The following is a 69,219-nucleotide window of genomic DNA, read 5'->3' as shown; positions in this document are numbered from 1 at the left end:
GTCTAACAAATTTCCTTCACGTCTTCGCAGGATTTCTTCAAGCATGTCTTCCCTGAACCATAAGAATGATGATGGTATGGCGCCACTGTATTGTCAATGCGGGTCTTTGAGCAAGGTTGGCTATTTCAAGGCTGCTCACTTCAAAATTAGCTCCGATGATTTGTTTAGAGACTTCCTTGTGGCATATAGGTATGCTATCCTTTCGGGAGTGCGTGTGAAGCATGTTAAGGATGGTAGCAGCCGTGAGACATATGGTGGGGCCCGGAGAGCCATCAAGTTCCACCCTTACTACTTTGTGTTGGGGTTTACTTTTCCTATGTCGCGTTTCCTCCAAAAAGTGCTTTATTCAATGAGATGTGCCCCAGCTCAATATTCTTCGAATACGGTCCGTGTGATAGTGGGATTCCACAATCTTTCTTCGAATACGGTCCGTGTGATAGTGAAGGATTCCACAATCTAAGCCAATTCTTTGACTTAGATCTAACCGTCAATGAATTTTGGTACTTTTTTGACATATGCCACATTGAGGAAGTCAGGCAGCTGCGATCGCGCCATAGGCTCTTCGATCATTCAAGCAAGGGAAATCATGACTGGGCCAAGGAGAATTTGGAGAAAAGTGGAAAATGGGAGTCTGATTCTTCCCCCGAGTTGCGTGTTCCAACGGTCTTCATATCTGGTAAGTAAGCTGCTTAATCTCTCGGCTGTTTTGTATTTGTGTTAAGTTGCTCTTTAATTTTCTGATTGTCATCCGCTACTTTTGTAGATTCGGAGTTTGGCTCAACTCCTAAGATTTCTTCAGACATGAGGAAAGTGCATGTCGCTCTGGGTATCCCTTTTGAATACTATAAGTGGCGTTGGTTGCTTAGTCTTCTTTGTAGGAAGAAAGATGGGCTGCCTCCAAGATAGGAGATAAAGCGGATCAAGGCAAAGGCATTAGCTCGTCCAATCACCATCGTGGAGCCCACTGTAAGTGAAGGTGGGAAAAGGAAACCTTCATTGCCTGCTTAAGAGAAACCAATTTAAAAAAAGCCAAAGACTTCTTCCGTTGCTCGCGAGGGTTCGCCAGCTACCCCTAAGCTTGTGATTGACTTGACTTCTCCCAAAGCTGAGAAAGATGAGGCTGCTAGATCTGTGTCGATGATGCCTACCGTTCTAAAGGTGGCTATTGTTGATAGGATTGCTCAGCGTAAAAGTTCCTTTGTGCCTTTAGTGTCGAAATTTATGCCAAAACATCCGTCTGGGGCTAAGTCTAGTTCAGCTTTGGAGATGCTTGCTACTGTGAAGAGTGATAAGGTGCCTCTGCCTGCCAAAGTGGCTCTAAAACCCATTCCTTCTGCTGCTGAGACCAACTCGCCTGATGAAAAGAAGGAAATTGCTCGTACGGGCAGCTGTGAGAAATTCACCAAGTCTGTTTCCGGGGAAGCTGCTGAGATTTATGTGCTTTTGAGACCAAATATGCTCGAGGACATGGATGTGTGTGCCAAATTTATTGATGGCGTTAAAGGGCTTATTGGCCCAAGTTCCTTCGTGAAATATATGACTAAGTATAGGATGACTGCTCTACTAGCCATGATGCATAAAATGACGATTCTGGCAGCCAAGTCTATGTTCCTTTATCAAGAGGATACCAAGGCTGCCAAAGAGGTGACAAGAACTGTGGCAGTCGAAGCTTACTCTTCGGCTGAGAAAGTCAAGAAGCTGGAATCTGAGCTTGTTGCTTTGAAGGGGTCTAATATCTCTGCCCCCACTTCTCTGTAGCTTGAGACCACTTGCTAAGAGATCGTGGATTTGAAGATTAGGCTTGACACGATCCAAGTAAAGTATGAAAGTGCAGAGAAGGAGATCTGTTACATACATTAGATTCAAAACCTTGAATATGTTAACTCTGAGCTCTGCTCCACTGTTTATGTGAAGGATGAAAAACTGATTGCTGCTTATAACCAAGTTATCCACTTCAAGAAGGTTGTGGATAGGTTTGAGCCTCAAGTGTTAGAACTCCAAGGTGCTTTGAAGATTAACGATAGTTTAAAGAAAGAAGTGGAAGAGCTGCAATGGGTCCATGCTTGTTTGCTTGAGGAGAATGAGTAATTGAAGGGTGAGAAGGCTGGGTTTGAGACTTCGCTTACTCGGAGTCAAGCTGATTTCTACAAGTTGGGCTATGTAGACCATCTTTTTGGGTGGCTTTCTGACTTTGAGTTTTCTAGTAATGACTTTGAGACCTTCTCTATTTCTCTGGAAGACTTGCTCGGATTTAGTTTTGAGTCTTTTATTGGTGAAGTAGTTAAAGAAATTGGTGCCCAAGCTGGGGTAGCTGAGGGTGAAGCGCCGGATGGTGCCTCTGCTAAGAGCGTTGCTACTGCTGAAGGTATGACGATCGAGTAGTCGTGGGATGTCCAAGCTGCTGAAGAGTAGCCTTTTAGGTTGCCTTTAAGATTTTCTTTGTTTTCCTTGTTGCTTTTGCTTGAACTCTTTCGGTCTTTCCTTGTTATTTATCAATTTTGATACGAAGTTTAATAAACTTGTTTTCTTCGCTTTTCTCCATCTTCGCTTCTTTTGTTCATACCTTAACCTTTAGACTTTATAGACCAGTGACATGCATGCTACTATTCTATAAACAGACAAGCTGGCATGGTCTATGCAGTTGTAGGTGTTGGTGTAGAACTTTGTAAAGTTGTTAGTCATAGGGTTGGCAGCTGGATGCCTTACTTACAAAAGCAGACAAGTCTGCGTAACCACTAGGTTGTTAACCTTGGCTTTCTCTAATTCCGTAGGTTGCGTAGCAAGTATCACAACACTTTAAGACTTTGTGTAGGTTGTTCTGCACTTGGCAGTGGTGAAGCTTATCGACTACGTAGCATGTCGGCAGTAGATAAGCTTCGTATACACATGCTTGCTTGTTTAACCTTTCATAAGAATGTGTGGTTGTATAATTTTAGCATGGTTTTACTGTTTGAAAGGCAAGCCCTAAGCATTCTTTTGAAAACCGTAGTTACCTTAGTGCACTCGATAGCAACTTAAGGGTTCCAGGGTAGCCATCTAAATGGCGTACTGCGTTATGTAACCTTTCCGTCTCTAGGGCTTGGTTCCCCACGGATTAGGCTAAGAGACCCAAAATCCTTCAGTTAGCTAAGCCTTGAAAAAGACCATTGTGGCTACTTATAGGAATCTCGGCGCAAGTTATCATGCATCTAGTTATACTAGGGTAGCTCGGCTCATCCACATTTGGATATTTAGAGTGTAAACCTTATCCTCCCGCTTCGGAGAACAGACCCATATAGGTGTCGAGGAATTGGTTTACCCTTTCCCACTGGAGAGCATGGTTGGTCCCTCGAGGGGTGCAATTCTTACGATAAGTCCCTAACAAGGGCATGGTCTTCTGTTGAAATGCAGGAGTGAGAAGTTGTTGTAGACATGTAGTCGAGCCAAGTTGTAAATTACTTATAAATTTCTCATTGAAAAACGAGTGAAACGAACTAAAACTTAGTTGTAAAGTAGAGATTGCATAACAACTGGATAATCCTCGGCTTGCGAGGTGGTGCCCGTTGAGCTGCTTAAGTTATTTGGGGTTTGATGTAGTGGGTGGTCACACATGATACTTCCTTAGATTGTAGGCATTCCACTGTTTTTCAATCTTTTTGTCGTTCATGGTGGCAAGGGTGTAATTACCCTTGCCGCTGACTCTGCAAATTTGTACGGACCTTCCTAGATAGGATCCATCTTTTTGAAGCCTTCTCTGTGGACAGTGATGATGGTTTTTCTTATGACTATATCTCTAGGTTGGAACTACTAGATCTTAGCCCTTTTGCTGTAGTTGGAGAGGAACTGCTACTGGTAGGCTGCGACGCAGGTGATGGTCTGCTCGTGCTTTTCCTCTGCTAGATTTAAGCTTGTAGTCATCTCCTTACTATTTTGCTCAATGCTTAGCAGTAGAGTGCTGATATTTGGCACGACAATGTTGGAAGGAATGATTGCTTCCAAACCAAATGCCAAAGAGAAAGAAGTCTCACCAGCTGCTCATCTTTTGTGGTGTGATATGCCCATAGACATCCAGGGAATTCATCTGGCCGTTTTCTTTTTTTGTCAGAGATTGATTTTTTGAGGCCAGATCGTCTTGTTAGATGCTTCAGCCTGCCCATTGCCTTGAGGATACCTCGATGTTGACATGTGCTGCTTAATGTCATACTTTTGGAAGAACTTCACCAAATCTTTATCCACAAATTGTAAGTCGTTATCGGTGACGATGGACTGAGGGATGCCAAATAGACAAATGATGTTCCTCCATATGAAGCGCACTAATAGACAAATGATGTTCCTCCATATGAAGCGCATTATGTCCGTCTGAGTTGTAGTTGCCATGGGCTTTGGTTTTACCCATTTGGTGAAGTAATCGTCACGATCATCATGCCTCTGCCTCCAGTAGCGGGCGGCATGGGCCTTACCAGGTCGATTGCCCCACTGGATGAAAAGCCAATGACTCATTTGCGAGTGTAGTTGGCTGGTAGGCAATGCTGGTACGAACTTGTAGTGTTGGTAGCGGTCGTATTTTTGTATTAACTTTTTAGCATCTTGGTGCATGGTAGGCCAGTAGTAACTTGCGTTAAGAGCCTTATATGCTAAGGATCGGCCTCTAGAGTGATTTCCATAAATGCCTTTATGTATTAAGCTTAGAACCTTTAGGTCATCCGGATGCGCTAGGCAGCGGAGATGTGGTCTGGTGTAAGATCTTCGAATGAGAATGCCATTCCACATGTAGTAGCATACTACCTTTATTTGGAGCTTTCTAGACTCTAATCTTTCCATAGGGAGTGTGTCATTGACCAAGTATTCTATATCTATAATGGAACTTTACCAGTTGGGAGTTATACTAACCTGTGACACTTCAACTACCGACTCTGTCTCTATGCTTGGCTTGTCTAGATACTCTACCGGAATAGAGCATTTGAGTTGGTGGTCTAGGGCAGGGCCTAGGCCAGCGAGCTCATCTGTGTGGACGTTATCTGACCACGGAACTTGAGTGAAAATGTAAGTTTGAAATGCCTCAAGTTACTTGCGTACCTTTTCTAGTTATGCATCATCCTCAGATGTTTTGCCGTGTACTCCCCAGTAGTTTGGCTGGTGATTAGTTGGGAATCGGAATGAACTGCAAATTTTTTCACAGCCAAGTCTTTTGCCATTCGGATGCCTGCTAGTAAGATCTTATACTCTGCTTCGTTGTTGGATGCTTTGAAGCCTAGAGTGATCGCCTGCTTGAGCATTGAACCGTCTAGGGTGATAAGGACCACGCCTACACCTAAGCCTTTGTAGTTGGATGCGTCGTCAACATGCAAATGCCAGAAGTCTCCTTCGGGTGGAGTAGGCACAACTAAGGTGTACTTGGCTGCTTTTGGGGCGGCGTTGGGTTGCTTTGTTAGGTCGCCTAGGCTAGGCGTGAATTTTGGTATGAAGTCCGGCCAAGGCTTGGGCTTTTATCACTATGCGAGGCCAAAAAACCAAACCGTATTAGCCAAGTTCCAATGGCCACTTCATCACCCGCTAAGAAGTGTTCGGACCATGTAAGATTGACTGTAGAGGATATTAAGTCATGACGATGATTGTATGAGCTTGAAAGTATGGTATGAGCTTCCGAGCCACAACAACTAGTGCCAAAATTAATTTTTTGATCTTTGGGTATTTAGTTTCCGCATCGACAAGAGCTTTAGAAGTGTAGAATACCAGCAGTTGGGCCCCCAGCTCTTCTTGTATGAGGGTAGAGCTCACTGTTAGTTAAGAGACTGCTAAGCAGATGTATAAGTCCTTCACTACTTCCGGCTTGGATAATAAAGAATGTGATGTAAGATACTTCTTCAGGTCTCAGAAGGTTTTTTCGCACTCATCATCCCATTTGTCTTGTTGTGCCCCTTTGATGGCCTTGAAAAAGGGCTTACATCGATAGGTGGATCGCTAAAGGAAGCGGTTGAGAACAGCTGCTCGTCCGACCAAGCTTTGGATCTCCTTCAAGGTACTTGGAGATTTCATCTTTAGGATCGCTCGAATTTGCTTAGGATGTACCTCAATTCCTTGTTGAGTTACTAGGTACCCTAAGACTCTGCCTAAAGATACTCCGAATGTGTATTTGGTGGGATTAAGCTTCATCTTGTACTTTCTGAGGATGTTGAAAGTTTTCGCCCAATGTGGTCTGACCGTTGCTTGCCCTTTACCATGATGTCATCGACATAGACCTCCATGGTTACCCCAATTTGTTTCTTGAACATCATGTTTACTAATCTTTTGTAAGTGGCTCCCACGTTCTTGAGGCCAAATGGCATGACTTTGTAGCAGTAGGTGCCTCGTTCGATCACAAATGTGGTTTTCTCCTTGTCGGGCTTGTATATGACCATTTGGTTGTAGCCGAAGTATGCATCCAAGAAACTGAATAGCTAGTTCCCAGAATTTGAATCTACTAGTAGATTGATTCAGGGAAGTGGATAATGATCCTTTAAGTATGCTTAGTTGAGGTTGGTGTAGTCTACGTAAACCTTCCATTTGCCATTCTCTTTATTCATGACTAACACGACGTTGGTAAGCCATGCTGAGTGCGCTATCTCTTCTATAAATCCAGCCTCCAGTAACTTGTCAATTTTCACTTTGATGATCGCCATATGCTCGGGTGCAAAATGTCTTCTTTTTTGGATCACCAGTTTAGTAGCGGGGTCGACGTGCAGCTTATGGCAAGCTATCTCTGGGTCGATGCCAGGTATATCGGAAGGTGACCATGCAAAGATGTCACGATTTTCCCTAAAAAAGGTCGTGAGTTCTTCTTTCTCGGCTGGGCTTAGACGTGAGTAATTCTAGCCGTCTTTTTTGGCTGCTGGGGATCAAGAATGATGTCTTCGGTGTCTTCTTCGAGTTTTCATCCTATTTCATCTGTTTGGGCACTCCCTTTTTTATCTGCTTGCTGTAATTGTTATTGGGTAACTTCGTCGTCCTTTAGGACCTCAATAGTCTCTACGGGGGTAAAGGCATTCTTCCTTGATTCCTTCAACACTTGCACAGTGCATCGTTGAGATGCAGCCTGGTCAGACCTAATTTTTCTGACTCCTCTTCCCAGGATGCTGAATAAGATTTTTTTTATACTTGATGGAAGTGACGACATCTAGCTTGATCAGCCAAGGTCTCCCAAGAAACCCATTGTAGAAAGATGGGTCACTTACAATCGTGAATGTCTACTTTGAGACAACTGCCGATCTTTTCATGTCAAATGTAATATGGCCGATAGCAGTCAATGTGTGCCCGTTGAATTTGGTAAGTACCTCCACTTGGCGTACGATTGTGCTTTCCAGGCCCATCTTTTGAATGCACTTCCATTGTCAACCATCATTCTATCGACTATAGCATGGGCTCGTTGGATAAATACAACTAGTGCGTCATTGTGTGGAAAGTCGACGCCTTCTGTATCTTGCCCGGTGAAGCCAACGATAGGTCCAGGTTAGCTGTCGACTGCTTGGACTTGTGAGACTAGTAGAGCTTGTTGGATCTTCCTCTTTTTGGAGTTGTTGTTGGCCTCCAAGTGCTCGAATTCGGCGAAGATTCCATTGATCCGAATTGTCTTGGTTAGTGGTTCTTCGTCGTCGTTTGCGTTCCTTCTGGGTTGCGTCACTGACTTGTCCGAGTATTTATCAACCTTACCTTCTTTTACGAGTTTCTCTAGGTAATTCTTCCAAGTTTAGCAATCGTCGGTTGTGTGACTGAGTCCTCGATGGAATGTGTAGTATTTGGTGTAATCCAACTTAGAAGTATCTCCCTTTGATTGTTTCATCAGCTTGAGCCATGGCTCGTTCTTGATGTCGTGAAGGATTTGGAGGATAGGGATTGAGAACTTATAGTAGTTATTGGTCGTTAGGCCTTCCTTGGTTGTGGGTCGATCCCTATGTTTGGCTTCCTACCTGTTTTTGCCTGACTGTTTCCCATCTTCCTTCTTTTGAGCCACTGTTGACTCTTTTCGAGGCTGCTCGGGTGCCTTGTCTACCCGTCAAGCCTCATCCCAAAGTGCATGCTTCTTTGCCAAAGCAAAAGAGTCTGCCAAAGTTAGATCTTCTTTCATGATCAACTTTTCGAACAGTGGATAGTCTAATGGGAATCCTTTTTGGAAAGTTGTAGTTGCTATTGAGTTATCACATCCGACTATCTTCGTCTTCTCTACTTTGAATCTTTTCACGTAGTCGCGGAGCTACTCTTTTGGGTTCTTCTTCACATTGAACAAGTGGTCAGACTTTTTCTTGATCAAGAGGTAGGATGAGTATTCTTTGGTGAAAACCAAAGCCACCAAAGAAAGATCATCAAAACTCTAGATGAATCGTGGTGGCAAGGTGTGAAAGCAATCTTGTGCTTCGCCTTGTAAAGTGGTGGCGAATATCTTGCATATAAAAGCATCGTTGTTCCTATAAAGGACCATTGTGCTTCGGTAGTGCTTCAAGTGCCTCTCCGGATCTCTATCTCCTTTGAAAGATGTGAAATGTGGCATACTAAACTTACATGAAGGCTCTGCCTGCTCGATTTCATCTGTGGATGATGGCCTGCTTATGTTGGTTATGTCCGTTTGTAGTGCTTCATCAGCCACTTCATTGTATTGGAAATCACGCAATCGCTCGTTTAAGAGCCTTTTAACCTCTTCCTGAATTTGCCTTTGTTGGGGTAACAGAACTCTCAGCTATCCCCGATCTTGACCTGCTGATCTAGGCTGCTCTTCTATGTGCCCGACTCGTCTAAGTGGCGATGGTGATACATGTGGTCCGTTCCTGGCAGGCGAAGGAATTCTTCGTAGGCTACCAGTAGAACTTGAGCCGGATTGAGTGACTGCTTCTTTCCATCTCTCATGTTGCCTACTCCGATGTGATGTAGAGAATGCTCCTTGTGGGCCTAGTCGTGAATGAAAGTTTTGCCTAGAAGGCTGCTCATGTTTATTATTGGAGTGTGGCCCTAACCGTGAATGTATACTCGTCTGTGGGCCTAGTCAAAAGTACATGCTCATCTACATGCTTAGACTGGAGTATACACTATCTCAGAGGCCTAGTCAAGAGTGTACACTGTTCGAACACTCGGTTCGTGGCTGGTTGTGTGGCTACTTGCTAAGATGCTGCTAGAAAGGTTCTTCGTCTGCCCTTGTCCTATTTTGGGACACCTTGTCTGGGGCACGTTGGATCTCGATGAGCAGCAAGAGTTGATTCACCAACGTCATTTGTTGTGCAAAGGCACTCATCAACTTTATGACTTGTCGAGACAAGTGATGTTCGTCATTCGGATTGAAAGAGCTCAAAAGGAATGCGTCTCCTTGAGCGGTGGAAGGGCGGTAAACTCCAGGCGCGAGATTTGAGTTAGGAAATGTCAAATCCGTAGAGAAATGTGGTGAAAATGCCTCCAGCTCGATCGTAGGTCCTGAAATTTGAAGCTGAGATGGTTAAACTAATCTTGGTCCAACTTGGGCTGCTTGGAAAGCCACAGGAACAAGTTGGGCCATAGGAGTAGGTTCATCAGCGTGTGGCGCACGTGGGTGCGAGGCTAGGGCTCAGTTTGGCAATGTGTTGAGCTTAAGCGGCTGGGGTCGGCTTGATTATAACTTGGGCCCTTAAAGGTTGAAGTGGCACGACTTGGATCGTGGTTGTGGCACCGTGAACCTTGTCGAGGGTGGCTGCCGTGGTGGTTGCCACAGTGGTGCCCCGTGGGGGTGGCGCCGCTCCATTCATCATTATGTTGAACCTTGTAGATCATTGCGGTCCTAATCCTTGAACGTTGGAATTTCCGTTCGTCGAAGTTTTCGAATCTCTTACCATTGTACTTTTATTTTACATTTTATCAAAGAATTTTTAGAAATAAAAATTCCAAAATAAGAACGTATGAAAAATCTACAAATGAACACGAAAATGAAAAACCTTGAATGATAGAGTCTTCTACGAGTGTTTGATCAAGACTCTCAATGAAAGCACCAATTTGTGGATGCAAATTTCCACCTTCATCTTCTTGGACAAAATTGTACCTACAAAACAATTCACACCTTAGTCAAGGCCAAGAGCCTCACACACCCACGATGAATTTAGGGGGAGGGGGGCCTTTGGCCAAAGAACCTCCGATACCAAAGTTAGAATTTTGAGGAAAAAGTGTTTGAAAAATTTAGAGAATTTTGCAAGGGTGTTGAATTTAGGTTTTTGGAGAAAATAGGTGATATTTATAGGGGTGTGGCCGACCCCTTTAAGAGAAATGGGGACCAGCCACTTGGGTGGTTTTTTGGGTGTGATTCACAATTTATTAGCTAATTAATAAATTAATTGGGTAATAAGTCAATTAATTAGCTAAATATAATTTGAAAGAAATGATTTGGAGGTTACCTTGTGGAGAAGATTTGATGAGGATGGTTGAAATAGGTTTTGAATAATTACCTATTTTGAGCACTTTTGACCTTGATTGAATCATGATTGTCCACTGCTCATGCGTAGGAGTTCTGGTATTCTTCAAGGGTAATTTTATCCTTTTAACCCTAGAATCCACGTGTCACCTCCATATTTTTCTCAATTATTTTTTGCTCCACAACATGGAATATAAATGCTAACATTTAAATAGAACCAAGGGACTAAACTCAATTTTGAATCTTGTACCAAGCATTAATCTAAATTCATCTTATTTAGAGATTAAAAACTAGTTTTCTATTTTTGCTCAAAAAAAATCTAGTTTTCTATTTTATAAAGGCTTTTTAGCCAAAATGGTCTCCAAGATTGGCATAGCTCCTCACTTTGGTCCTTGAGATTTGAAATCGATAAAAGTGATCCCTGAATTTGACCACCAACAATTATTTAGGCCACTCTGTGAAAATTTATGTTAAATTAGGACCAAAATCACAAAGTACCCTCAATTTAAGAAACAATGGTCCAAAATGATTTGATAAAAATTGAGGATTTTTTTGTTATTTTATCCTTATTTAGTGAAGATTTTTTTACGGAATGAGCAAAATGATTGATGGTGGACAAACTCATGGACCACTTCTATCGATTTTAAATCTCAAGGACCAAATTAAAGAATTATGTCAATCTCAAAAACCATTTTAGATGAAAAAAATAATAATAATGTAATAGTTTTCACGTATATTTTGTAAATGTAGGTTTCCACATAAACATGAAGAAGAAATGAAGATCATTTTGGGTACCATCATTACAGTTATAGCTACAATACAAACTTGGTACTGTTGCTGGTTTCGTAGCGGAGAGTCATTAACTGATTGGGATTAGCAAAGACGATAATATGTAAATAGGTTACCTAATCGAACTAAAGCTGTGTACCTTCGAGTTGCTTAGTATGTGTTTTCAAAACTTAATTGGTCCAAGTCTTGAAAGAAAGCGTAAGTTGCGTTAGAACAGACTGGGATGGGTTAGGCTTGGGCTGCCCAGTCAAACAGAGGCGCGAATGCAAGATGCTAGCGGAATGATCGGCCTGTTTGGCATTCTTTCATTCATTTTTCGCTCTCAAATCCACTCCCCTTCAAATATAGGGTCGATTAAGATTTGCTTCTCTGGAATACCAAAAGCAAGCAGGATCACTTGCGTAGCGAGACTGCTGAGAGTATCTATGTCAAAGAGGCAGTAGCAATGTTTTTAAATATTCTGGGACATAATTTGGAGTATATATTCATCGCACTTCAAATATGTCCAACAATAGTAATACTATCTCGCGTATAGTAATGACAGATGTGTAAATAAATTGTTTTTGTTTACATAGGCCATTGCCCCCAAGATTTAGTTATTCCACCAAAAAATTTCCATTGCATCGGAGAGCAATAGCTTATTCGTAAATTGGTGAAAGCAAGGAAGCCCTCAATCCATATATAGATATATCTCGCAGCTTCGTTTAAAACCTTGGAGCCTACGCATACACATTCGGAATGACCTTTCTCTTTGTGGTATGGCTAAAGTTTGAATTGTGTATCAAACAGATCGCTTGCTTTAAGGTGCTTAAAATATGTATTGACCAAAAAATAAACTACAATGTAACATATATGAATTAATTCATCAATGTAGCTTCATTAGTATATGACATTTTAAGATATACAAGATTGCTATATTATTGCATTTCGTCGATCCCATTGAATGATTACAGTGTTGCTAACATACGATCTATCAACTTGTACAAACAAACACAGAGAAAAATAAATTCATCCATTTCAGAGAATTACAACTAAAGAGGTCTTTCGAAGAACATGGAATCCAAATGCAAGTAATTATTGTATGAATTATTTCAAACTTTACTGCGTCTCAATGCAAGGTAAGCCACTAACCTATATGCGAAAAACATAAACAACATGACACATACGCTCGTCGCAGGGCTAATTTGCCCTACGACATCTTGCTCGACAAACTTGCAGCTTGCTTTGTGATCACCTGCATGATCATGGTCATGAGATGAGCAGGCCAAGAGGGATGATAATTTACTACCTTCCCCATATTGGACATTGATTAGCAGCCTATAACTATAAAAGGTAGCAGAAATATATTTGAGCCAAGCAAAACAAGAAGGAACCTTATGCACGTAATATCCTCCGGTCAGCACAAAAGCTAGCATTGTCACTGTTGCTATCGTGGAGGCCTGTTTGGCATCCATGATTGCCGCGCCTAAAGCAAGGCCAAGCCCTTGAGACACTAGCACATAGCCGAGTAAAACCAACAAGGTTAATAGAAAAGCGCCCATGTCGGCTTTTAATCCGGCCATCCAGTAAGCCATGACAAGAAATATTGTAGGAAGAATAAGCTCCATCGGTAGGTCTCCGACCATTCGAGCCATGAAATACGAAGAGAGAGTGTACATACCCGAGGCCTGCTCCTTAATGAAGATGGCACGTTCTTGGGGAAATGCAAATACCGAGTTGAAAGAAGGTAAGACTCCCCAAAATATAGAAATGAAGAAGAGAAGGCCTAAACGATCCTGGATATCTAAATAATCTGATTGCCACCACATTAGACCAGCTAACAATGCACCGGCCACTACCTGTAAAACTCGCAGCGAGTTGAAGGACTCATGCTTTCGTTCCTTGAGGCTTCTTTGCAGCAAAATATGGAATTGGTTGAACCAAGTGGAAACAATATCACCAATACTTGTTCTCCGCTCTTTTGAACAATGGCTCTGAACGTAAGTCGTTTCTTTTGTTGCTGCACTGGTATTGTCCAAGCATTCAGCTTTCACCTTGGGAGCTAACAAGGTATTGTATGAGGAAACAAGGATTTCTTTCATGTTGGGCTTATCCCTTTCGCCTAGACCATTAAGTTGGCACACTCCTGCATACATAGTTCCATGAATTAGTTACTTTCTAATTTGAATCACTTCTTTTGGAAGGTATATATAGTTCTCCCACCAAAGTACACATGGATAAATTCCAGACGGTAAAATTTCAATCCTCCCAAGAATTGAAGACCATGTTTTGCAGTTGAAGAAATTGCCCAAATTTATGGCAGAACATTAATTACGAAGTTTAACAAATTGTGCATAAAATTGTATCTAATTAAAGACACTTTTTATTTTTATTTTATAAATCTACATACTGATACATTTGTTTGTGGTCGCTATATTCATCAACCATTACACCATCTAACTCAAAACATCAGTCTTTTACAATCTATATTGATCTAAACTTTCATTATCTAGAAAATTAACTTCATCGAAACCATTAAGTGGTCTATCAAAAAGATACATAGCCGAACCTAATATTCTCATATTAATAATAAAAATAAGAAAGACTTTGGATTCGGTCCCTAATCACTAACACTCTTTAACTAAAACTTTAATGGTATTCAATTTTTTTTTTTTTTTAATCAAAGTCCCTTGACTTTGAAAACCTCATTATATCAATATTAATATGTATTTTTCTATATGTTTGACATTTATGAGATTTATAATCCCATATTGTGTGTGTGTATATATATTTGGCATATAAATTCTAGATTTAAAGTCCCTCATTATATTACAATGTAATAATATGAAACGGCTACAGTAAAAAGTTTTCAAAATTTTTTATTGAATAAATGAATAAAAACAATGTAATAATATGAAATCATAAATAGCAAAAGAATGTATCCATAGTGTTAAAAAATTGTAAATCAGTTGTATAGTAATGTACCCAAAAATTCATATGGATACATTATTTTGATTGAAATTTTATTATACCAAAATCTTAGAATAAAATTTTATTAATTTGAATACTTTAATTGAAAGAAAAAATATTAAATTTTAGTATTAATTTCTCCCTATAATCTTACAAAGATTGATAATTCGTGTTACACTTATCAGATTTTTTAGTTTTTCATAAACTAAAATGTTTTATTTTATATTTTTAAATAAGGGTACATTTGAAATTGAAAAAGGCGTAAATTTATAGATTTTACATTAAAAATTGGGTTCATTTTACATTAAAAAAAAATAAAAATAAAAATTGGTACATTTTACATATAAAGAAGTGGTACATTTATATAGTAGAATGGGTACAAAAAAAAACGAAAAAAAAAAAAAGCCCTAGACTACATATAAATCTTTGAAAGAAAAGGGCACAAAAAGTAATTAATATATGGGTACAACTAAAAAGAAATTTAGTACAGATTCAAAAAAGGGTTGCAAATTAAAATTGGGTACAAACTAAAAATAAATGTATATGTTACAAAGTATAGCCATAAATATATATATATATATACACCAAACGTAACGTTTCTAATACTAAATTAATATATTTTAGAAATTTAATTTAAATTTGCTAATATGTAAATATTTTATTACTGAAATAATGACACTCATTAAAACCTAAGGACCTTGATAAAAAATTGCAAAGAAATAAGGTTTTAATCAATGGAATATAAGAAAGAGGAATGAGAACCTAATTTCTCCTAAAAATAATCATCATGACAACAATGAAAAATGCTCAAGTCCTAAATCTAGTCTAATAATATTGTAATATCAATGAGGAAGACGATGTTTCATTATAAAACCATTTAGCAATAAAATAAATAGTTCATCGACACCTTACAAGTGTAAGGATGATATTTCCTTACTTGTCAGGGTCCAAGTGTTGTTTACATAATCGAAAATAGATATAGCTATCTGCATGGATTCAATATTTCGTTTAAAACATTGAAAAGAATGTGATATAGCTATCTGCGTGGATTCAATATTCCGTTTAAAACATTGAAAAGAATGTGGAATTACCGATTATGATGCGGTTGATCACATTGGTCCATGTATTTATTTTACTTTAGATCATCAGTCATCACATTGGTCCGTTTACCGAATAGCACATTTTGGTGTGGTACTCATATGGTCATATTTATTTGATTATACTACTACGTATAATCTAATGGTTGAAAACATAGCCTATATGTGTCATCATGTGCAAACAAATAATAAGTTAACAAGGTGAGCATCCACTAATGTTGCTGCTGCCAGTCAAGGGGTGGCCACCACTTACTCTGATTTAATTTAGTGGAAATGTTTATACTAATTTTACTTTTGAACTTTTTAATTTTCAAACTAAGAAAGGCATAGACAGTGACCAAGAAAACCCACTTAAATTATTCAAAGTGGCCAAATTAAACGAATGCTGGTGAAAATTTGTTGTAATCATGTTACGATATTGGACTATATATCCAGTCCACTATCCAAATTCCTACTCATGATCTTACATAGATAACTATATTGACATACACGGTTACGTACGAAAACATTAAAACGATTGTTTTTTAATCAAATGATCAAATAATTATATCATTTTGTGTGATTTCGCATGATTGAGGACATACTTAAAATTGTTATAAAACACAATTAGCCCTAAAAGTTGCACCTTAAGTAACGTTATTTCAGAAATCATTTCATTGTCACTCCTCATAAAACGGTTCGTCTAAGAAAAATCAGTTAAATGAGATCAAAGAGGTTTTACCAAAAGTGGGACGCAAGTATTATTCCCGATAAAAACAACATATAGATATATACTATTTTTGCAGTCTTATGCTACTACATAAGTACTAATATCATTTAATAAAGATGATGGAAACTATAGGCTAATCTATCTATTAAGATTAGGATTAAGATTAAGATTAGGCGGCAATCGAGAATATGTTTTATAGATAATTTAAAAGAGTAATAAACATATATGAAGGGTTCACCAAAGAGGAGGAAGATCAGCCAATTCAATAAAGAGACAATGATATGATTCGCCAACTTCCAAATGTTTATGCTTCCTTAACTAATTGATGGTTTCTCGCGCCACTAATTCCGTCATCAATTTCTCCACCTCAATCCACAATGTATATCTCATTTTATTGTCTAGGAATAGATTAAAGGCAAAGTTAAATAAGGACAAGAAACTTCTCTAAGTTTATTTAATGCTCTAAAGTTTAGCATTTTCTGCCTTAAACAAGAATAAAAAGGATTAAAATTCCCAGATATCTAGTCAAAGAGCACTTGTTCTACGCTTAATTGTGTATTATTTAGGTGTAGCTCTTGTAAAGGGGTGTGACAAACCCCACTCATATTCTCTTCGAACACTAATACTAGCAACTTGAATAATACACCGAAACTATCGTAACTGTTGGTCTGATAATGTTTGACAACTACTGAAGCCGATAAACCAGTCCCATTTCAATTTTCTAGGTTCTCAAACAATTCCATGCTAAAATGGTGGAGTGAGTTTAGTAATTTCGAGATTTTAAACAAATGGTAAAAGCATCGTGGCCTTTGGCTACATGTTAGAACAGAGAAATTTTCCTGGTTCCCAGAACTGTAGCTCAAGATTGATAGTCGGTGTTCCTACCCCATAGAAATTAGCCGTGTGCCTTTTTCTTTTAAGTTGCGAGCTAGGGTTGTCTTCCTGACATAAGGAACTTATATTTTACGAAGCAACATAGCATGCATGATCCACTATCCTCAGTGAAACAAGACAGGTCAACTTGATTGGGAATTGAAGTGACGGGATTCAGTGGACGGTCCAAGTTAAGACGTGTAGCCCATAAAGTAGATAATTGAATCCCTGTTGAAATAAAGGATATATGATATATGGTGGTAGTGGCTAACATCCCACTCTGCATACTATATTATTTCGTTCTCAGCACACTATCCCATACCGCATATTTCTCCCCCTTTAATCCACCTCCTACTAAATTAGGAACACTTTGCAAGTCAAAATCCATCAATGAAAACCATCTTTGCGTGGTTCTGCACCGCATAAAGCATTATCCTTCCCCACCTGCTAATGATTTGTTTTTATTTTAATTTTTGAAACAAAAATAGAATGATTTGCATAGAACCAACTAATGAGCTTACCGTAGTAGCATATTCTAATAATACAATGGGTAAGTTTCTATACACGTTTAATTTATTATTAAAAGGATGCCAGTGAGGATTAAATAAACAAAGAGTCTTTTTCAGGTACCAGTCAAAGGTCAAAACATTAAGAAAACATTAGGGAGAGAGAGAGATTGTGTATGCGGGATTTAGATCTTCTGCGGATTCCTTTACTAGAGATCACGGGGATCAATACATCATAACCGTTCATCAAATATCGTACCGTCACAATTAAATACTTTTTATAATTTTAAAAGTAAAGTAATCTTGTTTTATGTGAAAGATATATAAAAAAAATAATGTTCATATAATCTTTGATGAACGGTTATGATGTATTGATCCTTATGATCCCGAATGAAGGGATTCGGAGAGAATCTAAATCTGTGTGTGGCAAGAGTAGTGATCGAGCTCTCCAATTCAAGAAAAGATCATCCATCTAGTCTGAAGAAAACCAGACACGTGGAGAGCACTAAAGCATTTTTAACATGACCATCATTAATTTCCAATACTAAGAAAACTTTTAACTAACATGTTTTAGAATAGGTACAACTAAAAAAATGAATCAAAACAATTTTATAAAATATTAAAATAATACAAAATAATTACACGATTGCCATTCAATTCTATCCCATTTTTCGACTGGATAATTTTTTCCTTTGATTGGTTGAACAAATTTTTGAAGAACAGACAATCAAATTTTAGAGACCTGTCGATCAAACTTTCTAGTCTCAATATCACTATCCAACAATGATATTAAAAAAAAAACATATTAAGTAATAAAATTTCCCATAAATTTTATAATTTTATTGTGTACACAAGTAAAAAAAGAAAAATGGACCAACACGAAAAAACATAATTGCACATGAAATGCATATTGTTTTTTTTTTTAAGTTACTGTTAAAAAGTGACTTGAACTGTTTCGGTGACATGAAAATATTTTCGGCCCAAATGATTGTTGTTGGCGACAATTTCTGGCAATAGAATCAGTGGTATGTAGGTCATGTGCATAGGAAAGGAAATAAATGTTCCTATGCTTATAAGAGTATTTGCCTCTATTTTGTGACTTGATCCAAATCAAATGAGAAGGAATTGGTCGTTTTCTTAAAATTGGTTTTTGTGTTTTTAAATTCTTTATTAAAATTGGTATTTAATCTGGATTTGCCCTTGCTAAATTGTCTGTTTATTAACAAAGGTAACGGTAATTGAGACTTGAAAATCAAGATTAAGAATTAAAAAATGCCTTGTCTTACTCTAAAGAAGACTAGTAATTAAGCACAAATAGCTACTTGACAACCTAAGTTGTGGACTCGTGGCAGTTAATGATCAATGCGCCGTGACACCCTCGATAAGTAGGACGCAGCCATGAGAATGTAGCGACCCAGCACCCATACCATATAATATATAACCATGATACAAGTCCATAACACATTCAATCAGTACATCGATCCACAGCAGTAACTCACATCCTAAGTATGGAGAAGTAATTGCCCCACATATATATGTCTGGTCTCTCACTACTACTCCTGACTGAGACACTGACTTTGAATGTTTGGATCACCCCAATCACCATTCTATTTGTCCACTATTCCAGTATAACCAATTATTTCTATGTTGAAATCATAACTTTATTTATGATATTAGCGCTAGGTTTAGCAACTTTAATGACCACACATATTTTATGTCGAACACAATTTAGTTGTTCACAAGTGAGGGAGCTAGCTTGCAAATAGATGAAGAAATGTTTCGAATCAAAATGACGTGGAAGTTGATGATGGATTATTACTCAATTGTTAATTAATATACTTATTTCTTATTAATGACACATTATTTAATTTGTAAATTTAGTTTATAAAACATTATTCAAATCTTAGTTACGCACCAACATTTGTTGAGTTGAAGAATAAAAAACAAAACATCAGATTTTGGCAGAATTTAAGTAAGCTAGGAAATTAATTTAACTTAAATAATAATTAAAAGGTAGGAAAAGGTGACATACCATTAGCGAGATCAAGGAGGAAGTCAGCAGGGTTCATGGGGAAAGCCGGCGCGAAGCCAATAGATCCAAAGTAGTTCATGGCCTCACTCCCCTTCCCAAAATACAAACACCTTCCGTCGCACAGCACCAACACCGAGTCCAACATCTGATACACTTGACTCGACGGCTGGTGTATCGACGTCACGATCGTCTTCCCCTTGTGAGCCAGCGACCCCAGCGTGCTTAGCAGCCGGTGCGCCGCCGTTGAGTCCAGACCCGACGTCGGCTCGTCCAGAATCAGTAAGCTTGGATTCATCAGCACCTCGTGCGCTATGCTCACCCTCTTCCTTTCCCCTCCCGACACGCCACGTACGAAGGTGTTGCCGATTATGGTGTTCTCGCACTTGTGCAAGCCGAGCTCTGAAATGACGGACTCGGCGGCGGAGACTTTTTCCTTTTTGGAGAGGGTGCGAGGGAGCCGGAGGAGGGCGCAGAAGACGAGGGTTTCGCGGACGGTGAGGTGAGGGTAGAGAACGTCGTCCTGAGGGACGAAGCCGGTCCGACGGAGGACGGTTTTGGTAAGGGCTCGACCGTTGGCAAGGACGGTGCCCTGATGTTTGCGGTTGAGCCTGCCGGCAAGGGCGTTGAGGAGCGTTGATTTCCCGCTTCCTGATGGGCCGAGAATGGCTAGGATTTCTCCGGAGGACGCCATTCCTGTGATTCCATGCAGAATAGTCCGTTCTTGTTCTTCTTGTCTGGGTTTGTCCTTGTGACCAAACAAACAGTCTCTGTACTGTGATTTGTTGTCTATCTTCACTTTGTAAGACACGTCCACGAACTGCATCATCACCATCATCATCATCATAAGCAGCATACATATATATTTGTATGTGAACTAAGCACTAGTACGTACAGTCAAGAAAATTGTAGTCAACTCGATTTTAAATCAAACTACATATGGTTATTTAATAAAAGTTAACTTTTATTGTTGTATTTTCTCTTTCGTCTTTAGATAAAAGAAGGAAGTATGGCTGTCCATAAGTTTCGTAGACCCCGTGGTGCATAGGAAGATGGACATGTTGTATAAGAATCTTTTCTCAAGATATCTTCCAAACTGTTGGGGTTGTTGCTCTGGATATTGTTCCTCCGGTGTGAAAATAGGTAACTAGCTAAGGTAGAGTCAAGTTAATTTCAAATATTGGTCAACCGTGACATGCGGTTGCGAATATTGTTAATTGTTACCTTGAGAGTGATGGGAAAGCAATTGGTGGAAGAGATTAAGGAAGGCAAGTGATCCGGTGAGTGATCTGATCCGTTGGGAGTTTGATCTCCACCATTAAAATCCATCTCTGCTGCTACTGTATATATAGTTTCTTAGTTAATAGTTATTTGAAGTAATAATAGGGGCATATGTCTAGAACTTAGGACTTAGAGAGAGATTAGAGAGAGAAGCATATGAGAGAGCAAGTGAAGGGCCAAGGGGGCACAAGAGAGGGTATTTATGCAGTTGGGTAAGGTGGAAAGGTGGAGGTCTTTGGGGTGGGTGTGGGGTTGCACTGCCACGTCAAAGTGAAATACACACAACAGATGTGCTACGTGGCAGCTCCGTGCAACATTTTGCAGCTTTTCGAGAAGGATTCATGGAAAAAGTATAAAGAATGATGAACATGGACATTCCCCCCCTCCCAAAAAACAAAAAAAAATCCCCCACCGAAAGGAATCCTCACCGGATTTTTTATCTGGAAATTTAAGGCTCCTATGACTCTAGCCGTTCATCGTATAACGTGCAATCAGTTTTCGTTAAGTAATATTTATATTTAATTTTATATTTTAAAATTTAAATGATTTCTGACCACACGATATACGATGAACGATCACGATCACAAAATTTCTAGAATCCCTAAGAAAATGATCCGGCTAGGATCCTTTTCCTTCCCCCACTTCATATATCTTTTTCTTTTTCTTTGATTCTTTTTCTCTCTTTCTTTTCCTTTTTCTTTTGTGTTTTCTTTTCAATTGAATACATAAGACCAGAGAGATTTTTTTATGTACCAAAAACAGGACTCAGTGTATCAAGTTTCATTATATTAGGAAATAGATTAAAAAAAAAAAAATTCATTTGTATTATGACACTTGTATCAAATTGGTTTCATTTTATGCTTGAAAGGACCAGGGACAGAGAGATAGATGGAAGTCGATACAAGCAAAATGACTAACCAAAGTACATTCAGTTTCATCACCTGGCCCGGACCAAAAGCGGAAGCCTAGCACTAAGTTCAATCTCTAGCGACAACGATCCCAAATGCCTGTCCTCCTCCAAGAGCATAGTCTTTTAGTGCTTTTTTCTTCATTTCGAGATTCAACCGTATTTTCCATACATTAAAAAAATCTCTCGTGCGAAATGGATATCCAAGCTATAAAAAATTGGTTTTGGGAAGAGCACACATACACAAGGGAGGGAGAGGGAGCAAACTCTGTTAAGTTGTGAAGAAGTGCATTTGGAAGGAGAAACTAAGCTTTGAAAATCTGGAATGAACAAGGGAGAGAAAAATGATCAGATGCTGTTAAGTTGGAAAGAGCAGACATACATAGGGGAGAGAGAGAGAGAGAGGGAGCAATTACTGTTTAAGTTGTGGTAAAAGTGCATTTGGAAGGAGAAATATAAGCTTTGGAAATCTGGAATGAATAGGGAGAGAAAAATGATTAGATGCTGAGAGAAGCTTTGTCTAGGTGTTAGGCATTGATCACTGCTATAATTAATTTTTAAGCAATTAAAAATTTAGAATGAGTGTCTAGACTGGTTAGGCACTCGTCTTGTATGTCTAAACCTACTTAGGTGCCCGTTTACCCTACCTATGTGAACATAAATAGGATGAGTGGGGTTAACTAGGCCTAGGTGAGTCTAGGCAGATTGGGTGGTTTTGTGACATTTTTTTTTTTTTTTTTTTTTTTTTGTTGAAGAAAATAGTTTAGGATCGCAACTCTAACTTAGAAAAAAAAAAAATTAACTTTTGTTTGTATTTGATGTTTTCAATATGTTGTATAACTAGTATAGATTAAAGTATATATGTGTTGGTAGGCGTCAAAGATATGAAACTTGTGTAGATGATGAAAACATGAAAAATGTTATTTATGCAACATTCAACTCAAGGATACATAGGCCGTTGAAATACGGTCGCTGTTACACACCAAAAGCACAACGGAGAACCGGGAGATATTTCAGAAAGCGGCAGACACCTTCATTTTACACCTCATCGTCCTACATATGTCTTATAGATAGACTTAATGTGCATGCCCTTAAAGGCAGGATTTCTTAGGACCCGCATAGGGGGCATATATCTTGACTATATGCCACCGCCTATCTATCTATAGTTTTGATTGAAAGTTTGACTTGGTCTCTGCGAACCAATCACAAGGCGGATTTACTATGATGAATTGCGATCCGCGTTAACCAGCTCGCCTACAATCTCGCTTTCAGTCTTCTCGTTGTCATTACACATTTCAACTAGCCGTGTGTGTGCAGTGGAGGAAGGTAAGTGTTCCATTAGGAGTAGCTGTTGTCTTCATAACGGACATCCGTTTGCCTGGACCAATACATGATTTTCTTTTAGTCTTTCTGGGATCGGTTTAAGGAAAAGAATCGCCATTTTTTTTAGAAAATGGGGATAGTCATGGGCTCGATCTCACTTTTTGTTCATATATATGTCTACTAGCCTTTATGCACGCGCTCACGTACGTGCAAAATGCATTTTTTGAATCACAACATGCTACACACGACTTACTCGTTTTAAATGTATTTATATGTGTGAATTGCTTCAATAATTTTTTTATGACAAAAAGAAAGTCAAATATTTGAAGTAAATGAATAATATTAGATCATGCTAGAAGAAACCCCTCATAAACCAATTAAAGCAGCTGAATCCACATAATAAAATCGGTCTTTCAATTTTCATCTACATTCTATTGAATTTACATTAAGAATAGAGAAAATAATATTTAATAAAAAAACTGATTTAATCACATTATTGCTAGCACATTGTGAGACTAAGCCCACCCCCTCCCCCTTAGTGTAGATAACATCATTTGTTCAAAAAAAAAAAAAAAAAATTATTTGACAACTAATTGAATCACGTTATTATGCTCATATGAAAGACATTTTTTATAACTAGCACTATGCACCCCTTAAGTGTTTAAAAATAGAAAAAATAATATTTAATAAACAACTTATTGAATCATATTATTGTGTGCGTACGAAAGACCTTTTTTTTATCACCGGCGGTATGCATCTCTTAAAATGTTTTGAACGTGTTTAAAAATAGTGAAAATAATATTTAATAAACAACTAATTGAATCACATTATTGCTAGCCTATTATGAGGCTAAGCCCATCCCCCTCCCCCTTAGTGTAGATAATATCGTTTGTTCGGAAAAAAAAAAACAATAATTTGACAACTAATTGAATCACATTATTATGTGCGTGTGAAAGACTATTTTTAAAACTGGCACTACGCGCCTCTTAAGATGTTTTGAATGTGGTTAAAAATAGAGAAAATAATATTTAATAAACAACTAATTGAATCATAGTATTGCTAGCCCATTGTAAGGCTAAGTCCACCCCCTCTCCCTTAGTGTAGATAATATTGCTTGTTCAAAATAATAATAATAATAATAATTTGACTACTAATTGAATCACATTATTATACTAGTGCGAAAGATTTTTTTTATAACCGGCACCACACTCCTCTTAAGATATTTTGAATGTGTTTAAAAATAGAGAAAATAATATTTAATAAACAATTGATTAAATAACATTATTACTAGTCTATTGTGAGGTACTAATTATCAAAAAAAAATTGTACAAAAAGAATTAATTATTAAAAAACACTGTTTATATAACGAGAATACCCCTGCATTATTGTTGACCCTAAAAACTACAAAGCCTGGGTGGCGCGTAGGCCGAGTAACTAATTATTTGGTTGATGCGAGCCGTGCCAACTCGTCGACCGAGCTCGACTGAGGAGTAAAATTTGTTCATGTTGCGTTGAACGCGCTACTAACTTCTTGTCCAAATCAGAACTTTACTTGGATTAGGATTCTTCATTCTAGTCCAACTAGGGCTCGCCCAATCCTACTCTTACTAGGACTTTGAACCAAACTCTTTATCCGGCCACCTTCACTTCTCAAATCTCAGCGTCTTCACTCCATTGAGACTCCTTATCACACTAGGACTTCGACCCATCCGTTCTTATCCAAATCACTCATTCTTGCAATAGGACTCGATCGCCCTAACTAAATGGCTTATGACCACTAGACAACCCATAATACGTTTGGAAAAGCTTTTGGCTGAACATAAACCTACGCTCGGCCCAATAATATTATTTTGGGCCCAAACAATTATTTGGTGCATTATATTGAGCTGCTTTTGAACTTTTTTATCTTGGGGACATTTTTGTCTAATTTTTTTTTGGTGAAGTCGTGACTCCAAATTGGGACGCTGGCTTTATATATACAGAAGATATACATATACATATATATATTTGTCATACATTGTGGGCTCGATTGATATACAAATTTTGTTCATTTTAAATGTTGTTAAAAAAAAAATTGTTTATTTAATTATCACTATGTAACAAAGAGTTCGTCAATTCTTTTAAACTCAATTAAATGTCTCAAATATTTTCGATTTGATTAATATTTTGTAAGAATGAAAAATAAATAATTTGAATTCTTAAAATTCAACTTGATGTAGGCCCCAAACTAATCTCCACTTTTATGAAAAATAAAGACCGTTTATCATAAAGATCATTAAAATGAGAATCCCTTCTTTCAAAGATCGTGAAAATTCGATCTCACTTTTTTTTTTTATAAGAATCTTACCTAAATTTCTCCTGCAGCGAAGCTAGGGCCGCATTGAAATTCAACTAAAAGCAGTGGGGTAGGAAGTGCGGTACACCGCTGATCTTCGGTTACGGACGCGTGTCCAACGACAGACCCTTGTGGCACGTGACGCCCGCCCCACTATCCTTTGTTTTCTTTCGCCGCTTTCGTATACTTGTGCCGGCCTTTTGGGCGTAATGGAAGATTTGGTACGGATCTAATTGTAGTGTGCGTATGCAGGTGCATTTGTCCGGCTGCTTTATATCCCACACGATCCAAAAACTCTTCCACCAATATATATGGGCCTTTAGGATGTTTAAGTTTGACAGTAGTATTTAGGGTGCCTTTATTGGAACCCAATTTTAAATTAATGTTCAGCCTACAAACGAAAAAAATATTAGATTGCTGTTATTCTCACCCCCAACATTATTTCTTCACTCTCTTTTTAATGAAAATTTTAATAACGATCATGGACTAGAGCAAATTGTTCAATTTAAATATAAAGACGATCATGGACTAGAGCAAGTTGTTAAAGCATGGTCCTTTCGACCCCGACAGGCCTAAAGGAACAGAGGTCCAAAGAGAAGCCAATGAACAATGAGTATGGAAAGGTGAAGCTGATCGCTTCAAAGAGCCCAGGTCCTTTGGATGTCTAGTCAGCAATCAAGCCGAGCACTTTCTCTTAAAGTGCTTTCCAAGCACTAGATGGTGAGGTTGTCTCTAATAATGGATCTTCATGCCTAAGTCAGTTTTTTTGAAAAGAGAGAGAATTTAGGGTTTAGGTGAGTAGCAACAGCTTACCAGAGATTGGTGAAGATGATGTATTTATAAGGAGGTGGCCAACCTAGGTGTAGGGTTTGTCCTACACGTGATGGTTTCTTATTGGCCAAAGTGAGTCATCTGTTGGATAGATGAGAAAAGAAAAATCCCAAAATATTAATTATAAGATAATAACTTGGGATGGTGATTGTAGCATTCTTGATTGATTGTGATGAGAACATTCTTATCTTCTTCGAGAAAAAAAATCCACCTATCGTCTCTATAATTTTTAGAATTATTTTTTGCTTTGCATGAATAGCACCACACTCAATGTAAGTTGAGTTCTCGTCCTTTTTTTTTTCTTTTCAAAAGTTGGGTTCTTATCGAAAACTACTACTTAATATAATAGGAGTGGTCAAACGTCTTAATGCTCTTGCAAGCAAGGTTTATTAACTTTTTAAATGTAGGTCCTTTTTTTTTTTTAGCACCTCCCGCGGAGTAGATGTGCTGAAATTTTAAATCCAGCTAACATGTGGACAATTTAACTGGTGATATGGTCGTTGGACATTTTCTTTGGAATAACTTTTTTTGATATCTAATGATTCCTTTCACCCAAAACTAATGGCAAACAGGGAGAGTGCCCAACTTGTTACAAACCCTTGCTATATCTGTTTCTTAACTTTCCAGTATGAAACAATACTTCACACAAATGTCATAATCAGAACATTGATTATTTTCTTAATAATCAGATAAAAAACATCTATAAAAAAATGCCAATTAAATTAAGAAATTTAATCATCAACCTGCATAGAACAAATCAATTGTTTTCCTATCAAACTCATTATGATTCAGTTCTACATTTGTGTTAATATATATATATATATATGAATAATTAAATAATCATCAATTTTTATTAATTTTTCGCAGAAATGATGGTTAGGAAATAAAGATTCAGATAGTAAAATACGCGAATAAAAATTGGTACACAACAAAATGGATTAGTCAAATAGATATCTCTGACTACCTCCAGCATCCACCGTCTGGTCCAGTAGTCCTCTTCCTCCCACATGGGATATCAAGTAAAATTCACTCATACAGATGCCACAAACATCACATGAATTCACAGCAAACAGCATATATTTTAAACAGTATTTGGTAACAGAATATACATAAATAATATACAGAATCAAACAGCAGAAATCATACACTAGTGTTCCTTCGTTGTATATGGAGTTATGGACATATTAATCCCAGTAAAATATTATATATTTTCCGAATTACATGTCCCCCTCGTAGCAAAGGCCAAGAAAAAACTAAAAATAAATTTAGAAACAAAAAACACACAATTAAGATGAGTGACCGATCGAGGACAATAGGGATCGTAAACTCATCGGGAACGGCGATTAATCAGATGATAAGAAGTTGTACTCGGCCTTTGAACGTGTATGATTGATTCAGAAACTGCACAAGTTGTCTTACAAGATAATGCAGAAAGATTGAAAAATCCAAACCTTTCACCCACACTCCTTGAGACCTTGGCGGCACCACTTGAGTATCCTTGATCATCGTCGTTGTTGTTGCTGTCATCGTCCTTGGAACACTCAACTAGTGCAGCAAAGAAAGGATCCTTTGGGAGATTAGCAGTATGCCTTTTGGAGTTGTGTCCGATCTGAATAATATCATCCATGATCAACTTTTTGGAGGAGATCTTCTGATTACTGAGTGTGGGAGGAGGCTGTGGGAGACGCTTCAATGAGGAATGTAATTGTAATTCCTTGTTGTTGCTGCTGCTGCTGCTGCTAGGTTTCTTTGGAATACCTGGAAAATGTTCCCAAGAGAATGGGACACCGGAAAACGGAAGCGGGGTTGCCGGACTAATAGGAGGAGAAGAATCATGGTCGAGATTACAGGACGATAATACGAAAGATGAAGACGACGACCTCGATGAGGAGGAGGAAAATGATGGTGTTCTTTGAGAAAAATATTGATGTTTCTTCATGGCTGGAAATATTGTGTCACAATTTTTTGAGACAGTTTGGGTTTGGCATCGTCCACCACTTACATGATCAGAAGGTGAGGAGGACTCCATGTGATATATGGACAGTACTTTCGATTCACCCTTTTCCATCTTTCTCTGGATAAATATGGGATGTTGCTACGTACAGATCCCATTGTCTCTTTAAATATTGTAAAAATGTATTTAATGATGATTATTGTATTCATTAACTTGTAAAACGACCCAAGGAGAATTGACCAATATGACAAAGTAAGGAGAGAGACGAGGACTGTCACTCATGACTACCATGTATTGATATTTTTATTTCAAATGTTACGTGACAAGTTTTGTGTGGCTTAATTAGCTCATATTCCTCATTTCTAGGCATGTTTACTTAGAAAGAATGGGAGTTGGGGTCAATTTGATTCTCGATGCCTTTATTAAAATATAGGAACGAAAATCAGTTCACCTCTAAACTTTCTCATGCGTTTACTAACACGTTAGAAATCTAAATAACATAAATCAAACTATAGAGAGCTAGCTTATTGGGAAATTTGGAAAAATAACCAAAATTAGAACTCTATATAGAATTAAAGCCACCCTTTTAAATTTATGATAATTATAACCAAAATCTAATATAAAAGTACTAATACACCCTTATGATTAAAACATTTTACAAAACAAATCCAAAGAAATTCAAAGCCTCACTTCAGCAACCTAGACAATTCTAGCCCTCTCAAAAAGCTCAAAAGCTCAGCCAATTTCTGATGAGAAGTTTTATTAAGCTCTTGGTTATTTTTCCATCTGATATTCACAGTTACTTTTCTAAATTTTTCAAAAATCCCAATCTTTGTCATCTTCTTCCCATCCCAGCAAAACCCAGAGGTTGGAGCTTCACGCAACGTTACAATTTGTTTTTCGAAGACAATCATATCATTTATTCAAGGTAACCACTAAGCAGTAAGCTATCCCCCTTTCTTTCCCTCTTACATTTCTCTTTGTTGAAGATCAAATTGGATTTAAGTACACGTTAAAATCAAATTGGGCTCTGATTTGTAACAAGATTTATAGAAAAATGATTGCTTTTTGTAGATCAACTGTTTGGAGAGTTGATTTCCAGAAGAAAAGGTGTTGGAATCAGATAAAACCAAAATGAGTTTTGTGGTTACAGCTCTAATCTTTGCAATGGTGGGCGTAATTGCTTCCCTCATTGTTAAAAGGGTATATTAGTATTTTTAAATCAACTTTTGGTTCTAATTATAATAAAATTAAAAGGATGGCTATAATTCTATATAGGGTCCAAATTTTGATTATTTTTCCAAATTTCCCTTGCTTATTTGATTCTTCTTATTTTTCGTATTTGTAAGTTCTTTTGTTCATTCTTTATTCATTTTTTGATAAGTAAACATTATGAAATATTCGTTCTAATAAAAGATAAAAATTAAAAACCAGTGAAACAATGACTATGGTTGGCCTGTTTTGTAAAGTTTTAAGTTCAATTAGTGTGAATAACGAATTTAATATTAAATTAATATGTTTAACAATCGACATGGACATAATGAGAATTTGAGTAACGATGTGGTGATCATAATGACATGTTCTGGAATTGTCTAGTGTGGTGGGGTTATATTTTACAAGGAGGAGTGGTTGGAAGGAATCACGTGAACATGGGTTCAAGTCAATTAACATATCCCTAAAAGCCTCTTTAAGATCCGTGTGTTTCTTGGGAGTCAATTTGTATTTTTTTTTATTTATTTAGAAACGTTAAATTTATTAGATTCAAGAAATTGATCAGATTTGAATTTACATTGTGGTGTAAGATAAACACTTGTCTTCATTTGTGGTAGAAGGTGACTTGTACCATTGTACGTATTCAATACTGTGTTTCTTCTATATTTTCTTTTGTTTATTTTATATTATTTTATTTTCCGTTGGCGAAATTAATGGGAAACAAATTGACATATCATATATATAGAAAGAGGGTTTTTAATAAAGAATAAGTAGCCTCCAATCAAGATAGCTACTACCTTCACACAACATCTCTATATCTTAATCAGTGTTCAAGAACCTTTGGTTTTTTTCTTTAACAAATTAATCAAATTAGTGCAAAACTAATCACTTAATGCATGATGGTAATTTGTGACCGGAGGCATTAATTCAATATTTTTGAAGTGACGGTGAATAAACCGCATTCAATATGAAAGTGAGAATGCCAATGACTCCACAAAAACATGAATAACATGACAAGATTTTGTCGTTTGTCCATCGGTTATTGTCTGGTTTGGCTAGATCCTCCAATATGATAAAAGATGTCATTTTTTAATACTCGTTATGTGCTTCATTCAAGTGTCTATAAAACATTTCATACTCTTTTTATTAAAAAGTAAATCATCGATTTAGTTTTTAAATTATTATCTGAGTAAAAATTAAGTTTCTAAATTTTTTTTTTCCGAAAAATCAATCTTCAAACTAGTAAAATCTATAATTACATCTCTAATATTAGATTCGAATCTATTGTATTCACTTTTTCATCAATTTAAGTCATGTGATTTGCATGTTATCACTGTAGAGAGTAGATTAGTACTTTTCATAGTTTAAGGACTTTTTTTTTTTTCCAAAGAAAGAGTATATATGAAGTTAACTTTGAAAGTTAATTAGATGTAAGATTCACAACCTATATGCAACATTAAAGGCTTATAGGCAAGAAAATGGTGGCAATATCCCTTCAAATGTGTCTTGTGACTTAAGTTGACCAAATATTGGAAAAAAACAGCTTTGAGTATAATATTAGGGATGAAATTAGCATTTTTTTAATGAATTCAGTGACTTATTTTGCTGAAAAAAATAATTCAGGGGTCTAATTATTCATTAAGGTAATAATTTAAGAACTAAATTGGCAGTTCACTATTTATTATAAATTTAAAATATATATATATATATATATATATATATAAAGAAAGCATCTTCATCCTTGCATGGAATTTTGTCATGTACAATTACAACATTGTATTCTCAGACTCCTAAAAGTTGTTGTTATTCAAAGTCTACCAAATAAGTGGAGGATTAATGTTTTAGAAGTCTCTATATGTCCAAAACGCACTCATTGTGTTGCATTGTGGACCAAAAAGCATTGGCATTCGAAGCTTAATATTCGCTTTCTGCAAAATTTTCCAAAGATGTAATTATCATGAGAATGAAAGCGTGCTGAAACAACATATGATGACCAACAAGTTGGTACGCATTTTCGGATGAATCCGATAGGAAATATCTCTTTATAATTTCAATCCAAAAAGTAAAAGTTTTGGAAATGGATATTAATTCCAATTTTGCAATTTCATAAACTCATGGAATTTCACGAATTGTTTTAGTTTTAAAATTTCAAAATTATGGGAGTTGTATATCTTCATTTATACAAAGATCAAAAGTATTCCATCTCCGTCTCTACATAATATATACTTTTATAGTTCTCATGTTTTTTTGGTATGTGTTTTTGGAATTTTAGTTTCGAATTTGAATCAAATGAAATATTTGAAACTTGGTTATTTCCCCTCCAACACTACCCTAGCTAGGTCATGAACGTAATGAAGAAACAAGCTGAAGTGTGGATATTTGTATTATTGCTAATTACATAATGGTAACGATAAACTACTCGATGACTCACATGTGAGAAACTATGCAATTACGAATTGAGCCCAAGCAAATTCTTATAGATTCTCTAGTTTGAGAGGGCAGAGCTGCCCAAGTCACGCATGTCCCACCCAATTTGTGAGATTGGATGTGCGCTAGTCAACCAGTTATGCTGAAGTTTCTCTACACAATGAGTACATGTTACTCGCATGAAAGTGGAACTCAATAAATGGTCAAGTCCTTAATTAGAACGATTAAAATTACTACACAAAGAAAACTGTTTTGATAAGAAAGTACTTTGCACCCAAAAGAAAGAACATACAATGAGAACTAGCATTGTACAACACATTTCATGAGATTCTATGCTCATCACAAAAACTCTATGGTGCTATGGAGTACGTGATACTCTGAATTTTTTAACCGTTAGATATTGATTTATGAGTTTTTTTTACTAAGGATGTAACGTTTAAAAAACCATGAGTATCTGACCCTCTTGAGCATCATAGAAAATCCCTCGTTATCAACCCCATTACCCAAAAGACAGTGACCACACTGCAACTCTATAAAGTTGTTCGTCCATGACATCCAACCCAAATGCCTTGGTACTTCTCAGAAAATAATAAAACAAATGAGACATTGAACAAAGAAAGAGACGGTTTCCTAACCATGAGAATTGTCTTCCCATAGTCAACCACTAAAGCCTATGACCACTTCCATGGTTTCCTAACCATGGACGCGTCTCAGAATTTCTCACAATGATAACACGGCAGGATAATCCTTTTCCAGCAAAATTTCCGAAACCGTTTCCGAAATATGCTTCTGTCCGACCGAACCATATTATTCTCAATTATATTGCATCTATAGAGACAACTTTACCTTTGGAACTCTTCCTAAGAGTCTACTCAACATAAGCCCCACAGAAACAAACAAAAGGAATGATAAAAACCCCCGGTTCACTGGAACCACGGCTCCCCATATGATAAATTCACCATTTACAGACAGAGAGACAACTTTTTGTCAGTCCAAAATGAACCAATTTAGCTCAGCCAAGAAGTTCAAGCAATCCAGAAGGCTAAGGTAAGGAGTTAGCTAATGAAGAATGGCCAGTGTGCACCAATATAAAGCCAAAGAAAAGCTTTCACACAGGAGTCAATGGCTAATCATTCAACAAGCCTAAAATGATATGGTGCTACTATCTACTATGACTTTGGTGTCTCCCACAAATCGTCAACTTAGAAAGCTAATGATTTACACATTCAAACCAACATATGAGGTTCTTAAGTCCGGCAGCGGCAAGGGCCTAGAGCTTAGGAATGACAATTTTAACCGTTAAAACCGATAACCGTGGATAACCGACCGAATGGATTGGATTTAGGTATGAAAATTCAGATATATTTTGGATATGGGGAAAAACCGTGAATAATATTTAGTTATGGTTTTGGATATGGTTATAGGGGTCTCCAATCCATATCCGTCCCCAAATCCAAATCGAATTATATATAATATAATAGTATTTATATACAATTATATATAATGTAATTGTTTTATATAATATATATATATATATATTTATTATTCATTGAATCCATTACTTGAGAACACAAAAGTTGCACTGTGTGAGTTGCATTTTATGGGCGTTGCCTAAAAAGTGTTGATATGAATCAAAATCTATGAGAATCCAGACCAATAGTACTTACGAAAGATATCAAAGATTAGCCAACATTATTAATATTTAGCTTTAATTTTTATGTTCCACAAGATCCATTCATTAAATCATTATATACATCAAATGTTTAATGATGAAATTAATATTTACTAAATTATCATGCGTCACTTAAACGAATATATTTTTTGTATTGACGAAGATGGGTATAACCGTTAACAAATGGGGAATCCGTTACTCGATGGGTATGGTCATGGATAATCCTTCATGGTTAATTGGTGATTATGGATATGATTAATTTTCATGGTTATGAAATTAGATATAACATTTCTGTCCTCAAACCGAACCGTTGCTAGAGCCTAGGCAGCTTCTTCTTTCTTCTTTTTTTTTTCAATTTTTTTTTAATTTTTTTTTTAATTTTTAATTTTAATTAAATTAATTATATAACGTATAAAATAATAAATAAGTGTTTACCTATTTTTGAAAAAAAAGTGTTATTGGCACTCCAAAAATCTTATTCTACACTTCTCACAAAGTGTATTTTTCTTTCTAAATATATAAAGTTTGGAGTGTAGAATGAGAAATTTGGAGTGCCAATAACAATTCGTTTTTAAAAAAAAATACATAATTGTCTTAAGATACATAAATTACAAAATATAATTATATATAAAGTATAACGTGCTAGAACAAAGTGAAAACATGGGGAACAAGCAGTCATAGTGAAAACATAGAGAACAAAGATATATTACTTGTTCTCCAAAGTATCCAACAAGCTTCTTACAATTGATTGAAAAAATAAAACGCAAAATAAAAGTTATCTATTTTTTGTCTAAACGAGAGTCGTGACCTAAGCCATTTTCTTAAATAAAAACAAATACAACAAAAAAAGTCAAAGAACAGACCAGCTCAACTAGACCGTCTAGGCAGGTTGGGCGGATGCCTAGGCAGGTGGGCAGATACCTAGGCAGGTTTAGGTGGGTGCCTAAGCAAGTCGAGGCATCCTTTCTTATTTTCTAAATGCCTAGAGATTAATCAGGAAGGTGGTCAGTCACTTAGATTAATCGAAACGGTAGTCCGCCACCTAACACCTAGGCGGGAACTTTTAGAACAATGATTACTGTTTTGAAAAGATCAGACGTCACAAGATACTGTATGAGTGAGGGAAAAGCGCATGCCAACAACAAAAACAAATAGAGCATCACTGAATTAGATGACAATACAGGATCAGAATGCAGTACAATGACGAGATGAAAACAGAACACAAACATAACTAAATGTTAAACTGCATAAATTATAATTCAGAAGGTAACATTTAGTCTATTTCGCGAGTACAAGATCAATGAAAAACAGTACATCGCTCGAGAAAGTTGAGAGCATGTACATAAGAAACAAGCCTTAACGAAATACACAAGGGCATAGTTCAATGAATCATAAGCTACACGTCACTAGAATGGATCTACAAACACAAAAAACCGACTGACGAACATAACATTAACCTACAGCAAAGACTTTCAACAGTTGAATATATAGCTATACATCATCCAATGTGCAAAACCAAACAAGCATACAAAGCAGCCAACAACATACTCATTTTGAGACTAAAAAAACTTCAGGTTTCTTAGCTTTGCTCGGGGTGTTAGCACTTGAAGACGAATTAGCAGCCGCAGAATTCTTGGCAGCCTCGCGTGCCCTCTTATCAAGCTGAATGAGACTCTGGGTAGCCAAAATTGCCTGGGGCACCAAATCATGAGACGCCCGAGCATACAATCGCTTTACTGCAACAGAAGCGGCATCCTTAACGTCCTGATAATTCAATGGGGCCAACAAACAATGCCCCAATATTCGCAATGCAGGCTGCAATAGCTCCCAAGGTAATGGAATTCTGGACCCCTTTGACTCCAAATGCACACCATTGCTACCAGTTCTCTCAATTCTCATCGTCAACTGATCCATTTCTTCGGTCACATCGCTGATCTCATCATTGGCGCCCTCTAAGAACAATCCTGGATTCATATCCGGCTCGTTGGTATCATCATCACCGAATTGTCGCAGACAAGAGCAATCCTGGCCGGCCCAAGAAGCTAAGAATCGACAAAAGTCGATCTTGGACCAAGTGGGCATCTGGGAAATGTGCTTGTAATAGGAATCGAGGGCAACGCCGACGATGCAGGCACGTTTCGTGGACTTCACCGCGACCTGGGGCTCAAGCGGCGGAGACAAAACCCCAATGGATTGGTGGGGGGCAGTGGAGAGAGTGAGGGGGTTGGACTTGTTGAGGCGAGGGGTGTGGTAGAGAGAGGGCTGAGAGAGATCGGGGATCGAAACGACGACAGGCTTGCCGTTTCGAGCCTTGGTCTCGGCGGCGTAAAGGGCGAGGAGAACGGATTCAAAGCCGGCGAGGGAGGGAAGAGAGGGGGAGTCAGAGGAGGGAGAGTAGACTCGGGAGAGGTAGAGACCGGAGAGGAGGGGGAGGAAGGAGAAAACGACGAGGCGTAGATGGGGGTCGGAGGAGAGGAAGGTGTCGTAAAGCCAGTGACAGAGGGGGTCGGATCCTGAGCCTGAGAGAGGGGAGGAGAGGGCAGTAGATACGGCGTCGTAGGATTGAATGGAGGAGAGAAGGGAGAGGGCAGGGCGGTCGGAGTCGGCGAGGGAAGAGAGGGATTGTGAGAGGGAAGGATCGAGAAGAGAGGATAAGGAGTGGATGCGGGAGCGGGCTTTGGATATGGACTCCCACCAGGAGTGCATGGGGTCGTCGGCGGAGACGGAGTTGGAGGTGGAAATAGGGTTAGGGTTGGGTGCGGTGGCGGTGGTGGTGGAGGAGGCAGAAGATGCGGGGGAGTTGGTGCTGTGGTTTAAGTGGTGGTAGTCCATAATGCTGAGTTTGGGTTTTGAGCGGGTGGGGAAATGTGAGTCAATGTAAGAGAGGGTTCAAACTTCAAACAGTGGGGATTGCGGTTTATTTCTCCCACACTCCCACACGGGTGGCAGACGTAGAGGGTGGGTTTAAGCCCTAGTTTGGCATTGAGGTACTTAGAAAGAAGCGGACATGGAAAACAGTTGGAGTAAAATTTGTGTTTAGTAATTTTGTTTATTTTCGAAATCACTATCATTTTAAGCTGAAAAGTGGCAAAATGCTGCTTCTCAAAACTAGCTTTTTTTTTCAAGAGGAGGGTGAACAGTATAATTTAATGAAACTTTCACAATCTCAAAAATACCCTACTCCGTTTCTCCTTCTTGCTGGGTTGAAGATTGAATCTTCATAGTTGATATTCTTATTTCGCCGGATATGTAGAGGAGGGAGGGGCGATGAGATCTAAGAGGTGGGTGGAGGAACCGAGGCAGGTAACAGGGGTGGCGCACGTCTTGGGACAAGGGATAGTGAAGGAAGCCATTGGAGTGTGCGGTGAAGCAGAGTGAGCTCCTCGTTTTGATTCCCACAGAGAGATAGGAATTGGGAATGTGGAAATGGGGAAATGGGGAGGTGGGATATGAAGGGGGAATGGGAATGGTGGGGGAGGGATATGTCGAGGAGGGAGGGGTGATGAGATCCAAAAGGCGGGTTTGTTTTGGTGTTTGGTGACTGAGAAATCTGAGAAAGGGGGGAAATGGGTAGAAGGGAAAGGACTGATTTTGTCCTGATTCTTGCCAAAGAGCTCAGGGATTTGAGTTCTTAGATTTTCTTATCCCCAACACCCAAAACACGATTCCCGTAACCCAAACTTGGGGTTAAATTCGTAGGAGTGGAGATGATGATAATCTAGTGGTGAGATGGTATGAGATCGAAGATTTGTGTGTGGGGTTGTCTCGGTGGAGGAGAGAGTGTAGAGAGAGAGCTGAGAGTTTTTGAGAGTTTGGGAGTGTAGAGGGAAAGGAAGACATGGGGATAAGGGAAATGGGGTGTGGGCCTCACGGCCACACAAAATCCTCACATAAAAATAGTAATATTAAATAAAATATCATAATAATAATATAGTATAATACCCTTTTTGGTCATTTCATACAGTCACAGCTGTTTTACATAAACGTTTACCAAACACTATCATATTGCTTTTTATTTTTTTTCCAAAAGTACTTTTACAAAAAAAAGTTTACCAAACAATCTGCTACTTTATTTCACAACTGCTTATTCTCACAACACAGCAGAAACAGCTTTTTTTCAAAGTACAGCAATACCAAGCAACCCTAAGTTCTAGACAGTGGGAAGAGATCACAGCAAGAGCCGAGAGGGAACCAAGCCAAAGACTGAACAAGTATTTATCAGAAACATTTGTCTAACATTTTTGAGTGAAGTCATTTAGTACTACACTCTAGTGGCATTTCTTTTCACTTATAAGTAAGAGGTTTTAGGTTCAATTCTCGTCAGACGAATTTGAACTATATCATTTTGCCTCGCCAATTATGAGGCTTACCCGCTCCTCTATCCCTTAGTCTAGACAATATCGAACAAAAAAATATATATAAGTCAAGTATTTTCGTTAACACAGAGTTTATGAGTTAAGTATTCTTTGGTCTACATTCTGATTGGAAGTAATTGCAAGCATAGATGCACCACGACATATTGTAAGGGTGAACAAGCACTTAATTTTTGTGTTCTTCCAATTTCTTTATTCATTATTCGACAAATGTATTTAATTATGTTGTATACATTTTTAAAGTAAAGGAAGAAACAAATTTTGATACTGTGATTTTTTGTGAAATGGTAAAGTAAATTGTCTTTTTATTTTAGCAATGTTAAAAGGAATGAAAACTTAAAACCACAAAAGGAGTGACATTATATCTTTTTCTTTTTCTTTTTCTTTTTCTAAGTGCAGACTCTATACACATCATACTAGAAGAAACAAGTGCAGCAAAATATAACAAAAAATAGAAAAAATAGGAAGCTTAACGAAAAGAGCTTGAACCAATTTTTTCTTAGTAAAAAATCACTCTAAACTTTTATTTAACCAAAAGGGCTTAAGATTTAATCATAAGGACAAAACTATTCATATACCAACCCTACAAACATTAAAAACATGGACCGAATTAAAGCCTAACCCACATTAAAATACTTTTTTTTTCCATAATTACCCCTAACGGAGCCTAACCCAAGCCCGTTAGCCAATTCACAAATATTACGATTTTGACAATTGAATCCTCACCGCCATTAAGGTAGAGCACCAACCATTTTTATCAAACGGTAACTTCAAAGTGGTACAATTTGGGCTAGTTTGAGATTGTGATGCTTTTAAAAAAAAAAAACAACTTATTAAAAAAATCTGGATTATTAAATGTGTTTGGTAAAACAAAAAAGTTGTTTTTTTAAAAACAATGTTGTTAATTATAGTAGAAAAACAGAAGCATGGTAGAAAAATGTTTTTTTTTTTCAAAGCATGGTAATAAGTGCTCATTTAATGAAATTTTCAAATGGCAAGTATACCTTCCATATTTTACAAAATTACGATCTTTGCCCTTACATTATTGTCTTCAAAAATTATTATATTACATTAAATATCATATCATTTTTAGTCATTTAACATATTTAAAGCTTTTTTTTTTTTTTCTTTGAATCAAGAAAAATTTAAGGGAAAATCCTCAAGTGCAACCGTTCCCTACAGAATCAAACTAAAGAGCATGAAGATCAAATGAAGGAATACAATGATCCCAAATATGACAATTGGTAATAAGAAGGTCATAGCAAGCAAAGGCATCCGCCATAAAGTTAGCCTCTCTATAAATATGTTTCTAGTCAATGCAATCAAAATTGATCGCCGTCCACTTGATCTCTTCAATAATAGGAACCAGATTCCATGGCATCGCACCCCGATCCAACACTGACTAAATGACCAACTTAGAGTCTCCTTCAACCATAATCTTTGTATAGCCCTTCCTCTGAGCAAAGAGAAGGCCCTCTCTGAGAGCCCTAGCCTCCACTTCTGAAATAGTGGCACAATCCATATTTAAAGATCCACCTCCAATGAACTGCCCATTATGATTCCTTAAGACAAATCCTACCGCCGCCTTGTCCCCAGCCATTGAATCGTCAAAGTTTATCTTAATAAAACTCTTATCCAGTGGATACCATTTAACAATTGTAGAAGTATCATCAGTATTTCTTCTCCAACCTTTACCATTGGCTTTAAGATATCACTCACCCATAGAGATAGCCAATAACTTAGATCTTGCCGAGATGGGCACAACATTTCTGAACACCATATTATTACGGTTATTCCAAATTTGCCAACAAAGGAGCAAACACAAGCTCAAATCACTAGGAACCTATTTATCAACATGCTTTAAAGAATTATCCAGTCTACTGCTATGTCAAGGTTAGCATTAATGAAATTGCCTGGCTTACTTGGGCAAAGGTTGCACATTAATTTAGTGACACCACAATTAAAAATGCATTTGGTCCTTGTCTACGGAATTACAAAAAGGACATATCTTATCACTATTAATTACAAAATAACTTAATCTTTTTCTAGTTTGAAGTTTATCACGAATGAACAACCACACAAACATCTTAACTTTAGGAGGAATATTAAGTTTGCACATCTTATTAATTAACTTATGCTTTTTAGATTGAGTCAACGTCCTTTTCTGGATCCAAGTAGCTGATTTAACAGAGAACTTACCATTCGTATTTGGACTCCAAACTAGCACATCTTTGGAATCCTGCAAGGGAATTGTAATATTACAAATTTTCCTCACAATTTCATTACTAACCACTTGCGAAAGTTTCCCTGAGCTAGGCCTCAACTATCCCTTGAGCTTGTTCAGATTTGGGCTTTATACCCCTTATTCGGCATCTTTTGCCTACTTTTACTACCTTTTATCTTTTAACTTTTTGTCCTCCCTCCTCTTTAGCGTTGATACTCCATCCCCATCCCACCATGTACTCGGATAGGTGGGCTCCAATTAGGAATAGGATACCAAATCTACTACCTTCCTTCACTTCCCCTCCCCCAACCAGCATGCCTATGCCGGATCCCTATCGAGGCTAAGTGTTGGGTATTTTACATACCCCCTTAGCCTCACTCTCTACCCGTATGATACTTTGTTTGTATAAATTTGTACGGGTTCGTGAAGGGGACTTGTATCTAGTGTCTACTTTTTCGGTTCAGAGTTTGGCTTCCTCTGAGGATATGACGACAACGGCGATGTGGTCTTTGCTGCTAGAGAATAGGTTTTTTATTATTTGCTTTCTGCTGTTTGGGCCTAAGCTTGTGTGGGCCTCCTGAATTTTAGAGTGACAATAACAATTCTCATGTGAAAAAAACTTGAATTTAATTTTTGTACCTCCTCATAATTACAAAGAAAATTTTAGGCTTAATGTAGATTAAATCTTTTCATATGCAACGATATTTTGGGGTGAGAGATAGGACCGTTTAACTTATTGTTCATGAGAATCGAATATAAAGTCCTCCACCTACAAGTGAGAAAGAATACAATTGCATTATAGTGTTAGTGGAATTTTTTTTACGTTTTTAATTTTATTATATACAGAGATAAAGACTATAAATTAGTTGTTACCAAAGTTGCAATTACTAGAATAGCAAAATAGGATAGACAAAAAATGGGCAACAGAACAAAACATAGCTTAACACCAAAACTTATTTTTAAAAACATACTGAGCATGGACAGAGCCAATGAAGGCTCACTGGGGGCAGATGCCTCCACTCAAGTAATTTGTTTGTTTAGTTGTAGACTATAATTATATAATATACACGGGTTATCTTTGAAGAAAATATATGTATCTAATATCCAACATACATTCATTCTACTTATACTTCACATCAAATATTATATGAGCAATAGTGCTCTTGTTTGTCATTCAAACCGACAAAACTCTCTCCTGCCTATCATGTACTTATATTTTTCTCATCACTTTGCCACTTTCCACTACCATATTGAAATTTTTGTAACATTGGAATTGTGATACATCATCATTTGAAGCCATCCTTAATATCATATTGCGTATAGCCATACTATAATAAGGTTTTCTTAGTTGTTTTCGGTTGCCCCCACTAGAAGAAATTTATGGCTCCATCCCTGATACTGAGAGGGATGGATTAATCTCCGGAAAGGAGGGTTTGGAAAACAAATAGGTTTTGTGAAAACAAAGTGGTTTTGGGAAAACGAAAAGTCTAGAGTTGCAAGACTATGTTAGGTTTGGAAAGACCTGGATTGTCTGCCCTCCTAGTTACCATGCCCCTTCCCCTCCTACTTTTCTAGCCATTGATTTTATTTAATGCTCCAAAATTTGCCACCTCCCCAACAGCTCCAAAACACCTTTAAAGCCTCCCGCCTCTTCCACTTTTCTGCTGCCTTTCCAGTAGTGCCTTTCCGATTGCTACCTTTCCCGTCACCTCCTTCCGATTCGCCTAATTTCTCTAATCTTCCCAGGTCAGTTTATGTTAATTTTCTTTGCTTGTTCTTGCTCCTTTTTGCTATTGGATTTGTATTTTCTTTTTTATAACATGTTGGGGTCCTCATTTTCTGATTTAATGTGTCCCATTATTTGTTCATCTAGAGTAATTGAGAACAAGAGAGATTCGTGGGATCTGTTTAATGTTGCAATGTTGATTTTTGAAAATCTGGGGAGGGATTCGTGGGAGAGGGATTTGTTCTAGATTGCCCACAACCTCCGTAAAGAAACAACTTTGAAATGTTGATTTTTTTTCTGTACCATACCTTTTTCTATACTGCAGATCCGATTGAAAATGATTGATTCTGAAGAAGCAAATAATATCAACAATGATGACTCGAACGAATTCGATTGTACACCGAGGAGTGGTATGGAGTTTGATTCCCAAGAAGCAGCCTATAATTTATACAATGCCGATGGACGAAAAGTGGGATTTAGTATTAGAAAAGATCATCACTACAAGAATAAGAAAACTAATGAAGTCACTTCCAGAATTTTTGCTTGTAGTAAGGAGGGTTTTTGGCTCCAAGATAAGCGGGATTACAAGTAAAGAAGCCAAGGGCAGAGACACGGACAGGTTGTCATGCTGAAATGGTTATTAAGTTGAATAGATCTAATGGAAGGTTTTTTGTGCATGAATTTGAGGAACAACACAATCATGCTCTTAAGAAACCAGAGTGTGCACATATGCTGCCATCTCAGCGAAAAATATCAGACTCTCAGGCTGCTGAGTTAGACTTGGCAGAAGAATCTGGTATCCCACTTTGGGAATCTTATGAGTTGATGGCTAAGCATGTTGGAGGAAGGGAATCTCTTGGTTATACAAAGGTTGATCAGAAGAACTATCTTTTGCCTAAAAGGCAAAGAAAAATGGTGTATGGTGAAGCAGGAAGCTTGTTGAGATATTTTCAATGTAAGACAGTTGAAAATCCTTCATTTTTTTTATGCCGTACAATTGGATAATGAAGAGCAAATAACCAATATATTCTGGGCGGATGCTAAAATGATAAGTGACTATGGTCATTTTGGAGCTGTTGTTTCATTTGACACTACCTATAAAACTAATTGAGCAGGTCGTCCGTTTGCTGTGTTTGCTGGCTTGAATCATCACTGAGAAATTGTAGTTTTTGGGGCAGCATTGATGTACGATGAAACTGCTCCCTCGTTTATTTGGTTATTTGAAACTTTTTTGGTAGCAATGTCCAACAAGGCTCCCAAAACCATTTTTACAGACCAAGATGCTGCTATGATGAATGCCATTCCACATGTGATGCCTGATACATATCATAGGCTTTGCTTGTGGCATATGATGCAAAATGCACTAAAGAATGTTAATTGTATATTCAAGGGTAACAGTGGGGTTAGAGAAGTCCTAAAAAAGTTCATTGATGAATATGAGGGAGAATGAGTTTTTAGTGGCTTGGGATGAAGTGTTTGTGAAACATAATGTGCAGGGGAAAGCATTAGAGTGGTTGAAAGGAATAAAGAAGTTGAGAAAAAAATGGGCTAAGGCATATGTAAAGATGGCATGGTCTGCAGGAATGACAGCTACGGGAATTAGTGAGAGCTTCAATGGTAGGTTAAAAGAGTATTTACAGTCTGACTATAATGTGGTACAATTTGTCATGCATTTTGAGAGAGAACTTGATGATCAGAGGTATAAGGAGTACCAAGCTGAATATAACTTGTGTTATAAGAATGCACAAGTGAAAGTTCCAGCTATGATGGTCAAACAAGCAGGTGATACTTACATGAAAGCAATATTTGAGGATTTTCAAGAACAATATGGGGAATCTCTTGATTTAAGAATAAAAAGTACCGTTGATGATGGTGAAGATGTTGTGTACACAGATTTTCCACCTTACGGTGCTTTTATGGAACGACATGTGAGGAGGGAGAGAGATTCAAACATAATCTGTTGCAGTTGCAGATTGTTTGAGATAAAAGGTATTTTGTGTAGTCATGCCATAAAAATCCTTATAGAGGTAATGGACACCTTGGAGATTCCTAGTCAATATATTTTGAAAAGGTGGACTAAAAAAGTAAGGGCTAAGAGCATACAAGACATGCATGGGAAGGAAATCCAAGTTGATCCTAGATTGCAACAGAGCTCTCGATTTAGGTCCTTGTGCCACGCATTTACTCAGATCTCGTCCAGGGCTGCAAAAAGTGATGAAACATATGAAATAGCTCGTAGCTATGCACATAAGTTGGGTAAATTGACTGAAGACAAGCTCAGTTTACAAATTAATGGTAAAACAGAAGATGAAGGTGAGGATTCTGCCCCCATTATGGCTCTAAACCAGTCTAATGATGTTCCCAACTTGAATAATGCCACTGTTGTCCAAGCAAAAGGATTAAAGAAGAGAGAGACTTGTCGAGGAAGAAGACGACCTAAGAGTTGTTTGTAAAAAGCTATAGCCAAAGGGAAGCGATCATCTAACTCCCATTTATCAAAGGTACAGTTTTAATTTTCTAAAAATTATAATAGCAGTAAACTAAGTCATATGGTTTACTTATCTATATTGTGACATCTTAAAGGAAACTTGTGTTCCAAAGGAGACCGTTGCAGCGGGATGTTATATTGCTTCTCCTCCACCTTTTTCTTGTGCTCCCGTGATGGCTGAACCAAGGGGACCTTTTCCAGTGGTGAATACTTTGAATTCGGTGAGTGGTAATTAACCTCCTTATATTCTTTTTTGTATTATGTTTATTAGTTATTTATGCAATTTTCATAGTCACAGGGACATGACATGCTTAAATCCATGTCGTGGATGACATATGAAGAACCTCAGTATAGTACATTTCAAGAGCTACTCCAAACAAATCCCACTGGTTATTCCGTTGCACACCAAGATTTGAATGTAAGTGGTGACCACTGGAGATGAAGAGAGGAAGCCAACTTACTGTTATTGCAGAAGCAAATACTGGCATGAAAACTCATTTTTGAATCTACAGATTTTTGTGTATAATTTTGAATCTCTAGTTTCTGCAAAACAAATTTTTTGTGTGTAATTTTGAATGCTCCAGATTCTGTGCTTACAATGGAAGCATGTACTGGCATGAAAACTCATTTTTTTGTGTGTAATTTTGAATATGCAGAAAAGTTTTGCTTGTAATGGAAGCATGTACTGGCATGAAAACTCATTTTCCAACCAAGGCACTCTTACTTTTGTCTTAGCATCAAAACATGATATAAAACAGAGCAATGTAAAATACTCATCAGAAACAAAGGCATCTTAAAAGCAGATAGGAGGAGGGGGCGGGAAAGGCAGTAGATAAAGGGAGAAAAATTAGGCTTTAAAGATGTTTTGGAAGAGTCCTCATAATCTCTGTGTTTTCTGTTGGAAGAGTCCTTGTAATATCTGTATTTTCACCAGGTAGATCGTCCGCACACGCGCACCCACTTTTCCAGGAATTCTTCAAAGCTATTAGATTATTCACCGCACCCGATCCACCCAATTAGGCGAATCGGCCAAGCAAAGAAAATTAACATAAACTGAATTAGGCGAATCGGAAGGAGGTGACGGGAAAGGCAGCAGAAAAGTGGAAGAGGCGGGAGAGTGAAGATTAGGAAAAGTGGAAGAGGCGGGAAGCTTTAAAGGTGTTTTGGAGCTGTTGGTGAGGTGGCAAAATCTAGAGCATTAAATGAAATCAATGGCTAGAAAAGTAGGAAGGGATAGAAGGGCATGGTCAATAGGAGGGTAGACAATCCAGGTCCGGTTTGGAGAGAAGCTTGACCAATGGATTCCGATGCTTGAGTTAGTATATTTGGAAAGAGTGAGTGTTTAGAATTGGTATGCGTAACAAAAACATACTACTAAATGGTGAAGATGAGGTATTTGTAGAAAGTGACGGGTCATGAATGTAGAGTGTCCTACACATAGCGACTTTCAATCGATCAAAGTGAGCCATCCGAATGAAAAAAAATATCAGACAAAACGAGTGGATGTGTACATGCATAGTATTTAACAACAAAACGAGTGGACCATTTCTATGAACCATCGTCGTCCTTTTGCAATTATTTAACAACAAAACGAGTGGACCATTTCTATGAACCATCGTCGTCCTTTTGCAATTATTTAACAACAAAACGAGTGGACCATTTAGTCTTAATGAAAGTGAAAAGTGGTCGGGACTGGTCCCCAAATTTAGGTCGTGCTGAGACATCCGCCTACGACTTGGACCTTCGACGGATCCTAATTCCAAACAAATCAAGTTTTAACATATAAATATGTTAAAGTAATGTTGGGGAGATTAAATTTTTTAAATTAAATTTGCAAACCAAATAATGTAGTTATAAATAATTGAATTATTAATTAAGTATCAGTCAACGTTCTTATTTCTTATTAGTAACACATCATTTAATTTAAAAAATTTGATTGATATAAAGACTGTAATAATTGTGTTTACAGGAATAGCAAAATAGGATAGATAAAAAATGGGCAACAAAACAAAACATAGCTAGCTTAACACCAGAACTTATATTTCCCCTTCACATGCTAATTTTAGCTAAAAAGTGCCGCAATTAAGTTATTGTCTTAAAATTGTAACAGTTCAGTTAAAATTATAACAATTGAAAGCTTATAAACTTAAGTGAAACTAAGGTTCGAATATATCGACACTGCCACTATGACAAGAAACAAACATTGAGCACACCCCTATTAATCAAATTAATTTTTTTATACTTGCATTTTAATGTGAATTCTTGTATTCTTCAGTAAACACTTGGGATGGTATCCCATTTTGGATGATTATATTCTACTATTTTTAAGGTTCTAAAAGACGCTAAGTGCTAGGCACTAGTTCAGCAGCGGGTTGGGGTTTAGTGCCCAGGCAACTAGGTGGGTGACACACCCCGACCCGGTATGTCCACTAGGACTCTGAGTCGAGCTGTGCTAGCCGACACCTGGAAGGTGACGAAGCCATAAAGTGTAGCGATGTGGATTTGTGAATAAACTTAAACCTAAAAGTGCGTAAATATAAGAGTGCGCTGTGAGCAGAAATGAATTCATTTCACACGTGATTATAGAGCATAAGTAAAGTCAGTAAGGTAAGATAAGGATTATGCCATCATAGGTAGCCACCTATACTGGGTATGCCAAGAATCTTCGTCGATACGGAAGCTCAGCTACTAAGACCTAGAAGGGGGAAAAACAAAAGGGTGAGTGGACAAAAACAAAGCTTTAGAAAACACATTTATCTTTTCTGAAAATATTAACCCTTCTCTGTAAAACCCGTATAGTTCCAAAAATAATACTACGTAAGTACGAAAATGAGTGCTCAAGGGTAGTGAAAACAGAAGTATGCCATGTCACAATATCTCAGCAATGATAAATGTAAGTCGGGTGTGCTAAACTAACATGTCATTTGGAGTCACCTAATGTGACCTGTACGATTGGACCTATTACTCATCAATCTATGCTTGCACACGAGTCGAAGTCACCTAATGTGACTTGTGCGATAGGGCTGGGTGTAAATATGCACGCTCTAGTGCTACGATCACATGATGGCTAACAATAAATCGCGGGTCACCTATGAGTCAGAACTGGCTAATGCAGTTTGTACGACAGGGCTGTCACCAAACTTGGATCCAAGATGAGCGTGCGGTGAGGGAGGTGAACATCACGTGAAGGACTGTGCCCTGGCCCGAGGCAGCAGCACTAACACTGTGGTGCAGCAATGATGAGCTCTAATGAATATATGCATGCCCAATCAATACAACCAGTTCAATCATATAATAACTCACCTGAACTTGCATGCGCCTTCGTTGGATCATTTAGCACAAACACATTTCATAACAATGCTACATTTAAAAATATAACATTTTCTAGACATGGCATGAAATACAATATTCAATTTAAAACATTTCTGGAAACTGTAAAGTGTAAGTGTGTGTGTGTGTGTGTGTGTAAATACCCACTCACAGATCATGTCACCGAGTCGAACCCGCCTCGTAGCATCGAGAGTCCTTGCAATGCATTTCGCCTAGAAACGAAACCATTTAGGTAAATACGTAATGTACTAATATATAAACGTGTTTTCGTACAAAGTATGGCTAATAAAGAAACTATTTTAAAACAATCGAATTTTGGGAAATGGAAGGCGAATTTGGGTTCGACACATTGAGAAACCTAAGGAAAGACCTCGGGTTCCTCCCAGCGCAGCCGCACATGCCGCCACAAGGTGGCTGCACTGGCAACCACGCGCTGCACTGGCAGCCACGAGTTGCACAAGCCGGCATCCCATGCGCTTCACGCGCCATAAGTACATAAGTACTCGCCTTTCTCGCAAAGGTCATAATTTTGCTGGTTTTCTTCCTAACTTCCAAGGCTGATTTCTAACTCAATACTTAGCCAAATTCAATAATTCAAAAACTAACTAGAAGCTAGGATGTGGGGAAAAGGTTAATACTAGTTCAAGGTCCAATCGTGGCTAGCGTTGAACAGGGGAACGGCCTAAAAGTGGATTGATGTTCATGGCCAAACTTTCTAGAATTTTGGAAATTTCTTCCCAACTTTCATAACTACTTTCTAATTCAATTCTTAACCAAACTTGATGATTCAAAAGCCATAATAAAGTTAGAAATGTAGAGAAGAGAATCATACCTTTAGGAAGCCTAACGGAGATAGAAGTTAGCCTGAAATTTGGGTTGAAAATGGCCAAATGGCCACGGGTCTTGTTCCAAAAATCAAGGAAATTTTTCCCAGGTTGCTTCCTACATTAAATTGTCATCAAATCACCATTTAAAAGTTACCAACACTAAAAGGGCTTTGAAACGTGAAGAATTTAAGTGTCTTAAGACTCACCATGGTTGCACAGTGTTGTGCACAGAGAATAGAGAAAAAGAAAGAGAGAGAGAAAGTCCCTTAGCATTTCTCTTGAAAATAAACATTCATTCATCAATTCATCATCATCACCATCGTCAGTACCAGCCTTCGAACCCAATACCCTGAGGATTCATGCTAGCATAATTAACCACTAGGTTAAGAAGAAAGACAGTGATGGGGGTGCAGTTTCACTGTGCACGGTGGGTGCAAAGAGAGTTAGAGATGAGAAAGTTATGGTGGTGCTATGGCGAAACTCGCTAGAGAAGGCAGTGGGTGGTGGTGTTTTGGGTTGAACTGGCAAAGAGGGAGAGTTGATAGAGATGAGAAAGGAAAGATGAGAGAGAGTTCTCGAGGGAGAGATCACGGAAGGGGAAAGAAAAGGGCACCAAAAATGGGGTGCCACGTGTTAGTCATGTGGTGTCCAAAGTGGAGAAATATCTCCATTTGTGAACTTACCAAAATTACATTTCGAATTCCATAATATCCCCGTTTTTGCTCCAAATTCAAATCCTCTTGTGCCCACGTGTTCGTATTGTCGAGTACTACCTAATTATGCTAAAAGAATGAGTCCTACGTCCCTTGACAGTTAACGAAAGTCAAAATCCTTGCCTTTAGGGCATTTTTGTAAAATCACTCAATTAGTGATGGGTCATCACAGCAGGGGCCTAGGTTGACTAGACGGATTAAAGTAAATTTATTATATATTGTATATGCACATATTATACTTAAAAATGCACATAATTATATTAGGATACATAAATTGAAAATAAAATGAAAAATAAATTATAAAGTATTAGAACATATTGAAAATATGGGGAACAAGCATATAATGAGTGTTCATCCAAGTATTTAACAAGTCTCTTACATTTTATTTCTGTCTAAGTGAGAATCGCGACCTAGATAGGTGTTTAGGCGGATCTAGACGGGCTAGGCAGACGCCTAAGCGAGTCTAAGTGCGCTTTCTTAATTTTCAAATAGTTAGGGACTAATTGGGGTGATGACCAACCGCCTAGCGCCTAAGCGACGTTAGGCAAAGATTTTTATAACAATGACTATTTCTTTAATATAGGCAACACCTACTTATATTAATGGTTGCCCTACCTTTGTTTGATAGGTGGTGCAATGTGGTTCCCTGCTATTTTTCATATCATAGGAAAATGATTTTCAAATACTTATCTTATAATAAATGTGCATGAATTAAAAATGAAAGAGGAAGCAAACAACGAAAAAAGTATAAAGGTAAGGAAACTAAATTTTGAAAACTAAAGGATGTGAAAGTTGATGATTGGTTTATTATTTAAACATTGATAAACGTGCTCATTATTATTGGTGACACATCATTTAGTTTTGCAAATTTAGTCTACAAATTTAGTTTCCCTAGCATTACTCAACGTTATAATAAGCTTGTGCTTGAAGTAAAATTGGGTATTAATGGAAATCACTTCCACATGTATGCAAGCATGCATGCCCATTTTTACCAAAAAAAAATGGAGACTAGTTGTGGGGTTCATTCTATGTTCAATTGGGTTCATTCTACATCGAAATACAACGATCTAAATCGTCTATTTTTCAAGTTGCACTTTATAGATCATCCTCGCAGAATATTAGCCAAGACGGAAATGTTTGATGCATTTAATTGAGTTCAAAGAAATTGACGAACACTATATACTACGAAACATTAAAATTTAATCATGACAATCAAATGGGTAAAGAGTTTCAAATTGAAATAATTTTTTGGAAAATAATTTGTAAATGGCGACTTAAAAAATAAATCAAATCGTTTACGTTGGTTGTGGAATTAGCTCACAAATAGTTCTCATTTAAATAATAATAATAATAATAATAAGTCGCTTTAGAGAGAGGTGTTGGGCATACATGCATTGTATGTATATGATCCAATGATTTAGGAGTCTTAGGGCTAGTTTGGTATTAGTGTGCCTTTTTTATTAAAAAAAAATGCTTCTGATGTGTTGTGAAAATAAACAACTATATAATAAAGTTATCGAGTGTTTGGTAAACTTTATTTTGTAAAAGTGCTTTGAACAAAAAAAAAAAAAAGTGTCTTGTTGTAGGCCTATTTGATTGAACGATAGGGTTTAGAGAGAGAGGGGTTCGGCAATATTGAGAGAGAAGAGAGATTCATTTAATTGTGATATGTCTTTGATTCACCCCATTGTGCATTTATTTATAGTAGTAGGATAGGTAAAAAACTTTCCCTTCAGGATTACAACATTGAATAGGTAATCTACTTCTAATAGGAATATGAGAGACATTCCCAGATTCCCTAGAATTTACACAATCACATTCCTGTTCTAAATGTGATTGCATCACTCCCCCTTGAGTGTGTAAATACTCAACAAACCATCGCATCAGTTCTTCAGCAGATAAGGTAGAATAGTTGATGAAGTCATCGACACAACGGGTGATCGCGAGTCTCAAATTTAAGTGAAGTATGCATTTGTAGTAAAACTCATAAAACCTCGCTACGGTAAAACCCAAGGCATGGGGAAAACCCATAGACTAAGGAGAAAAGTGAGAAGTATGCATAATGTCTAAAAACGAACGTCAAACTGGACGAAGGTAGTAAACTCAACGGAGTATGATCATCTCAGGATGGGTGCCTCATTAAAACCTCGTTAGGTTGCAAAAACCCAGTGGGAAAAATGCTCATAATCATAGGAAAAAGAGTACATTAAGATCATGTAAGTATGCTTCTAGATACTCCCCCTAAGTTAGACATAACTTATAAATAAGAGAACTTCAAGCGATTCAACTCAGATAATTTACGTATACCGATTCCTTAGATGAGTTTCTAAAATGTAGACTTGGGCAATGACTTGGTGAAGAAATTGGCCAGGCTGTCCTGGGAACGGATTTGCTTGACTTCAATGTTCTGATGCTGCTGCTGCTGGTGTGAGTACAAGAACTTCGGCGCTATGTGCTTGGTGTTGTCTCCCTTGATGTATCCCTTCTTCAACTGCTCGATACATGCTACATTGTCTTCAAAGATCCTCGTAGGAAGGTCAAAGACTGATGTAAAACTACTAGTGCTTCAAATATGTTCCATAACTTCTCTCAACCAAAAGCACTAATGTGATGCTTCATGTACGGCGAAAATCTCAACATGGTTAGACGAAGTCGCAATTAGCGTTTGTTTGGTAGACCTCCAAGATATAACGGTGTCTCCAATGGTAAAGACATAGCTCGTTTGAGAACGCGCTCTATATGGGTCAGACAGATATCCAACATATGCGTACCAACAAGGCGAGAATCAATCTGAGGGCTATAGGGGGCAGCAACACTTGGAGATTCGCGGGTATAGAACAAGCCCAAATCCGTAGTACCATTGGGGCAGCGGAAAATGTCTTTAACATCATTCCAGTGTCTGCATGTGGGCGCATTGCTGTATCTTGCCAAAAGATTCACAGCGAAAGAAATGTCGGGTCTAGTGCACTGAACCAAGTACAACAAAGTTAGGTAAGGAACTTTGTGTTCCAAATTCTCTTCCTCAATAAGGAACTTTAGGTTCCAAAATCTCTTCCTCATCCTCCTTTGGACAGAAGAGATCTCGTTTAGCATCTAGAGTCCGAACGACCATGGGTGTACTCGAAGGCTTCGCTTTATCCTCATTAAAACAACGCAACACCTTTTGGGTGTAGTTCGATTGATGCACTAGGATTCCATCCGAACAATGCTCGATCTCCAGGCCGAGACAATATCGAGTTTTCCCAATATCTTTCATCTCAAATTCCGATTACAAGTGTGCAGCAATTTCCTCAAGCTCTGTGGGAGTCCCAATGAGATTTATGTTATTGACATAAACTGCAACGATTGCAAATCCGAAATGTGACTTCTTTATGAACACACATGGGCATAGTTCATTGTTCATATAACCCTGACTTGTCAAATATTCACTCATACGGTTATACCACATCCGCCTAGATTGTTTTAATCCGTAGAATGACGTCCTCAACCTAATTGAGAGAGTGTTCCGTGGTCTAGAACTATTTGAACCAGTCAATTGAAGTCCTTTTGGAACTTTCATGTAGATTTCTGTATCTAGATCCCCATAGAGATACGCGGTTACCACGTCCATAAGCTACATATTCAGTTTTTCAGAAAACTACCAAACTGATTAGGTAGCGGAATGTTATAACGTCCATTACAAGGGAATACGTCTGCTCATAATCAATCCCAATGCACTGAGAGAAGCCTTGCGCTACGAGGCATGCTTTATATCGTACTATTTCATTATTCTCATTACATTTCCTCACAAAAACCCATTTGTAGCCAACAGGCTTTACGCATGGTGGTGTAGGAACAATAGGTCTAAACACTTTACGTTTCACGAGCGAATCGAGTTCGACCTGGATTGCTTGTTTCCAGTTTGACCAATCGGTTCTACGTCGGCATTCATCGACGGAACATGGTTCAATATCATCGCTAAGCATAATGTCAGTAGCTACTAAGTACGAGAATGCATCATCAATGATCATCTCATTCCTATTCCAAACCTCATCCAAAACTATGTAGTGGACCTAAATCTCATGATTCTCGAGAGGCCGACATGTTTCATCTGAAGCATCACCGTAATCTAGAATAACCTCATGCGTTGGAACGGATGAGTGAGCGATGGTTGGATTCAAACTAGGGTTACTAGTTGGTGCCATTTTCCTCTTCCAGGGTTATGAATCCTTTGAACCAAGGAGTCTGCCACGCTTCAAGGTCAGGGCAGATGATTGGCTAACTACAATGTTCCTTGCCACATGGAATGTGCGGTCTCCCCACCTTCGGGGATGGTCCAGCCTTCCCAGGGGTGTTGTTGACGTACGCAAGGTACATCTATCCTTGCAGGTGTGTTTGCAGTGGGTATATGTGATCTTGTCACTTTAGCTAGATCATTAAAAGCATCCGGCATGCTTTGAGTAATGCTCTGAAGATCTATAATTCGATGCACCTCAGTATATGACTAGGCAGTGCGAGGATTTAAATGAGATATAGTGGGAGCATACCACGACAATATGCGACGTTCTACGAGAACGTTAGCATGCTTATCTCCCCTAACGACGAGAAGATTGTCTCATCAAAATGACAATCCGCAAAATGTGTGGTAAAAAAAAATCTCCTGTCAAGGGTTCTAAGTAGTAAACAATTGATGGCAAATCATAACCGACATAGATTCCTATTTTTCTCTGATGACCTATTTTGGTACGTAGCGGCGGCGCTATTGGCACATAAATGGCGCACCCAAACACCCGTAAATGCAAGACGTCAGGCTCGTATCCAGTGACCAACTATAACAGTGAATGTGGTTGAGTAGCAGTGGGCCTCAGGCGGACCAACATAGCTGCGTGCAATATTGCATAGCCCTAGGCAGATACCGGCAATTTGGTTCGCATAATCAAAGTTCGAGCTATCATTTGAAGGTGCTTTATGAAAGCTTCTACCAGGCCGTTTTAGGTGTGAACATGGAGAACAGGATATTCCACATTAATCCCTACTGACATGCAATAATCGTCAAAAGTCTGTGACGTAAACTATCCAATGTTATCCAGTCGAATTGACTTAATTGGATAATCAGGATGGTGAGCCCTTAGCTTAATGATTTGAGCTAGGAGTTTAGCAAACACGGCGTTGCATGTGGACAACAAGCAAACATGTGATTATCTTGTCGATGCATCAACCAACACCATAAAATATTTAAATGGTCAGTAGGTTGGTTGGATTGGTCCATAAATGTCCCCTTGAATCCTCTGAAGAAATTTAGGCGGGTTGTGAATAATCTTTGTATGGGAGGGTTGAGTATTCAACTTCCCTAAAGAACACGCTTTGCATGGCGGAACTCCAACATAGGAATGTAACTTATGCTCATGAGAAGATTTAAGGATACGGCGCATCATGTCATGTAACGGTCATGCCAAAGTAACAAAGTGTCCTGGAACTTAGGAATAGGGCTGGCCACACTGTGGGCTTCTATGCCGCGATTGGTTGTAATGTACAACCCACTAGGCAGTCGTTCCAACTTCTCATGAATATGTGTCTAGCCATATTCGTATGAAGATATACAAAGAAATTCATAACCATGATCTTCAGTGGTTTCAAGATGATATTTATTATCTCGAATATCTCTAAAACTCAGCAACATTCTTCTAGAACATGGAAAATATAGTGCCTCCTTAATGGTCAAGATTGTACCATTAAACAACATGATACGTGTCTTTCCGTATCCTTCAATCAGGTTGGATGGGCCTGAGAGAGTTGTCAACTGAGCTTTCTTGGGTATTAAGTTAGTAAAATAGTGTCATTCACACAAAATGGTGTGCGTGGTTGCACTATCTGCCAAACAACTAACTTCCCCACTAGACATACTTAGAAGTAAATTGATTGAATTGGTCACATGCATAGATATAAGTTCATTCATTCAATTAAGCAATTCGAGAAAATAATATCCATTCAAATAACAATCCATAATTCAAAACAAACCAAAACCAAACAAATTATTCCAAATACATAGAAAAATTGTTCAAAAATAAACCATAAACCTAGCAAAATAAGGGGTACGGCCGGTCACTCCTAGTGGGTTTGGCCACTAGGGGTAAACACCCTAAAAAAAACATGTCTAATTTATTCATCCATAGGCGCTGACACCTCATAAAAATCCGATATCTCCATTGATGTAGTTGCATCTTTCGGATGATCCATATGTGCAAAGTTAGACTCATGACGGGAATGATACTTGGCAATAGCCTCAGGGGAAGCTCGGCATACGCGTGGCCAATGATCCTTTGATCCACAACAATAGCACATGTCCAGTTTGGGAGAAGCAGCCTGAACGGGAACTTTGCCCTTGTTTTTGAAGTTTGGGACCTTAATGACGAGTGGTGGACGCTGCTGGGTCGCAATTCTTCCCTTTGGTGCGGCACTCTATTGACCTTGGGCCCGTGGTTGGGCTTGCTGTCTATTGACATGGCCACAACGGTTCTTTCATCATTTATGGCTGCTAGAATAGGTCGCATGCACTTCAGGCGCTGCGTTCGAGCTAGTGGGTCGAGCTTGATGATTCTTCATCAGAAGCTGGTTCTGCTTGTCAGCGAGAAGTAAAACAGAGATCAAATCTGAAAACTTGGTGAATTTATGTGCCCTATATTGTTGCTGTAAGACAATATTGGTGGCATGGAAGGTCGAATAGGTCTTCTCCAGGAAATCTAATTCGGTTAGTTCCGCTTTGCAGAATTTCAACAAAGAACGGATTCTACAAACTTCAGAGTTGTATTCATTCACGGACTTAAAGTCCTGGAAGCGAAGATGTTGCCAATCGTGTCTTGCTTCAAGCAAGTATATGTCTTTCTGGTGATTGAACCGATCGGCCAGAGCAAGCCAGAAGGTGCATGGGTCCTCCTCAATGAGATACTCAGTCTGCAGTTCATGGATGTGTCTTCGAATGAAGATCATTGCAGTAGCCTTCTGAGCTTCATCAATAGGTTTGTTGGCGATAGGTGCCTCAATGATGGCTCGAATGCCCTTTGTAGTTAAATGGGGCTTCACATCTTGTACCCACTTCAGATAGTTTCTTCCAAAGACTTTTAGAGTGGAGAAATTGAGCTTGTTCAAGTTCGACATGTCCCTAAAACGGAGGGAGAAAACGTGATTAGTCATATGGTAAACCATAGACATATATCGTAAAACATACAGGTTCTATAGACATGTAGTCGTTTAATTTATGCATGAAAACTACGGGTTTCATGTTTTGAATGAAAACTTCAAGTTTTAAAGGCACTAAATTTGAAACTACAGGTTCAATTTAGTTTTTATGAACAATTAGTTCATAATGAGAGGTTTCTGCAAGAAACATAGAATGCAATATACTAATTTGGATATAGTGGATTTGAGGTTCTTCGGGAACTCAAGTGTGAGAGCTTCATTACTACGAAAGTATGTGACGGTTCAAAGTATAAAAATAAATTACTGAATCGTTAATGTCCAAAAGTGATCTTCAGGTCAATGATTTTGGATTCATTATCAGATTAATGGATTGTAGGTCACTTTTAATTAATTCAATAAATCAGGCCATACAAGGTCAATTGTAGAAGCAAAATAATATTAAAATAATATTATTGGTCGAAAAATATAGCCCCAAAATAATTTGGGCTTAGTGCCGTGGGTAATATGGCACGGGTATGGGTGCCTTAAGCATAAGGCAAGGTCCAAAGGACCTCAAGTGATAGCTGCAGGCCATAGGTGATGAAGGGAAACCCCAGCCGCAGCTAGGTGTCGAAGTTAGACAAAGGGAAGGGGGCACGAGAGCAAGCTCAAAAGCTTGTGGGTTTGGCGAGGGAAGCCTAGCCACGAGGGCTGGCTGCATAGGACACGGGCCGTGGGAAAATCCCAGCTAATTGGGCTGGATTAGATGTAGGCCAGGGCAAGCAGTGAGCCCAGCAACCATAAAGGTTGCGGCATGCAAGAGTGGACCCAGCCAATCTGGGCTGGCAGCGTTTTGGGTGTAATGTTTTAGGCCCTGCCTAGTTGAAATTCAGGTCGTGGCCTGGTGCTGTGTCCATAGTGATGGTGCGGTGGTATGCCGCACCATATCCCATTCCCAAGTAGTTTTCAAAATCCCTTAGGGTTTAGGAAACCCTAAATATGCTTCTAATTTATTTTATATATTTTGACTCACAAATTCCACATAACAATTTAATAGTACGATGCATGAAACAAATATATATATTGACAAATATATGAACATATACAATATATATATATATATCGAAAGGAAAATATAAACATAAAGGGGTTCATGCATCATAGGGAATGTTTTCATGCTTTGTGGAGTTTCAAATATCTTCCTTTATTTTAAGTGTACCTGATTAGCCGAAAACGAATAAGCCTTTGAATGTGGTGGATGATAGCCCCCTCCTACGATGCGTCAATTCCTCAGCTTCTGGTAAAAGCTTGCTGATAACGTATTGTAAGCCTATTTGATTGAATGATCTAGGGTTTAGAGAGAGAGGGGTCGGCAATATTGAGAGAGAAGAGAGATTGATTTAATTGTGAGGTGTCTTTGATTCACCCCCATTGTGCCTTTATTTATAGTACTAGGATAGGTAAAAACCTTTCCCTTTAGGATTACAACATTGAATAGGCAATCTACTTCTAATGGGAATATAAGATACATTCCCAGATTCCTTAAGATTTACACAATCACATTCCTATTCTAAATATGATTGCAACATGTCTAAGTATTTGGTAAACTTTTATATAAATTGCTGTGAAAATGCTAAATTACTAAAAGGGATATAGTATATAATGTGAAATAATAATTGTCAAAGATAATAATGTAGGCGTAAAGATTGTAATTTGTCAAAATATATGGGAGTATAGTTGTCATTTGAAAATTTCAATTATACGGCCATTGAACACTATGCTTTGAAAAAAAAAAACTAGCACTTTTTTTGGAAATATGGTAAACCTTACTTCTACTTTTCTATATTTTTCTACTATCATTCACATCAGTTTAAAAAAAAAGCACTTTATTTTTTGTTTTATCACACACATTTTATGTTCCAAATTTTTTTAATAAGGTACTTTTTTAAAAGGGTAATATTAAGAAGACTAAATTTGTAGACAAAAATTTGTAAACTAAATGACATGAAAATTGATAATTGGATTATTACTTAAGCATTGATGAACGTGTTCATTTATATTGGTGACACATTATTTAGTTTGCAAATTTTATTTACAAATTTAGTCTCTAACATTACCCTCTTTTAAAAGCACCAAAATCCTCAATCTGCCCTTATAAAATTGAGGTCATGGGGACTTGCTCCACACGGGGGCCCTAGCCCTATCCTTTCCTGCGCATGATTTTTTTCATGAGAGGTGAGAAAAAATTGAAGCACATGTTATTTGCATTTTTAAAATGAGTAACGCTATTCTCATTACATATTAATACGATCATATATATCATCTTTTTAATAGAGATAGAGTCCATCAATACATATGGGTCTCATCTCTATTAGAGAAATCAAATGATGCAACTATGTAGTAAGAGTAGAATTTTTATTTTAAGATTCCCTTTTTTTGTTTTTTGTTTTTTTTTTTTTTGAGCAAGCGATATTATCTACTGTAAGGGGAAGGTAAGTAAGCTTAACTTCATAATGGACTAATAATAATATAGTTCAAATTTGCCTTTGTGACTAGAATCGAATCTAGGACCTCTCACCTACAAATGAAGAGGAATATCACTAGACCGTAGTACTAAGTAACATTTTAAGATTTTTTAAATACAAAGAATCCTAAACCATTTCCCCAACGCAAACTCACCCTAAATCTGTCTCTGTGTGGGAAATAGAAAATGCCGATTTCCATATGGCTTGTACTTTTAATTTTAATGTCCACCACAATACTACTGAGCATGAATATGGTTCAGCAGTACTGGAGGTTGAAACAGAAGTTAACAATATTGATCAAGCAGAAATGCCAAGATCTGGCGGAGGAGGAGGGCATCCAAAACAACAACCATGCAAAGACGAGGGTGTTTTGCTGACATGGGAGGACTTGTGAGTGGCAATAGTTTCCAAGGAGAAGAACATTATTAGTAGCAGCACACTTGTCACGCCCCGACCTACAAATAAAGACTATACATGAGTTAGGGTGTGAGCCATATCTTAGCTATAGAAATAAATTCTACAACCAAGATATGGTGGAAAAATAAAATAAAATTATTTGGAACTGATTACACAATATATCATATAACAAATCCTACATAATAAAAGCTTGAGTTTACCACATATAATTTGTTGAATACGCAACGAAAATAAAATATTAGTATACAAAATTAATTCATAACAAAAGTACCAACTAAAATAATAATTGAAATGAGTAGCTCTTGCCAACTCACCCTTAAGTAGACTTCCACCTTCACATTTAGAGTGGTGAGTAATCACCAAATCATTAACTCCTAATGTTACAAACTCTCCAACTCATCTTTGAGAGAAAATATCAAGACAAAATTACTCATTTAGTCCAACCTCAAACTCTAGGCCCCTTGTGAGGAAAAATCAAACCAAACTCATGTAATCACCCTTCTCCACTTCGAACTAAAAATATCTCTAATTACATATAAACATGAAATACTACTAGCTAGTTTTTGAAATAATTTGTAGCAAAAAGGATTTTACATTGAAACTATTTTACATATCGAAAGTCGGTTCTTGCATAAAATATCTAATAAAATCATTACGTAAAAATAATTACCCACACACACACACATATATATAACTTATGAGTATAATGAGAACCTTAGGAAGTTACGGATCCGAAATCTGATGGGCGGATCCTTCAAATCAAATGACATAGAGTTGTAGACCCTATCATTAACCGAGAGTTGACTTTTGGTCAACATGTCTCGAAATGTTCTAGATACTAAAATTGGTACTACGGGAGACTAAGTGAGGTCTAGTGGATCCACATTGGTTAAAGAGTGATTTGAATTTATGGGATAGGGTTATTACCTTAATTTCTTATATTATTATCCTTTGTGAACATGAACTGGTTTTATAAATGTGATCCTAGAAACCTATTAGAAGTATTTTGTTGAACTTATTTGCTTGTGTGACATATTAGTTGGTTGTCATGAGAAGTTGATGGTGCTGGTGAACTACGAATGGCTTGATCCCTATTTAGGGTACGTAGGTAGTCTAACGAGGAGATTAGATGCAGCCATAAAGTATACGAAAAATTACTTCGTTATTAATATTATATTACTCTTGTTACTAATCAAATTAATTTATGTTGAAGCTTTCAGGCTTGTTAGATAAAATGTGAGTATGGATATCTATATGAACATGACATATACATAAACATTCATGCCAAGCAAGAAAAAGAGTTCAGTTGTGTTGAGTTGTGTAAAGTGTTTGCTTTGTGAGGATGTTCAAGGGCTGAAGTTTGCCTTGAATATAAAATAATGAACCTTGTATATGTCAGGCGTAGGGTGCAGGGGCTTGAGTACACAAATTGGTTGATTATAAAATAATGAAATTTTGTATATGTCAAGCGTATGGTGCAGGGCTTGAATATACAATTAGGCGTCGGGGGAAGTGCCTGTTTAATAAAGTGGAAACTGAGAGTTTAATTACAAAAATTGATTTTAAGGGATGAACGGGAATTAACTTATATTCTAACGTACTCAGAGCCAAGTGGTATAAGCATGGTATGGGACGTGCAGGTTTGAGTGCCTTAGGTATGTGTTGACGAGATTAGAAGGAAGTGAGTACATTCATCCATCTCATTTGCATATATTTCATGCATTTGAAAGAATTGTTACAATTTAATTATTATTTTGTTGGTACTGTTTGTTGTGAATTAATTTGTGTACTCCTTTATTTTCGCTGCATATTCAATAAATTATATGTGGTAAACTCAAGTTTTATCATGTGAGATCTTATGATGTGACGCATTGTGTAATCAACTCCAAATAAACTTACTTTAATTTTTCCACCACATCTTGGTTGTAGAATTCATTTCTATAGCTAAGATATGGCTCACACCCTAACTCGTGAATAGTCTTTATTCGTGGGTCGGGGTGTGACAACATTGGTAGGAAAAACAGCTTGCACGACGAAGAAACAATGTCATTGCGCAAAAAAGAGAGGAAAGAAAAGAAAAAAAATTGCATGACGAAAATATTCGTCACGCAAGAATACCTAAAACGACGAACAAGTGTTGTCGTCATGCAAAGTCAGCAAGAGAAACGCGGGATAATTTTTTTGGTGCGAAAATCTTGCATGACGAAAAAGTGACCTTTACACGAAAAAGGGTTTGTCGCGTAAGTGGTTGTCAGTTTTCACTCAAACCATTCACTACAGATGAATCGGAGGAATCAAGATTGCATTTAGTACACATGTTTGCACGACGAAGGCTGTGTAAACAAAGGCCTTAACTTTCCTATAAATATGCGCTTCTGCCGTCCTTATTCTTCACAATTATGTTCTCCTTATTCTTCACAATTCAATTCGTGATGGGATGGAGGACAAAAATAAAGATTAGAGTGTGTGCGACACTAACCCGCATGATTTGAGGGAACATTTTGAGTTTGCACATGCGATTGTTGTAGCCATGCGAAATAATTGTCCTACTGTTGAGTGGCGTTCTTGGAAATTTGTGCTTGAGAATGCGAAGAAGGCGGTGATGGATGAATTATTAGTAAGTATATCGTTGATGAATCAATAATTAATTTTGTGAAATTTGTTGTTATAGAGTGGAATTAATTATTTCCATAAATGTGTAATAGTGTAAGTATACTCTTGATGATGATACGAACGAACAGTTGATGAAGTTGATGGAGGATGTGTTGGAGGGAGGTTACAATCAGTGGCGTTATGATGTCGAGCGGAATGGAGGACCATCAAAATAGTAGTTTTAAATTTACGTTTTTTAGGACAATATTTAAATTGAAGATGTTTTTATAGTTATGTATTTGGACTTAATTAGGATTTAATTCCTATTTCGTTTTTAAAATAATTGAATGGATTATGGTATTAATTATTTTTAGAATAAATATTTAAGGTAATATTTATTTTTAGAATAAATAGTTAACTGAAAATTTAATTGTAATTATAAAGTTTAAGTAAACATAGATATCTATGTTTACGTAAACTTTATAATTACAATCAATTATGTGGTCGCTAAAGAGATTGTGCGACGAAACTGTCGTCGCACAAGCACACTTCGTGCGACAAAGATCTTCTTTCGTCGCGCAAGAAAAAGGTCAGATTGCATTCAAACGATCCTATATATTGCGCAGTTATGAAGCGTTTGCGTGACGAACTCAGGCCTTTGTGCAACCAATGTGTTCGTCGCACAAAGGGTTCCTATTGGTATATAAACACAGTTTCAAAACCCTAAATTTCAAAAGTTTTTGTTTCAAAAGCTATGGCCGATTCTGGAGAAGGTTCTAGCAAAAAGAAACTTGTAGTGTGCTCAGAGAGGTATCGACGGAAGCAAGTGTCGTACTTTGCAGACAAAAGTATGGCTGAGGCGTACGTTGAACTTATTTATGATATTGGTGATTTAGTGCGGAGGGAATGTTCTACCGAGTTTGAGTCTTGGAAAAAGATGCCGAGTTTGGTAATTAATTTAATGTTTAATTAGGTCTGATTTTTAATTTAGATTAAAATAAAATTTTACTTTACATAAAAAGAAAACGAAAAAACTTAAATAAAAGTTAAAAAATATGCATTATGCGACAATACATGTTTTCGTCACGCAATTTGTTGAAAAGAATAAAGTATAAAGTAAAGGAAATAAAAAAAATGGTAAACTTGTGCGACGAACAAACTACTTTTGTTGCGCAAAGGTTGTTTGCGCGATGAACAATTTCGCTCTTCGTCGCTCAAAATCGTTCGTCCAAAAGTCAACTTTATAATTAATTTGTATTCAAATTGTGTAGAGACTGCACAGTTGAAAAGAATAAATTATGAAGAAAATAAAATAAAATAAGAAAATGGTAAACTTGCACGACGAATACGTTATTTTTGTCACGCATATGACCTTTGCGAGACTAATAGAGTTTTCGTTGCACAAAAGGTCATTTGAGCGACGAATATCTTTTTCATCGTGCAAAATCATTCGTCCAAAAGTGAAATTCATAATCTGGATTCAGCTTATGCAGAGGCAAACTGCACAAAAATTGCAGATTTTGCCTTTGCACTCATCCCCTTCGGTTATGCTCAATCTGGCATCCGTCATTTCCATTTTCTCTCAATTTCATCATCTAATACTCCCTCTATCTTATTTTCTAGGTTGATCGAGCTATCTTAGTGTGTCTGGTAAACGTTTTATTTATTATTTTTTTTTTTTGTTAGGGTAAAAGCATTAATGTAAATTCATACTAACGCCATGAATTTCGTTGTTTATAGGGATATTGTGTGTGATTAGCAATTGGTGGAGAACAATTGAGAAGGTATTTTCTTCGTTATATTTTTAAAAAATATCAAATTAATTAAATTATGTTGCACTTATGTTGTTATGTTTATATTGTGCTATGAAATTATATTTATATTAGGTTATTAAATTTGTACGTGACATACAAATATGTGTTGTGATGTACGGAGTTAATTGAAATTAACTTCATACTTGTTTTTTATTTTTAGTAAAACTTAGTTTCCCGTTCAAGGATTAGTTGGATTTCGCACATCGATGCAAAAGCATGATTGCGGTCCAATTAATTCTTAACTTGTCCCATTATTTGGGCAGCTTAGGAATGCACAGTTACGACACATAGTTTATGGTTGCAGGATTAGGTTTCGGTTGTGGAGATTTCGGTGTCATCTCTGTACGTTCTTCGGGTGGCACATAGGTATTTTGTATCTACGTCGTACATCTGAAGAACTGTACTAAGATGCTACTGAAATTCATCCAAGTCGAAATCTAATCTGATGTAGCCATAAATTATGTGACATAACTATGCATTCCCAAATGGGATAAGGCCCTTACCGGAGGCATAAGGTGACCCTACCATTTGTATGAAGTTGTTTTGATTGTTGTACTATTATTGTGGTTGCAGGAATTATAGACCGAACATGGATACAAAACCCGAATAGATGCGCGGACAAATACTTGGATGCAATTAAGGATTTTATTGACTTTGCAGGGTGCAACTAGAATCCGGTGTCCTTGTAGGAGGTGTAACAACACGTTAAGGGAGACAATTGAAAATGTTCAATTTCATTTAGTAAGGAATGGAACGATTGAGACATATAACACTTGGAACCATTATGGGGAACAATTAGACAATGCTTCATCTTCAAATGCCACATGAGTGGACAATGTTGAACCTATTGTGGATCCTAATGAACAAGTCATGGATATTATAAATGATGCTTTTCCATTTGCATCAACAAACATCAACCAGGAAGGCGAAGATGACATGCTGAAACCAATGGGCAGTGCAGAGTTCAAACAATATGAAAAACTATTAAAAAATGCCAACCAGGAGTTATACCCGAGGTGCGAAAGCTTTTCGGTTCTCACGGCTATTGTGGAACTAATGCACGGAAAAATAAAGGATTATATGTCGAACCAATGTTTCGATTATGTTTTGGAGGTTTTCAAGAGAATGCTTCCAAAGGACAATTGTTTGCCGAAAGACCATAAACATGCACAAAAGGTGTTGAATGGTCTTGGATTAGGTTATGAAAAAAATTCACGCTTGCAATAAAAATTGTATTTTATTCTCCAAAGAGAATAAAGATTGGATAAGAACAATGGTAGGGTGAGGCAACATCTCAAACAAAACTGGCTGGTTTCCTAGCCACAAAAAATGGAAATAGGGATATAGTCAAAGAATCGTTGACAACTGTCAATAGGAGTCAACAAGTCCGATGATAATTCATAATTCACGAAACTCGAGAGGGTTCTTGATTTCCAACAATCACAATATTGAATTTGATAAGAACAATCTCTGCTATGCTCATATCTCCCAAGAAAGATTCGAGTCTAAGCAAGGTCGACCTTTGAGGAATTTTATATCAAGCTAGCTGTAGATGTTTATTAAGCTGACCTCATGGGTAGAGTGGTGGAGTAGTGGAGTAGGTAAGAATGTTATCACTAAGACGATCATCGAGGAATTTTCTTGAGGGTCTAAACAAATTCCCTTAACGGAAACAACAACTTGAGGAAAACTGATTCGGTCTTCCACACAGATACATGCTAACATTTCCTACAACTGGTGCTTTTTTTATTTTCCTCTAACATAAGCCTCTGATGTTTTGAGTAGTCTCCCACAAAGTACAACTCTGCCCACCATTCTAAGGAACGCAGGTAGTAGAGTATCAATCTGATGCTAAAGGTGTTCATTCACTTAGTCACTTACGCCAACTTGAGGCACGATCCCGACACAAATTTTCTTATACTCCAAAGAGGATGTGACTATTCAAGCAGAATGGAGATTACACTTCCGTGCTGAAAGACATCAGCAAACGGAAGTCGTGAAGTCCAAATGATATCAAGGCCGACACACTACTAGAGTGCAAGAAAATCCTAAGTATGCTTTGAACAAACCATGCTCTAATACCAAACTAACACACCCCAACCCTGATATCCCCAAATATCAGGGTAGACACGTGATGGCTGACATCCAAATAATATGAAAGGATTACTAAGAAAAGATATGAACAAGGAAATGATACCAATACCGAGAAAACTCAAGGATAAGTAAGCCAAAGTGCCCTAACGCCGGGATCATATGTCTCGATCCTAATTCCTGAGGGGGTACAAAACCAAAAAAGGTGAGTGGACCAAAGTTTATAATAATAGTACTAATAATAGGAAAATATTTTATTTCTGAACATAGTAACCCCCTATTTTGAAAACATATATATAATACTACATATAGGTTTTATGAAAACATGCCATGAAAAACATTTGTAAAACATTTGTAAATCATATTCGTGTTGTACTCAACTAGGGGTATCATAGTCGCCCGAAGGCCAGTACCTATCCATCACCCGAAGGTGAAGCTGAATAACCTATCCATCACCCGAATGTGAAGCTGAATAACATGTTCATCACCCGTAGGTGAAGCTGAATAACCTATCCATCACCTGTAGGTGAACCTGAATCAAATAGCATACATCTACACCGACACTAGCCATGGCTAGTGAAGATGTCTGACACCGCTTTCGGCGGTGAAGCTGGGGGTATAATATATATCAGAACTCACTCCTCCATCATCTGTATCCTATGGTCATAGACATAATACACGTGGTGCGGATGTGCCGTATGATAACTCACTAGATAAGTACTAAAAACATGTCTCAAAAACTCAAATTAAATCTCGGAGTCCAAAATCTCAAACCTCGTCTCATAAATCATATAACTTTCTAGTTCAAACATCATCACACCATAATAAATCCATATCCGTAAATCCACCATATTTCATAAATCCGTAATATAAATTATATTCAAAACCATGTAAATCCAATAATTCATACTCTTTAGTAAAACATAATTTTGATAAATCATAATTATAGAAATCCGGAAAAAAACATATTATAAAACATATTAAATGCACGAAATATGAAATGCATGCTAGGCTAATATTTTATAAAAATATATAAGTTTAGAAGGGGTCCACTCACTAGTTTTTCCATTGCCTGAAGCCGCTCGAACTATCGAGGATGTAATCCTTTCCCGCTAACGCGCCTAAACACAAATAGGGACCTTTTAGTAAAACTCTACTAAAATGTAATAATTTTGGAAAACGGATGGTGGACTCGGATTCGGCACGTCTAGGAATCGTGGGTTTTTCCTCTAAGCGCCGTTGCGTGTGGCAGTCAGCCGCCCTGACTCGTCGGAAAATCCAATTACTCCAAAAATTCTCAAATTTTATAGGAATGAAGATCTCCATGAGTGGAGCAACTTTCATACCTGAGACTAAGGCCAATTTGGCCGGGAAAATCCCCAATTTCACTATAACCCATCGGAAACCCTATAAAGGGTGTCCCTTGATTTGTCCTCAAATCGACTCCGACGCTCCAACTAATGATTGGGCATTGTTCTTGAGCTCAAAGGAAGTACATTAGTGGTGGAAATTAATCGGAATCGTTGCAGGAATGGCGGATCGCCGTCATGAGACCCTCAGCGCCACCGTGCGTGTTCTTCACAAAACTAGGGCCAAAACCCATCAATAATTGGTCGAAATTGAATAGGGAAGGCTAGTGTCAAGTTTCCAGGTGGTGAACTGGTGAAAATCGCCAGAAAAAACGACGAAAAACCGCTGGATATAGCTTCGAATCAACCGGGTCCCACGGGTTGGCTAAGGGGTAACCAGGTCAAGGGTGATCCAGTGCATCCCCTCTCTCTCCTTTCCCCTCCTTTCTTCTCTCCCCCATTGGTCACTTCCCTTTTCCCTCTCTTCCTCATTGGCCGATTTCCCTCCCTTTTCTCTCCTTTATTTTCCATCTCCACCGAGCATCTTTCATTTCCTTTAATTTAAGCCACAAACGTGGCTTTCCAAATTTTGCTCTAAATATCTGGAGCATTCCAAAAAATAATAAATTTACAATTTTACCCTTAATTTCATTCGTTAATAACTCCTTCGTTATAACTCTAAATCACGTTCCGTTTGAACCCACGCGTTCGTAGCAACAAGTACTACAAGATTACGCCAAGAAAATTAACCTTACCTGACACGATAAGGCAATCAACATAAGTCAACGTATTTGCCTCGAAGCGCATTTTTCTTAAATTCACTTTTTAAAATTATTAATACTATAATTTTTCGGGACGGGTCCAAACTGACATGTCTCAACCCCGATATCCCCAAATACCAGGGTAGGCACGTGTTGGCCGACTCTTGAGGGTGACGAAGCCATTACAAACATGCATACCAATTAAATATGTAATTAGAAAGACATAAACCGATGCAGAATCGTGTTCAGAGCATACAACTACTAAGAATAATATGAAAGGATTACTAAGAAAAGATATGAACAAGGAAATGATACCTATACTGAGAAGACTCGAGGATAACTAAGTCGAATAGCCCTGATGCTGGGATCATGTGCCTCGATCCTAATTCCTGAGGGGGCGCAAAACCAGAAAATGTGAGTGGACCAAGTTTATAATAATAATACTAATAATAGGAAAATATTTTATTTCTGAACATAATAACCCCTTGTTTTGAAAACACATATATAATTTTTAGGGACGAGTTGTTACATTTTTTATTTTTTGTGCAGCAAAGAAAAATACCCTGGGACCTTGTCACCAGTTGAAGACGGTGAAGGTCACCCACGTGACCAATGGACGTATCACAATCGGATACGACGACCGGCATTGGGCTGCACCAATGGTGGAGTAGCATAGTGCATTGGCTCACGACATTGGTCACGTCGTTCGGACCTATTGCCCTATGCAGTGGAAGTCTTGGAAGGCAATGCTAGACGAGGTGAGGATGAAGGTGCGCGAACAGTTGTCGGTAAATATCCTACCTTTTAATTGTTTTCCTTCAAATTTTAATATTTATGTTACTTAATGTATGTAATTAATTTGTTACATTGCAGGCGAACTACAATTTCGACGACATCAATGACGATATGTTGGCATACGTCAACAGGCTATTCGCTGAACAGTACAAGCAGTGGAAGAGCAACCTGCACCAATATTTTGAGACATTTGATGATCCGCAGGTCGCTCTTGAGAAGGGTTGCCCGAAGGAGCTTAAGGATCAGGAAGATAATTGGGTGTGGCTCTGCAGTCATTTTCAGGAGCCCTACTATATGGTACATTTTTTATATTAAGTTTAAAAGTATTATACGTTTCTTACTAATGTTTATTGATTTTTTTTATATTTCATTTAAATTAGAACTAATACGTTTGTATTTTGTATAACAAAAGAAGGCCAAAGCCAACAATAGCAATTGGGAGAAAAAGACTCTTCTCCACCATTCTGGTTCGAGGCCCTTCTCATATAAGATGGAGGCGCGACGACAAGTAATAATAAAGTTTTTCATATTCAATTTTTAATATGTCAATAATATTTTTTTTTTTTCGTACTAACAATTTACGTATCTTGTTCTATTTAAGGGGGTTCAAAATTCCCCGAGATTGATGTCTTCAGCGACGTTTATGTTCGACCCGGGGATGAGTTGGTCGAGTCACTTCATGTAAGTATTCTTCAATTGTAATTAGTATCTTACGCATTTAAGTATCATGGTTATTATTTGAATGTTATTATTAATAATTTCATGTTATA

General features: G+C 37.7%; 5 protein-coding genes across 6 annotated transcripts; 1 reads left to right on the top strand and 4 right to left on the bottom strand.

The window, feature by feature from the left end:
• Nucleotides 1-12,211: 12,211 nt before the first annotated feature.
• Nucleotides 12,212-20,656, bottom strand: LOC137723332 (ABC transporter G family member 25-like). Of its 2 annotated transcripts, XM_068462501.1 has the most exons (3): nt 20,552-20,656; nt 19,331-20,147; nt 12,212-13,289 (listed from the first exon to the last, which is right to left on the bottom strand). In XM_068462501.1, the coding sequence occupies exons 1-3, from the start codon at nt 20,654-20,656 to the stop codon at nt 12,256-12,258; spliced, it is 1,956 nt and encodes a 651-aa protein (XP_068318602.1). In that variant the 3' UTR covers nt 12,212-12,255. The 2 variants fall into 2 exon arrangements, 1 of the variants encoding a protein (XP_068318602.1); XR_011066889.1 differs by lacking the exons at nt 12,212-13,289; nt 20,552-20,656 and adding an exon at nt 17,101-17,236 and having other exon boundaries at nt 19,331-19,427.
• A 6,675-nt stretch (nt 20,657-27,331) lies between these two features.
• On the bottom strand, nt 27,332-28,072 carry LOC137725053 (uncharacterized). Its single transcript, XM_068463659.1, has one exon. The coding sequence runs from the start codon at nt 28,070-28,072 to the stop codon at nt 27,332-27,334; it is 741 nt and encodes a 246-aa protein (XP_068319760.1).
• A 6,435-nt stretch (nt 28,073-34,507) lies between these two features.
• LOC137726636 (uncharacterized) lies at nt 34,508-36,157 on the bottom strand. The gene has a single exon (XM_068465575.1). It carries the CDS (start codon nt 36,099-36,101, stop codon nt 34,818-34,820), a length of 1,284 nt encoding a protein of 427 aa, XP_068321676.1. The 5' UTR covers nt 36,102-36,157; the 3' UTR covers nt 34,508-34,817.
• A 6,068-nt stretch (nt 36,158-42,225) lies between these two features.
• On the top strand, nt 42,226-44,045 carry LOC137725052 (protein FAR1-RELATED SEQUENCE 5-like). The gene is made up of 3 exons (XM_068463657.1): nt 42,226-42,547; nt 42,831-42,994; nt 43,089-44,045. The coding sequence occupies exons 1-3, from the start codon at nt 42,226-42,228 to the stop codon at nt 44,043-44,045; spliced, it is 1,443 nt and encodes a 480-aa protein (XP_068319758.1).
• Nucleotides 44,046-55,451: 11,406 nt separating this feature from the next.
• On the bottom strand, nt 55,452-56,084 carry LOC137725051 (uncharacterized). Its single transcript, XM_068463656.1, has one exon. The coding sequence runs from the start codon at nt 56,082-56,084 to the stop codon at nt 55,452-55,454; it is 633 nt and encodes a 210-aa protein (XP_068319757.1).
• Between the last annotated feature and the right edge of the window lie 13,135 nt (nt 56,085-69,219).

Source organism: Pyrus communis, chromosome 2 (genome assembly GCF_963583255.1).
Source record: "Pyrus communis chromosome 2, drPyrComm1.1, whole genome shotgun sequence".
In the NCBI taxonomy this organism is placed as follows: Eukaryota; Viridiplantae; Streptophyta; class Magnoliopsida; order Rosales; family Rosaceae; genus Pyrus; species Pyrus communis.
The sequence above is the reverse complement of the archived record's forward strand: the minus strand, read 5'-3'. Positions and strand labels throughout refer to the sequence as shown.

Bases quoted from the DNA above. Each gene is read 5' to 3' on its own strand.
- LOC137725052 (XM_068463657.1), top strand. From the start codon at position 42,226: ATGGTTATTAAGTTGAATAGATCTAATGGAAGGTTTTTTGTGCATGAA. The intron at 42,548-42,830 runs GTAAGACAGTTG...CTTTTTTGGTAG, and splicing joins CTTGTTGAGATATTTTCAAT to CAATGTCCAACAAGGCTCCC. The intron at 42,995-43,088 runs GTTAGAGAAGTC...CATAATGTGCAG, and splicing joins TATTCAAGGGTAACAGTGGG to GGGAAAGCATTAGAGTGGTT.
- LOC137723332 (XM_068462501.1), bottom strand. From the start codon at position 20,656: ATGGATTTTAATGGTGGAGATCAAACTCCCAACGGATCAGATCACTCA. The intron at 20,148-20,551 runs GTAACAATTAAC...GTGATGATGCAG, and splicing joins GCTTTCCCATCACTCTCAAG to TTCGTGGACGTGTCTTACAA. The intron at 13,290-19,330 runs GTATGTCACCTT...CTATGTATGCAG, and splicing joins CCTCCTTGATCTCGCTAATG to GAGTGTGCCAACTTAATGGT.
- LOC137725053 (XM_068463659.1), bottom strand. From the start codon at position 28,072: ATGGAAAAGGGTGAATCGAAAGTACTGTCCATATATCACATGGAGTCC.
- LOC137726636 (XM_068465575.1), bottom strand. From the start codon at position 36,101: ATGGACTACCACCACTTAAACCACAGCACCAACTCCCCCGCATCTTCT.
- LOC137725051 (XM_068463656.1), bottom strand. From the start codon at position 56,084: ATGTCGAACTTGAACAAGCTCAATTTCTCCACTCTAAAAGTCTTTGGA.